This window comes from Echiichthys vipera (genome assembly GCF_963691815.1).
Source record: "Echiichthys vipera genome assembly, chromosome: 4".
Classification (NCBI taxonomy): Eukaryota; Metazoa; Chordata; class Actinopteri; order Perciformes; family Trachinidae; genus Echiichthys; species Echiichthys vipera.
In genome coordinates, this window is record NC_139829.1 from 5,167,858 (window position 1) to 5,238,308 (window position 70,451).

Below are 70,451 nucleotides of genomic sequence, written 5' to 3' on the forward strand. Positions count from 1 at the left end.
AGGACAATATTGGGCTTTTTACTCCGATTTACCCCGTTTGCAGTTGTTTTGATGACCTTTGACTGCTTCTCAGGGGGCAATCATTGGGCTTTTACCCCAGCCACATTTAGGATTGTTTTTGTGACTTGGGGTTGCACATTTGAAACATGCTTGTCTGACAAAGCGAGGCGCGATATGACACAGGAAAAATGCTGCTAACGTGGTAGTAGTGGGTCAGTGGGGAAAGTCCAGCCATGGATTTACAACGTGGCCTTTAACAATGCAACACGGCCAGAGCGGGATCTCCACCGCCATAGGAGTCGCTGTGTTCCCAGCAACCCACGGCTGTCACCTGCAGAGACAGGGCAACAACGAAAGGTGGTGTCAGGGCATCTTTAAAAAGGCCCTTTGTGGGTGCAGAAATTGCTTACGGCCATACCACCCTGAACACGCCCGATCTCGTCTGATCTCGGAAGCTAAGCAGGGTCGGGCCTGGTCAGTACTTGGATGGGAGACCGCCTGGGAATACCAGGTGCTGTAAGCTTTTTCCCACTGCTCTCTACAAGCAGCAAAGGACTGTAGCTGAGTTCGGGATTGAAGAAATGTTACTTTTCCCATTCCAGGTTACCTTGGACTGCTATTCACAGGACAATATTGGGCTTTTTACTCCGATTTACCCCGTTTGAAGTTGTTTTGATGACCTTTGACTGCTTCTCAGGGGGCAATCATTGGGCTTTTACCCCAGCCACATTTAGGATTGTTTTTGTGACTTGGGGTTGCACATTTGAAACATGCTTGTCTGACAAAGCGAGGCGCGATATGACACAGGAAAAATGCTGCTAACGTGGTAGTAGTGGGTCAGTGGGGAGAGTCCAGCCATGGATTTACAACGTGGCCTTTAACAATGCAACACGGCCAGAGCGGGATCTCCACCGCCATAGGAGTCGCTGTGTTCCCAGTAGTGTTGCTTTTGTCAATGAAAATGATGAAGAAATATCTTCGTCAACGAACCTCTATCACGTGACGAAAACTAGACGAGACAAAACGAAAATGCTGGGCATGTGACGATGACTAGGACGAAATATATAATGCAATTTCGTTGATGAATAAAAACGAGACGAAATTTCTCCATTTTCGTTGACGAAATCGAGACGAAATAACGTTGTTTCGTCTCGTGTTGTCACGTTATTGTTATTATTATTATTATTTTGAAGTTTTCTCCCAGTCTCGCGTCTGGGCGACGTCACTTTCTCAATCCCCACACGCGCATTATTTAGATTCTGAAGCTGCCGCTGCTGTGGGTCGTTACAGTTAGAGTTAGAGTTAACTAAACTAAAGAAACATGAGAACAAAGTGTGACACCAGAAGGGGCTCGTGTTTGAGAGGAAAAGAAGAAACACTTTCATTACATAGAAGTGGAAAGCAAAACGGAATGTGTTGTGTAAAAAGAAAGAGAAAATCAGCCAAAAAATCACAGGAAAAAACACCACGGATCTTAAGAGACACCTCAGGGCATCCCATAAGTACATTTAGGTGAGTCAAGTTAAAACGTAACAATACTTTCTGTTTTATTAAGCTCATGCGACATGAGGCCACGGTTAATGTGTCGGGTTTTAACGCTAGCTTTGGCGTTAGCCACAGGAGGCGTGTGTGTGCGCGCGTGTGTGTGCGCGCGTGTGTGTGCGCGCATGTGTGTGAGAGAGACTAGCATGTTTGTCAGAGAGACTAGCGTGTGTGTGTGTGTGTGTGTGTGTGTGTGTCTGTGTGCGCGCGCAGCTATCGTGTGTTTGTGTATTTAGTTGTGAGAGAGTGTAAAGTGTGTTTAGTTCCTACCTTAGAGACTGACTCACTCTATAAGTGCACTAAACTTCCCCTTGTTGGCCAAATACTTTCACTAGTTTTGTATTTCACAGAGCAAATAACACTGAACTGAATTTAGCATCAACATAAATTGGATTACTTATTCTAGACCTGTACATGCTGTAAACTAAAGATATCTGCATGGGTTTGGCTAAAAGAAAATGTTGGTTTCCTCAATACTACTAGGTACTTTTATTATATTGATTCAATATAATTGCATCACTAAAAAGAGACTAATATACAATTTTCGTCGACTAAAACTAGACTAAAACTCTCAGACTTTTAGTCGACTAAAACTAGACTAAAACTCAGACTTTTAGTCGACTAAAACTAGACTAAAACTCTCAGACTTTTAATCGACTAAAACTAGACTAAAACTCAGAATTTTAATCGACTAAAACTAGACTAAAACTCAGAATTTTAATCGACTAAAACTAGACTAAAGTGCTCAGACTTTTCGTCGACTAAAACTAGACTAAAACTCTCAGACTTTTAGTCGACTAAAACTGAACTAAAACTCTCAGACTTTTAGTCGACTAAAACTAGACTAAAACTCTCAGACTTTTAGTCGACTAAAACTCTCAGACTTTTAGTGGTCTAAAACTAGACTAAAACTCAGATTTTTAGTCGACTAAAACTAGACTAAAACTCTCAGACTTTTAGTCGACTAAAACTAGACTAAAACTCTCAGACTTTTAGTCGACTAAAACTAGACTAAAACTCTCAGACTTTTAGTCGACTAAAACTAGACTAAAACTCAGACTTTTAGTCGACTAAAACTAGACTAAAACTCTCAGACTTTTAGTCGACTAAAACTAGACTAAAACTCTCAGACTTTTAGTCTACTAAAACTAGACTAAGAGCGTGATCACACTGTCCTTTTGGCCGCGGCCAAAACCGGTTTTTCAGCTAAAGTCTAGTACCTTTAAGCCATGTGAGTGCACCCGCTCCGCGCTCAACTGCGGCCAGCGGACCGTCCACGGCCCGCTTGAAAGAGGTGGGCTTTAGCGGAGCCGTTTGCACATGTACGAGCACGAGCGTGCGCACGTGTACGAGCACGAGCCCTACGGCAGTAGCGTTATGTCCGCCTGTTCGGACATGTAAATAGAAGGACGGACCATGCACGGACATTTAACAACAACAACAATGGCGGTGAAAGGTTCACGTTGGTGTGGTGCGGAGGTGGAGTGTTTACTGCAGATTTGGTCGGATGAAAATGTTCAAAAACAGTCGACAAGACGCACAAAAACTCAGAGGTCTATGGAAAGATTTGTAAACAAAGCCACACACACGCGATCAATGCGTGTGACGTGTTACGGCGTGATGGCGTATGGACAGCAAGAAGCATTGGCCGAGGCCCTGGCAGTGTGAGTACAAACAGGGCTGGGGCGCGGGGGGGAGAGGGAGGGGGGACAAGTACCCTAAAGTCCGGGTCTCGGTCCGGTAGGACAGTGTGAGCACGCTCTAAAACTCTCAGACTTTTAGTCGACTAAAACTAGACTAAAACTCTCAGACTTTTAGTCGACTAAAACTAGACTAAAACTCTCAGACTTCTGGTCGACTAAAACTAGACTAAAACTCTCAGACTTTTAGTCGACTAAAACTAGACTAAAACTCTCAGACTTTTAGTCGACTAAAACTAGACTAAAACTCTCAGACTTTTAGTCAACTAAAACTAGACTAAAACTCTCAGACTTTTAGTCAACTAAAACTAGACTAAAACTCTCAGACTTTTAGTCGACTAAAACTAGACTAAAACTCTCAGACTTTTAGTCAACTAAAACTCTCAGACTTTTAGTCAACTAAAACTAGACTAAAACTCTCAGACTTTTAGTCGCCTAAAACTAGACTAAAACTCTCAGACTTTTAGTCAACTAAAACGAGACTAAAACTCTCAGACTTTTAGTCGACTAAAACTAGACTAAAACTCTCAGACTTTTAGTCGACTAAAACTAGACTAGACTCTAAGTAAAACAGGCCGCCAAAAACAACACTAGAAGGACACTGAGCCTTCACCAGGAATGGGTGGACCAAGAAACAATTTTCCATCTTCATTATCTTTTTTAGGATTTTTTTGTTCCCAAATTCCTAATTTTCCAGTAATTTCAGAGCATTTTCATATGGTCTCCTCATGATGCTTTTCTTTCATTTTCTTAGACATGACACAGTTTAGAATAAAAGAACACTTCTCAAATTAGTCATGTATTGTCATGTTTTGATGTATTTTGATGACAAGTACTTTTTATTTGGTCTATTATCTCGGGTAAAAATCATCCGGTGTTAGTGATGGTGTTTTGAATTTGAGCGATAGTGATCTGGGGTTAAAAAAAAGGTCAAGTACCCTAAAGCCCGGGTTGCGGTCTGGAAGGACAGTGTGAGTACGGCCTTAAAGTAATGACTAGTAAGTTCAAATAAGTAGTTAAAAGTAATCGATTAACAGTTGGAATAGTTATCTTAAAGTAAAGGATAAATAGTTGAAATACTTAGCTAGAAGAAACAACCAGTTTAAGTAGTTTCCTCAAATTTAGCAAATAAACGGTTGAAATAGTAAGCTTAAAGTAATGAATTAACGGTTGATAAACAGATAAACAGTTCAAATAGCTAAAAGTAGCAGAAATGGTTAAAATCGTTAAAAGGTAATGGAAACAGAGGTAATAGTTAGCTAAAAGTAATAGATAAATGGTTGAAATAGTTAAATGGATGGATGGTTCAAATAAATGTCCAAGTAGTAGTAGCAGTACGATTCCAAACCAACCTAAATATTGACACTACAATTGTATGAAACTATTAACAATTTCCACTATAATGATTAATGTTATACATTTAGAACATGCATTGGGAATGGTGTATGTTCATCTAGCGCTGTGGGGCTACGTTAGACCAAATAGCACCGGTAGCCTGTAGACAAACTGGATGAAGATTGTAAAAAAGTAAAGTTTTCTTATTTTTGAGACGTTTAGAATTAAATCATGTCTTTGATCCTCTTTTCAATGTATTGTAGTTGCCTTTCTTGATATTAGTCTGTCTTCCATAAGTTATTTGGTTAAAAAAAAAAAACAGGTGGTAAAATAATGTCTCAAACCAATCCCCAGCCACAGTAAGTGAATTATTCCTGTGTTGTTTACTGGAGCCCTCAGATTTGAGCATGTGTTGTTGACTTACACAGTCCTGGACAGGATGGAGATGATGAACACAGCAACAGCCAGCAGCAGCAGAGGCGTCGCTGTAGCCACCGCTGGCACCTCGTCTGAAATAAAACATTCACGATTCATTCAGAACCATAAAATCACTGCGTGGAAATGATTTATTCCTCTTTATCATAGGAAAAGTTATGTTAAATTATTAAATGAATTTCAGAAAACCAGTTAAACTCACCAAAGTCCGTTCTCACAGGGATGTTGTTTCTGGAGACATCATCAGCCAATAGGAGAAGAGAATACTCGGTGTTGGGTTTTAGGTTGGTGAAGGTGAGCTGCTGTTGGTCCGGCCACAAAGACAGAGCTGGGGAGGAAAGAACATGCTCTGTACTTACAGGTGCAATGTATGAAAAACAACTTGGAGATGTCTCAAATACAACTAATGAACCAACAGATTCACTTTAAACTTTTTTTATTTAACCTTTATGTAGACTGGCAGTCTTATTGACACCTGGATTGCTGGATGCTGGATTCATAATGCTAACGAAAGAAAATTTTAGATAATCTGGATAATCTCAGAGATTAAAGTGGCAAATTTCCAAGATAATAATGGCTAATCTCAAAGATTAAAGTGGCAAATTTCCAAGATAATAATGGCTAATTTATGAGATTAAGGTGGCGGATTTATGAGAATACTTTTTGTCTAATCTCTTAGAATAAAGAGATCAAAATCTGGCTATTCTCTAAGGTAAAAGTGGCAAACTTGTTTTTAGAATGGAGTTCAGATGGCTTAGGGCTACGCTATGCAGGAGAATTTAAACCCTCAGGGGCTTGCACGACTTTGAGAAATGGAAGTGATTTCAGAGGAAAACTTCTTAACCTACTTTGTGTCTGTGAGTCTTTCCTCAGCATCACTCTGTATCCGTTCACTCTGATTGGTCCTGACTTCCGTTGCCACACCAAAGTCACTGTCACTGTGGTTTTGGTCACGCCCACCACCTTCAGTTGGCCCACCTCCAACAGAGCTGAGAAAACACACACAAAAAGTTTTCTTTATATTCTTATTTTAGCTGAATATGTTGTCAAACGACTGAGGATGCGTGAACATAAAGCAGACCAATTCATTTTGCTATCCTCGTCTTTAAGTCGTGACCATAGGGTCGTGACGTAACGCCCTTTCAAATTCTTTTCCGGGTCCAAGCTTCGTATTTCTACGACGCTGCAGTGCTGTGTTCCTGTTGTTTGAACAGATCTGAGTCATTTCACCTCTTTCCTGTCGATGAAAAGTGTCTCAGTGAAGAAAGAAATGACCGCAAAAGGTTCACAGGTTCGACAGTTGTTTGACAGAGCGTTTGGACCCAGAAATAGTATTTTGAAAGGGTGTTAGGAAGGCCTTATTATCCATCCAGTTCAGTATTTATGTGTGGAAGTATTAATGCTAACATTAGCATGCTAATTGGGAAGATGAAGTTGTTGTTTTAAAGGGGTGGGTGCATATTTACCTCCCTGCTGCAGACTGGCAGGCAGCGACTGAGGAGATCCACAGTTCTGGTTGAAGACGAGGAACACACTGATCAGGTAGGACTCTTCAGGGTCAACATCTGTAAACACCAAACACACACACTTAGAATACATTTAACATGCTGTGAATCTGTATATGTTCTGAAGATCTATTCAAGTAAAGAGTAAACCAGGCCTTTGTTAGAGACAGGCTTTTATTTTTTATTTTCCTCTTTTGTCCTCCCACTGTTTCAGAATAAAAGCCTTGATGTTATTTCTCTGCTGGAAGGCTTTTATTGTGAAGCAGCTGCAGAAAGAGTTTGGTTCTTACTGCAACTTGTAGTCTGCAGCCACTTAAAGCTTAATAACCACGTGACTTCCACATGTCACAACAGTTTTTAGATGGTGTTAGATTTCAGAGGAAACCAGAAGAACTTCAAACGCACCATCCAGATTTCAACCCTGAGACGTGTATGAAGATTTCCTCCAGTCAAAGCACGACAACTTATGTGGCTCTCAAATATATATTTTCATTTAAATAAAAGCCTTAATGTATCTTCATCTTTGCTTTAATCTCCTAAAACAGATGCTTTCTGTACTTTTTATCAAACAGGAGGAGATGGTGCATTTGTTAGGGACTATTTTTAGTGGAGGATTAATCCACATTTGGTTGTTCTCGAGAGTATTTGTGGCCAACATATTCTCATCAATGGATTTATATGATATCTTACGAAAACGTATGCATAATAATAATATTCTCACAAACAGATAAACCAGAAAATAAATGAGGATATTCAGACAGAGGCACCTTGTATGACAGTAGAGGTGGTGAAGTTGTCCACTGTGGTCCAGCGGCTGGTGGATGGACGAGTCTCGGAGCGCCATTGAACAGCAACATGACTGACAGGTGGGACAGCGAGCCTCTCCCATTGGACCAGAAGGCCTCTGATAGCCGGGAAAGAACTGGAAACCCACAATTTTGTGACCAACGGGAGAGCTGCAGAACACAACACCAGGATTATTACCAGGGCTGCTCTTGAGTAAAGAAACGCTTTTGTCGACTAATCGATTAGTTGATTTAATCCACAGATGTGTAAGATTATAAAGAATCAACCAAAATCACTTTCAGGTTTTTGTTTAACAGAGATGAAACATGTTATGTTGGTTTGTCAGGAATGAGGTTAAATAACGCTAAGGCTAAAGGTTGGCGAGGGAAAACTGTCCTGTCCATTTCCAAAGGGGTCTGTTGACCTCTGACCTCCAGATGTGTTAATTTAAACGGGTTCTCTGGGTCCAGATGTGTGAATGTAAACGGGTTCTCTGGGTCCAGATGTGTGAATGTAAACGGGTTCTCTGGGTCCAGATGTTTGAATGTAAACGGGTTCTCTGGGTCCAGATGTGTGAATGTAAACGGGTTCTCTGGGTCCAGATGTGTGAATGTAAACAGGTTCTCTGGGTCCAGATGTGCTAATGTAAACGGGTTCTCTGGGTCCAGATGTGTGAATGTAAACTGGTTCTCTGGGTCCAGATGTGTGGATGTAAACGGGTTCTCTGTGTCCAGATGTGTGAATGTAAACGGGTTCTCTGGGTCCAGATGTGTGGATGTAAAAGGGTTCTCTGGGTCCAGATGTGTGAATGTAAACAGGTTCTCTGGGTCCAGATGTGTGAATGTAAACAGGTTCTCTGGGTCCAGATGTGTGAATGTAAACAGGTTCTCTGGGTCCAGATGTGTGAATGTAAACTCGTTCTCTGGGTCCAGATGTGTGGATGTAAACAGGTTCTCTGGGTCCAGATGTGTGAGTGCAAACAGGTTCCCTGGGTCCAGATGTGTGAATGTTGACTTTGGATGGCTTTCACCAGGAGATTCATGATATAAGAGGGTTTATGACCACACAACACAAGTGGCAAAACATACAATCAAACGAAAATGATTCCAAATCACGGTATTAATTTTTCTCTGCTGTTCCTCGAGGTCTGGGTGTCTGAATGTGGGATCTTGGAGGATTTTTGACTTTTTTTTTTAAAGTTTGCACCCCAGAAATGGTAAATTAATGTTATTCCGACGTGTAACGAAATGCACATACGTCAGCCCGCCTGCATAAAGTCTGGAAACGCAGCTGGGAATCATGCAGCTGAGAGTAAACGACCATCTAACACTGTCTCACGTCCGGCACCGCTGAAGAAGCCAAAACATATGAAACAAGCAAACATTTCTCTTTAGCTCATAAGTTCATAATGACAGAGAACATTTGAATGGAGAAGTGTCCTGCTGCAATACATTTTATCTGGACATCATGATGCTGCTCTGTAGATCGCAAACACACACACACACACACACACACACACACGCAGGATGTTGAGTAAGTGGAGATTGATCTTTAACTATGATTGTTTAAAAGCTAAAACCAGATCATTATGATTGATAATTTCATAAGCATGACTCACTAATGTCGGTGAATAATTTCCACATAATAAACTCTGTGCATCACTCACCATTCTGTGTTTGTGTGTCGATGTTGAGACGTGCAACAGGTCCGCAGCCGGCCGTGTTGAAGGCTGAAACCGTGACGCTGCAGTTCTCCTCCTCCACCACCAGGAGGGCCGTCACCCCAGTGACGTTTTGGACAAATCGGTTCCGCGGCCACTGCTTCTTCACCCCCTCATAGCTCACCTGGTATCCAAGGATACGACCTCCAGCATCACTGAGGTCAAGATCCTGCAGAGAGACGGGACGTTTGCAATAGACGTTTTATACCACATGTGTTTTTCTTTTAGGCATTCTTTTGATGAAAATGTATTTTAGTTTTAGTCAGATTTCATAGTTTGAGTTTTTTTTCTTTGTCAACAAAAGCTGAAGACGTTTTGGTCTAGCTTCATCATTGAAAGTCACATTTTTGTTTTACCGACAGAGACGCAACATTTCTGGAATGTGAGATTATTATTGCCAGTGAAAGTTCTCATTTGTCCAGGTCATCGTTATCCCCAAAGCAATTTCAGTCAAAAGCAACTGGACTTGGTTATTTGTCAGTAAGATTTTTCACCTTTCATCGAAGAGGCTTCATCAGTTCATGTACGCATCTGATCAGGCTGGGACTGGTCCAACTAACTGTTGTGGAGATCCAGGTATTTAACCTCTCACAAGGCCGATGATGTCACTGGAACCCTTTGTGCTCCAAGTGCCAACAGTCGTTTACAATGCTGCCCTTTCATCCCTTCCCTGGAGATTCAACAATCTAACCTCAAAGAACAACTGTTCACAAATGGCCTCCTGTGACTCCAACGACTGTCGTTCAGACTCAATAGAGCACTAACAAAGTCCAAACCAACTGCCCACCAACGACTATATATTTATTTTGTCTCATTTGACTTGTGATGTATTTATCCATGTTGATATTTAAGCATTTGATTATATAATTTTACATTTATTAAGCATTTAATTAAATCATTTTCTTATGCATTCATTTAAACATTTAATGATAGAACTAGTTATGTATTCATATATTTAGTTTTGGCCCTTAAAACCCTCCATAGTCTCACAGAAGATTTGTTGCTGAAAATGGAAACTTTTTTTATAAAGTAGATGACAATAAAAAAGTATTTACCTTCCACATGAGATGAAGGAGGAACGAGTCTGTCTTCTCCACTCTGTAACACACGTCTGGAGGCCTGGAAGGCACTGACAGGAAAACCACAGCTCAGTGTAATTGGTTTGTTCTATTGAAGTGCTGAGTATGCCGGGGACGTATATCAGTAATTCTACAAAGTCTTCTTCCCACAGTTGTTGTGTTCCAATCTCAGTGTAAAAGTGAACAGTTACCCCTGTCGAGCGTCCTCGTGCTGACCTCGGGGCTCCAGTCGCTCCAGATGCCAGACTCCTCCCTGCAGGCCACAGCAGCTCTGTAAACGGTGAACCTCCGCAGGTCTTTAATCCTGTAGGTCAGTGTCTGATTTTCATGTGCAGGGAAGGAATCAGAAGCCTGGAAAAAAAACATGGACAGCAAAATGTGCAATAAGAAAACATTTTCACATATTGTTGTGTTGTCACGGCCCTCGCCGTGATATTAGACACCTGGAGCAAGTGCTCCAGGATTAAGAGCGCCAAACTCTGCGTAAGGAGGTTGTGGCGGTGGATGGGTCAAACAAACACTGGACTTTCACCCAGTAGTCAACGGCGCATGTCCCCTGTGTCACAGTTATGTTTTATTTTATTTTAATGAATTCACATAACATAGCATTGTTTTGCATATCACTCTGCAAACCAATGGAAGACTTATAACTACAACTTTTGTCTGGAAATACTACAACTTTTGGCCTTGAAATAATATGACTTTTAGCCTCGAAATACTACGACTTTTGGCCTTGAAATACTATGACTTTTAGCCTTGAAATACTACGACTTTTGGCCTTAAAATACTACGACTTTAAGCCTTGAAATACTACGACTTTTAGCCTTGAAATACTATGACTTTTGGCCTTGAAATACTACGACTTTTAGCCTTGAAATACTACGACTTTTAGTATTAAAATACTACGACTTTTGGCCTTGAAATACTACGACTTTTGGCCTTGAAATACTACAACTTTTAGCCTTGAAATACTACGACTTTTAGTATTGAAATACTACGACTTTTGGCCTTGAAATACTACGACTTTTAGCCTTGAAATACTACGACTTTTAGCCTTGAAATACTACGACTTTTGGCCTTGAAATACTACGACTTTTAGCCTTGAAATACTACGACTTTTAGTCTTGAAATACTACGACTTTTAGACTTGAAATACTACGACTTTTGGCCTTGAAATACTACGACTTTTGGCCTTGAAATACTTCGACTTTTAGCCTTGAAATACTATGACTTTTAGCCTTGAAATACTACGACTTTTAGTCTTGAAATACTTTGACTTTTAGCCTTGAAATACTATGACTTTTAGCCTTGAAATACTACGACTTTTGGCCTTGAAATACTTCGACTTTTAGCCTTGAAATACTATGACTTTTAGCCTTGAAATACTACGACTTTTAGTCTTCAAATACTATGACTTTTAGCCTTGAAATACTATGACTTTTGGCCTTGAAATACTACGACTTTTGGCCTTGAAATACTACGACTTTTAGTCTTGAAATACTATGACTTTTAGCCTTGAAATACTACGACTTTTAGTCTTGAAATACTATGACTTTTAGCCTTGAAATACTATGACTTTTGGCCTTGAAATACTATGACTTTTGGCCTTGAAATACTATGACTTTTGGCCTAGAAATACTACGACTTTTGGCCTTGAAATACTACGACTTTTGGCCTTTGTTACATCCCACCACTGAGTACAAAGAGCATTTTTGCACCAACCGAGATCCATTTGTGAGCGTTATCGTCTCTGTAGCGAAGCCGACAGACGCCGTCACCGCTGCTTCTCCAAGTCACAAGGACAGAGTCGTCAGTGGAGCCGAGGACAGTTAACACAGGCTGAGTGGGTTTCACTGAGGAGAGGAGACAAGGAGTCACTCATCTCATCCAGACTGGAAAATCAACAGCAGAAGGAAGACGACAGAAATCTGTGCAACTGACTTGCGTCGTAGAGAACCACAGTGTGAGGTCGGGACCAGACCTCCCTTCCCATCATGTAGTTCTTTATCCTGGCTGTTATGTTGAGGACGGCTGCCGCGTTGAAGATTCCTCCACAGGAGAATATTTTAAGTCCGCTGAGGAGGAAAGAATAAGAGATTAAGAACTTGTTTTCAATATTACACATCTGGTGCTTCATCTTGACAATTCAAACACTTAAATGTTAACGGGCTGGCTCCTCTACCCATCAACGTATTCTGAGACAACAGGCCCTGGGCACCGACGTAGGCCCAAGACACCAGAACTGTAGTTTGACTTATAGTCGTGTTGCATCTACGTATGTTTTGTCATTCAGCATGTCTTTGTGTTTGCATTGCATCTGTTTTTAGTTATTTTAGTCTCCTCGTAGTTATTTTGTCTCTTTGTGGTCATTTTGCATGCCTTTGTAATGGTTTTGCATCTATTTTTAGTCGTTTTGTGTTTATTTGTGGTCATTTTGCATCTGCTTGTAGTTGTGTTGGATCTACTTTTAGTTGTTTTGCTTGTCTTTTTTGCTTTGTTTTTTAGTTGTTTTGCTTGTCTTGTGTTTTGTGAGTCAGGACCCCTTACCCTTGGGTCCATCCTTACCTCTACATCTCAGAAATATGAACTGAGTATAACTTCCTAAATGAATTGAATTTGTTCAGTGTTTACCTGCTAAAGATGAGAGAGACATCAGGCTCAGTGTGGCTGTTTGACTCCTGACTCCACTCACATGTCATGGATCTGTGTGACATCTGGTAGCAACAGGACATGTTGAGGAGCTCTGCAGGAAAACAATGAAATGGACATTTAAGTTCATAGCTAATGTACGATTGGACAGTGGCCGTCCTACATAGGGGTTTTAATGGAGGCTCAAAATAACATTTTGCTCGCTAAAAAGTCTTGTTAAATGTTCAGTTGGACCTTGCTAACGGAGCTGGTAACTTAAAGTTGCAGTTGGCAGATTGAGTTGACTCGCCTCTCCCCCACTACTGCCGAGTTGCTCGGCTCCCTCCTGTCAAGTGCGTGTGCACCAGATTTCTGTGAACGCTCCCGTTTCACTTCAGCATCGATAAACAGCATGGAGTACACGCTACACGGAGGTAGACTGGCTAACTTACAGTATACAGTGCCTATAGAAAGTCATGTTATCTTTTTGAAATAGTCACTTTTTTGTTTTACAGTCTGAAATGATAATACATTAAAAAAAAAAAAAATCCAGCGTGATTTACACATTTTGCCTTACAACATGCAAGTGATTTTTTTTTTTCAAAATTAAAAATAAGAAACTAGAATAGCAGGGTTGTAAAAGTGATGAGTCCCCAGATGTAATCCTTTGTGGAGGCACCTTTTGCTTCAATTACAGCCATCAGGCTGTTTGGATCTGTCTCTACCAGCTTTGTGCACCTAGATCGGAAATATTTCCCCATTCTTCCTGCGGAACTGTTGGAGTTCAGTCAGATTCTGTGGTGAGTGGTGATGGACTGCACTGTTCAAGTCCATCCACAGATGTTCTGTAGGAGCTCTGAATGGGCCACTCTGGGACATTCACCTTCCTGTCCTTTAGCCACTGTGTTGTTTTTATGGAGGACAGAAGGACAAGGGTTTTCCTTAAGAAAACGTCAATTTTCCCTTCAGTCCTGACCAACTGCCCAGTACCTGCTGAAGATAAACAAGCCCACAACATAATGCTGCCACCACCATGCTTCTCTGTAGGGATGGGGTGTTTTGGGTGGTGTGCTGTTTTTGGTTTCTGCCAAACATAGAGCTTAGAGTTCAGCCCCAAAAGTTCAGTTTTGGTCTCATCTGACCATAGAACCTTTAACACATGGCATCAGAATCTTCAATATGTTTTTTTTTTTTACAAGACTTAGTGTGACGTTTTTTCAGAAGAGGCTTCTTTCTTGCCACCCTGCCAAACATGTAGAACTTGTGAAATTGTTGTCACATGCACAGATCGACCAACCTTTGCCATTAAGACTTTAACTCCTTCAAGGTCACCATGGGCCTCTTGGTAGCTTCCCTGATCAATCTTTTCCTGGCGACCCGATCTAGGCGAGGTCTGGGTGGAGCCATATGCCTTCCACTTCTGGACAATCCTCTGAATGGTCCTCAGAGGAAGAGTTAAACCTCTGATTTTTTATATGCTTCTCCTAACTTGAGCCTATCCACAACTTTATCACAGAGCCCTTTCTAAAGCATTTTTCCAACCATGGTGAATTCTCTGTGTTACCATGCACGACTAGGGGTGGAATCTTCAAAGAACAGCTGATTTTATTTTGAAGTCAAATCAAAGGAACAGCTGATTTAATTCTGAAGTAATCAAAAACAGCACAGTTGATGTCAGGTGGAGGCCAATTAACTCGATGTGTTATTTGGAAACTGATAAAGAGAATGTTTATTCTAAAGGGACTCATCACTTTTACAACACTGCTATTCCTGTTTTTCAGTCAGTCATCTTCAACCGCTTATCCCGGGGTCGGGGGTGCTGGAGCTGATCCCAGCTGACATCGGGCGTGAGGCGGGGTCCACCCTGGACAGGACGCCACTCTATCACAGGGCAGATAGAGACAAACAGAGACAGACAACCATTCACACCTACGGGCAATTTTAGACTCATCAATTAACTTAACACATGCATGTCTTTGGACTGTGGGAGGAAACCGGAGTTCCCGGAGAAAACCCTGGCAGACACGGGGAGAACATGCAAACTCCGCACAGAAAGGCCGAGGTCGGGATGTGAACCTGTGACCGTCTTGCTGTGAGGCGACAGTGCTAACCACTACACCACCGTGTTTTTCAATTTTTATCAATGAATATTATATTATGAATATTGTAAGGCAAAATGTGTAAGTCACGATGGAAAAAAAAAATATACAAATATACATTATACATTATATTTTTTTTATGTGTGCATGTGATATTGTAACATGCGCAAGGTGGGAGGGGGGATCTGTGGCTCCCACACAGCCGTGCACTGAGTGGACAGGATTAACCAGGCGGTTTTTGGACGTAGAGGCGCAGGTTTTTTTCTAAAACCGGATGATTTATGTTCTTCCATTGGAGCATAGTGTCGGTTTCAGTGAATATGATCAAATAAATTACTCCATCTTTAAGGGAAACTGCAGATTTTCAACCAGCTCTGTGTCACCGTAGTGAACGGCGGCAGCAACCGGAGCTCGAAACGAGAGTCCACAAACCAAAGGGGGGACATCACGGAAGCTATGTATACAACATATTCACATCCATAACTAAAGTAAAAGTAATGGTACAACAATGTGAAATGCATGGAAAATATAAGCTGTAAGCTTATAAGCTGTTCTGTTGTGTAGAAGCATAGAGCTGCATAGAATAGTACAACAGTAGATGTTGAATTTGTGTGTGTGTGTGTGTGTGTGTGTACTCTGTTTAGATGCAGGCGGTCCAGGGCCACAGTCTCGGAGGTCAGTGACACACACTCGCTGGTCCTCTTCACACAGCTTCAGATCAGAGTCCCTCACCGTCACCGCTGACAGAAAAACAGGAAGCCAAAACAGAAACGTCACTCTAAATTCATCTAATCAGTATCTGCAGGTTGTGTTTGTTTGAGACTAAACAGACTAAATCGATACCTTGATATTTTCCACATCTTTATTTTAGAAATCTCTATCTAAAGAAACAATTCCTCAAGATCTCTCCCTCTCCACTAACAAATCATAAATGTGGATTATTTCAGTGGTCAGGATTAAAAACTTTAAAAAATTTATTTTCTATTTATTATTTATATTTTGTGTTAAATACTGGACAGTTTTACCCCTTCAAGCCTCTAATATTTACTTCAAATAAACCAATCCTGGAAGGATTCCTTCGTGTTCCTATGACATTTTACAACTTCTGCACAACAATTTGTATGATATGATAATCAACCAAATACTATGATCTATTTCAAGTTTAGACGACTACAGGTGACGGTTAAGTTTAGATGACAAAAAGTGACGCTTAAGTTTAGACGACAAAAGGCAACAGTTCAGTTTAGACGACAAAAGCGATGGTTAAGTTAAGACGACAAAAAGGTGACGGTTAAGTTTAGACGAAAAAAGCGATGATTAAGTAAAGACGACAAAAGGTGGCGTTTAAGTTTAGAAGACAAAAGGCGACGGTTAAGTTTAGACGAATAAAGGCAACGGTTAAGTTTAGACGACAAAAGGCGACGGTTAAGTTTAGACGCCAAAAGGTGACGGTTAAGTTTAGACGACAAAAGGTGACGGTTAAGTTAAGACGACAAAAGCGATGGTTAAGTTAAGAGGACAAAAGGCGACTGTTAATTTTAGACTACAAAAGGTGACGTTTAAGTTTAGATGACAAAAGGCGACTGTTAAGTTTGGACTACAAAAGGTGATGGTTAAATTTAGATGACAAAAGGCGACGGTTAAGTTTAGATGACAAAAGGTGACGGTTAAGTTTAGATGACAAAAGGCGACGGTTAAGTTCAGATGACAAAAGGCGACTGTTAAGTTTAGATGACAAAAGGCGACGGTTATGCTTAGACAACAAAAGGTGAAGGTTAAGTTTTAATGACAAAAGGTGACGGTTAAGTTTGCGCAACAAAAGGCGAAGGTTAAGTTTGCGCAACAAAAGGCGAAGGTTAAGTTTACGCAACAAAAGGTGATGGTATTAAATTGCTATCTCATGGTGCAGGAAACTCACCGTGAGAAAACATACAGAGGAGGCTCATCACCGTCATCATAGCAAGGTGCAGGTTAGGAGACCAAATGTCCATCTGAAATGACAATATACTCAGAAGATCATCTCATTGTAAACATCCAAAAACATCCATTCGTCTTTTTTATACACTCACTATTTTCATCTACATGAGCCAAAAGACAGAGGATGGTGTGATTTTCATGTGTGGTGTCTTAAAACATGAGCGTTGGATGAGGAAGCAGATCTCTCATTCTGAGGTCTGTGTGGTCAGGAAATTGCTCCATGCCTGTAAGTAACGCCCACTGTGTGTGTGTGTGTGTGTGTGTGTGTGTGTGTGTGTGTGTGCGCGTGTGTGTGCGCATGCGCGTGTGTGTTATACTACACAGATTACTGCATAATCAACACATTGACTTTAAGTACTTTAACAACATTATGGCAGTAATACTTGCATACTTTTACTTAACTTTGAATGCAGTGCTTTGTGTGGTGTAAATACTTTCACTTAACTTTCTGAATACTTCTTCCAACATTAATTATACTAACTTGCATTCATGACCTGGGAATCCTTTACTACTGTATTATGTACTTTTGGCTGCATCACTTCCTAGTTTTTATTATTATTGTTTTATTATCATTATATGTTTGAACCAATGTTTTTAATGTTTAATTTAAAACACTTGTTTCAAAGAACTTATTGTTGAAAATGTGCTACACAAATAAACTTCTCTTGCCTATGTATTAGACCTTTAAAATAAAGTTGAAGATTGCTTTTCCTGAGTCCCCACAGCATTAGTACAAAAACACACACACATTGAAAAGTGCTTATCTGTTTTTTGGGGACTGAAGTATTTCCATAGTGTGGTATTGGTAGGGTACGTTTTCTTAAAGTAAGTATCTGAATACTTCTTCCAACACTGATTGACTTGCATTAATTACCTGGAGGCTCGTCCAAACCTTAAAGAGGCCCTATCTGATCGTTTCAGGGTCATATCCGTTTTACAGGGTCATATCTGTATTTTTTGGGTCAACTACAATAGGTTTATATGCTTTGATCTTTAAAAAAACACATTATATTTCTCATATTGTTCATTGCTGCAGCACCCATGCAGCACCTCTGTGTGGCAGGCTCTGTCTGAGCTTCTGCAGTCTGTCCGGTATTATGAAACGTGACTATAAAACTTTATAACTACATTTATAGGTCAGAAAAAAACGGAAAAGCATAAAAGGTCCTCTTTAACTACTGTATAACCATGATCCAGTATATAGTTTAAATATAACAGCTTATATATAGCTTAGAATTTGTTTGTCTGTGAAATGCTCTATATACAAGGCCTTAACCCAAAAATAAGGTTGGGACCAGCTTGTCTTCATATGCAACAAGTCCCCACAACACCATTAAAACAAGAACACACACATATTCCAAAGTGGACTTAGGAGTATTTTCAAAGTTTGGTATAAATAGGCTACGTAAACAAAGTATTTGAATACTTCTCCCAATTTTCCTTCCCTTCCTTATGACTGGGTTTTCTGCTCGACTCCACGAGTCTACCAGCTGAGTCTCCAGGTTTCTGGTCTGGTGGAAGATGGCACTGATGGTCTGTCTGGTTGTACTGATACTCACTTATGGAGTCTCTATGGGAATCGCAATGGTAGAGTATACGCTGGATGATGCTTTCTTCATTGTAACTGCTGTGCTCTGACATCTGTAAGTAAGATGACCATAAAATAACATAATGTTGCTCTAATACTGTCCCATTTTTCTTTGAAGCTGGAGCAGAGAGTATCTTTCCACTGGACATGGCTCCAAACTTTGTTGATGACATATACAATGGCTGCGAAAACCAAATGTTCACGGTCTTCACTTCACTTTATTTATTGTTTGACAGCACTTTTAAGGGATTGTAGAAGGCACTATGTAATTGTACGTATCCTATCAACTTTGAGCTGTTCTCAACAGGAGGAGACTTTTAGCTTTTGTCCCCTCCAGACTTGTTTGAGGTTGAATAACATTTAAATTTGTACTTTAATCTTGCAAAGTTGTGAAGACAAGGTCTTATTTTATCTTTTATGATGATGTCTATCTGCAAAAACGATCTCCTCCCTATCATGACAATAATGAGCTGTTTTACTGTATCATGATCCCACTGTTGACCTTCCTCAAATGCTTCATATATAAGCGCACGGTGCTCAGACCATGTCATCACATTGACTGGGTTTTCTGCTCGACTCCACAAGTCTACCAGCTGAGTCTCCAGGTTTCTGGTCTGGTGGAAGATGGCACTGATGGTCTGTTTGGTGGTACTGCTACTCACTTATGGAGTCCCTACGGGAATGGCAATGGTAGAGTATACGCTGTAACTGCTGTGCTCTGACATCTGTAAGTAAGATGACCATAAAATAACATAATGTTGCTCTAATACGGTCTCATTTTTCTTTAAAGAAAAAGGTTGGTGGACCTGCTCCTGGACCTTCAAGTGGGGCTCCAGCAAAGGCTGTAGCTGGGCCTTCACGTGGGGCTCCAGCGAAGGCTGTAGCTGGGCCTTCATCTAAACCTGTAGCTGGGCCTTCAGGTGGTGCTTCTGCTGGAGCAAACACTATCCTTCAACTGGACATGGCTCCTAACTCTGTTGACGACATGTATGATGGCTGCGAAGACCAAATGTTCAAGGATCTGCCAACATACCTGGAGAATGATATTAACAAAAACATCAAATTCAAAGAGGGCTGGGCAGATGCGGAGGCACGGGCCAAATCAAATAAAAAACCAGTCCCGTCATTAGAACAGAAGAAGGCTCTTTATTATTACACCAGTGGCCGAGATGATAAGTATGCATATTTAAATGCTGCAGTTCGAGCCGAGGGATCTCAATACAAGTCAACATTCAGCTATCACGCACTTCACTTTCTCCTTACCAGCGCCATTCGAACTCTCAAAGCTGGCAGTAACACCGGGTGTGTCACCGTCTACCGTAAAACGGGCAGCTACTTTAGCCAAGATGTTCTCAACAAACAGTTTCGCTTTGGGTCTTTCACCTCATCCTCATTGAACGAGTACACCAACAGAAAACTATTTGGAGATAAGTCATGCTTTGAGATTATCACGTGTATGGGAGCAGGGGTCTCTGATTATTCTAGATTCCCAGAGCAAAGAGAAGTGCTGATTCCTCCTTATGAGATCTTTAAGGTCACAGAGATTCAGAAGTCAACACCTCAGAAAACTCTTCCATGTGAGGTGGTCTATAAGGTGAAGAGTACAGAGGCATACTGCTCCAATTTAAACTGTGCTCTTATTCCAGGAACTAAGCCTTCACACCCATGCACTTAACAAAACATGTCAACTTTAGAATGGAGGACGCAGCATTTTACATATCAAAAATGACCTTTCAACAAAATGAATGTGAATTTATTTGCTAACAATGACATTCTGTATTTAAAAATGTTCAAATGAATATCAAGATTCTTTTGAGTTTTAATTCATTGTGTTATTGTCAATGTCATCTGTATTTAAATTGGATGCATACTTTGTTCTAAAGTTACTGGATAAAAACTGTGTTTTAAAATAAATAAACACTCATATTTCACAGGTTGTGCATGTTTGTCAAATGTTTTTAAAGTTAACAAAACACCGTTCAAAGGTTCAACCAAACTGAACGAGACAACGATCCCCTGAGCGACAGCTGAAACAAAGAAGAAATCAGCCGTCGTTTCAGTGTCATAATAATTATGGAGAACTGAAGCTGTCAAACTTTATAAGAAATACAGAAATGACTCAATAAATAAAGTAAAAGTAATATGCCATCAAATGTGCTATAAAAGAAAGAAAAAATGAAGATGTATAAAGAAAATAATGCATTAATAAATGTTTGGGGAAATAAATGCAAACATGTATTAATTCATTAAAAACAAGTTTAGAATACGTTTAGGATAGATTAAAAAATGCAAAGAATAAACATATTTAAAAATGAATATGTATAAAATATGTTCAGAAAAAATAAATAACTATCAAAAGGTCAAATTAAATTGGAAAATATAATAACAAATAAATAAATGGTAGAATTGCTTTGAATGTATTTTTTTTTTAAATTCTTACATTGCAGAGTTGGGTAGACAAGGCCTTACTTTATCTTTTACCATGATGTCTATCTTCAAAAACTCTCTTGCCTGTTATACGACAAAAATGAGCTGTTTTACTGTATCCTGTGTTTGACTAAATTAATGTTTAACTTATTTCTTTGCTTCCTATTTAAATACACGGTGCTCAGACCATGTCATCACATTGACTGGGTTTTCTGCTCGACCCCACAAGTCTACCAGCAGAGTCTCCAGGTTTCTGGTCTGGTGGAAGATGGCACTGATGGTCTGTCTGGTGGTACTGATACTCACTTATGGAGTCTCTACCGGAATCACAATGGTAGAGTACACACTGTAACTGCTGTGCTCTGACATCTGTAAGAAAGATGACCATAAAACAACATAATGTTGCTCTAATACTGTCCCATTTTTCTTTGAAGAAAAGATCGGTGGACCTGTAGCTGGGTCTTCAGCTGGAGCAGACAGTATCTTTCCACCGGACATGGCTCCAAACTTTGTTGACGGCATGTACGATGGCTGCGAAAATCAAATGTTCAAGGAGGTACCAACATATCTGGCGAATGTTTTAAATTTACTCTTAAATATGGGGACAGTGTCTGCCTCCCAAACAACACAAGGGAGTCGGCTACAGAGGAGAGGAGCTTGGAAGCTGAAGGCGCTCTGCCAGCGCAGCGATCTAGTTGGGTAGAAAGAGGTGACTTAAGTGTGCATGGAGGATTTGTGGTTAACATGTACAAACTGAGATCTATCTGATAAATATGACTTAAACCAGCTCAGTGCGGTTCCTTTAATGCCAATTAGATGCTCTAGTCTCTGTAGCAGGATGTGATGTTAATAGTGTCGAGGGCAGCACTAAGATCTAGTAAAACAGGCACAGAGACAAGTTCTTTGTCTGAAGCTATTAGAAGGTCGTTAGTAATGTTCACCAGTGCTGTCTCAGTGCTATGATTTGCTCTAAATCCAGACTGGAAATCCTCAAATATCTCATTATTATGTAAAAAGTCACACAGCTGATTGGCGACTAATTTCTCAACAGAGAAAAGGAAGGTTAGATATAGGTCTATAGTTGGCTAGAACCTCAGGATCAAGACTGGGCTTTTTAAGAAGAGCTTTAATTACAGCTACTTTAAAAGACTGTGGTACATAACCTGCTGATAAAGACATGTTAATCATATCTAATACAGAAGTGCTAATTAAAGGTAACACTTCTTTAAGTAGCCTAGTTGGAATAGAGTCTAGGAGACAAGTAGAGGGCTTTGATGCTGAAATAGTAGAGGTTAATTTGTTAAGGTCGACTGTAGAAAAGCAGTCCAAGAATATATCAGGTTGTACAGTTTCTAAGGTTCCTGGGTTGATTTTGTCTCTAACAGTTATAATTTTGTCATTAAAGAAGGTCATGAAGTCGTTACTACTGAGGGTTATAGGAATACATGGCTCAATAGAGCTGTGGCTCTCTGTCAGCCTGGCTACAGTGCTGAAAAGAAATCTAGGATTGTTCTTATTCTCCTCTATTAAAGACGAGTAATAGGCTGCTCTGGCATTACGGAGGGCCTCCCTATAGGTTTTTAGACTTTCATGCCAAGCTAAGTGAGATTCCTCCAATTTAGTAGAGCGCCATTTACTTTCTAATTTTCACGATACTTTACATTATCTTCTTTTTTAAAGGAGCAACAGAGTGGAGTGTTGTTCTTAGTGAGCCTGCAACACTGTCAACAAGATGATCAATTTCAGAGAGACAAACGTTAGTACAGTAATTTTGAATGTAAGGATAAGGCAATAAATTAAATGCAGATGGAACCGCTTCCTTAAATTTAGTTATAGCACTTTTAGATAAACATCTAGTGTAGCAACTTTTCAGTTGAAGTTCTTAAGAAAATCCCCTTTTCGAGTCTTTTTTTAAATGATCAATAAAAGTTTGTAATGTGTGTAAAGTCGGTGAGCGATCATGTTAAGTAATTGTTTTGTCAATAGTGACACAGAATCATCGTGATACCAATTAATTCCATAATCAAGGTGAACTGAAGAAATACCAGAAATCAAAAACCCGACTGTATCTCATTTATTTTTCACTTTCTTTCTTCAAAAAGCAGACTATCATCTCATTTTTTCTTCTTCTTATAGAAAATGGAAACAAAAAAATGCCTTGTACAAACATTTAAAAATGACTAAGAGAAAAAAAACAGCCCCCCCCCCCACAAAAAAAAAAGAAAAGAAAAATCGAAATGCTGTACAGATCGGTAAAGAAAGATGATGTCTCAGATACAGCAGTAAACATTTATATACACACACTGAACACCATCACGTGCAAACGCTCTTTTCCTTTGCAGTTCATTGAGGTGTTGTCCCGCTTCGTGACCGCAGAGAAAAACAAAATAAATTGCAGATTGTTATTTACAAAAAAGTGAAATAATATTCAGGACATTTCGGCCCTGGCCCGGCTGCAGGTCACATGATCTCACACCCCCCCTACTGTAAAAAAAGAAAAAAAAGAAAGAAAAAAGCTTCTCTGCATGACACATTGTTTAACTTCAACACTGATTGAAATATAAAATATACTTCCTTCCAGCAGCTGAGATCCACAATAAATGTGACTGGATGTGATTGTGGTTTTCAGTGAAAGATCCAGAAGTTCATTGTTGAGGTTTGGTTGAACCTGCGTCCACTCTGAGTATTTGAGCCACGTTTAACACCTGCAGACCGTTATACAGTAAATATGATACAATGTGAGAGGTCATGATGGAGGAGAGTTCATTCATTCCAACACAAACACAAACGGGACTTTTAAAGCTCACTTACATTAAATCCTTTTGTGTGATCGAGATCCACGCTGCTGCACATCTGCAAAAGGACCTGATCACTCTTTTTATTTTATTATTTTTTAATCCGTTTCAGTCACAGTAAACATCTGGCTGCTGTGCTTCCTCATAAGTTTGTGCACAAGCACATTTTCTATCATGAGTAAATGCTCTAAGTGCTCTCTGACTGACGTGTGAATGCTTCTGTGGATTAGAATTAATTGCACAAAGTGACCCAAAAGCCACGTTTCCACCGCACGCTTACGACTCCAACTCCACTCGCTCTTTTCTGGTTTTACATCAGGAACAGTTGTGGATATTTCCTGGTTGTTGTTTTCTTTTTCATTCTTCTCAATTGCATCGGCCGAGCTGAGCCGCTCCAAAAAAGTGGAGTTAAAACGGGACTTCATCGTGGATGTGTTATAAGAACTGGACACGGCGATGCCAGTGGTCACTTGCCGTACTGCAACAAAAAAGATCTTCCCCACAGACCACCACTGTAAAAAAGACAGTTCACCTACACCTGCAATCAAGCTCCTTCATGACTATTCATATTATTGTTTTTTAGAAGTCTATGATTTTAAAGTGTAGGCCCGGTGAAAATGGAGCCCATGGTCTTTTTTGGAATGAAATCCATCAAATAAGCCATGGGGACAGTTTTTTTTTTTTGATCAAACATGTATAGAGAATGCCAGGGGAGGGCTAACACTGATCAAAAACAGCATTTTTTTTTTAAACTGGCTGGTCCATATTGAAAGGCAGCCCAAACAAGTTGCTAACTAACCAGTGTTTTCACTAATCCACTTGTATGGACAACCTGTCAACATGGACCCACCTGTAAGGCCCAGACTTGTAAAACAGTCTCTTTTTAATAAACTCCAGGTTCTCTTACTACGCTTTTTTGAGCAGTATTAGTGGTTAAAAAATGCTGTTTTGGATGCGTTCACTAGACCGGCCCGAGCTAATTAGTGTTAGCCCTTTGAGGCCGTTTGCGTCTCTTCAGGTATTCTCTATACTTGGTTGATCAATGAAAAAAACCTTCTCCATGTCTTATTTGATGGATTTTCCTAATGAAAAAGACCATGGGTCCATTCATTCTTTTCACACTCGATCCCACATTTTTTATTGCGCAGCTGATCGGGCTGCAGATGAGAATCCCTCTTCCACTGAGGGGAAAATATTTGAAGGAAAAAAAGGAAAAGAAAGAAGCACCTGGTGCCACCATGCAGTGGAAGTCCCCCATCACATATCTGAGATTCCTTCTGTCTCTGTTCGCCAGAGGTCCGTCCTGTATCTCAGAATATACATTTGAATTCCAGCTGTGTTGAGACGTTTGATTATCTTCTTCGACGTGATTCCCATTTTGGCTTTGTCACTTTTTTAAAGACGCTCTGAAAACTTCAGCCTTTCCATCTCGTTTCCTTCACCGCGGTTATTTCTGCACTTAAAGTCGTCACTTTGGTACAAGCGTATTGCTGCATTACATCTGTTCTGATTTATATATTTCTTTTTTATGAGCGTCTCACCTCTGCCCTCTCTCTCTCTGAGGAGGAGGAGGGAAACACACTTGAGAAGGATTCACACGTGGCAGGAATCCAACCTGCGACCCTTTTTCCATCAGCGCCTCTTTAAGTTGATCTTTTTAAGTCCATGATTCAGAGGTCAGCAGGAGAGGAGGAGGTGCACAGGTCAGAAAAAGAAAACACATTTAGCAGGAAAAAAAGACAAAAGACTGAAGTTCAAACTGAGATCGTGATTAGCAAAAAGAAAAACTTAAGCACCCACCGCTTCTCTTCAGTGAGCGACAGTACTGAAAAGTCCCAGCGGCTGAAAAAGCTGCGGACCAGCTGTCAATAAAGTTCTCACCGAAACACCAGGACGTGTTTCTCAGCTCTCAGTCACAAACAGCGTTTCAGCACCACCCGCCCCCCACCCCCCGAGCTGAGCCGGGACGAACCAGACTGGTTTCATGATGAGTCCGAGTGTGTTTGTCAGTCTATGTCTCTGTGTGTGAACCTGTGTTAGTGTGTGTATGTGTGTGTTATTTGTTGCGCAGCAGCTCCAGCTGGTCCTGGTATTCAGTGAACAGTCTCTGGAGTCGCAGGTTTTCAACGATGACGGGTAAAACCTCTCGCAGCAACTCGCGCTTACGTAGACCCTGAACACAGAAAACAAACAGTCAGCGACGCGTCTGCACGAGGGCGAACTCTTTGGCTTTGTTTGCAAAAAAAGGACCACAGCGTTAACAACCTGCAATGTTCCCGCAAACTTAAGCACTTTCCAAGCATTTCAAGTTGCATTTCCAGCACTGTAAATGACATATTTATATACAGCACAAGTCTAAACAGAACACTGATTATTGAACTTCTTCAACAAATAAAATCACATTTTATAATGTTTAAACAATCAAAATGATGTTTGGGGACAGCTTTCCATGTCTTTAACAACATTTATATCCAAGTGTTTTCAAGGTTTTCCATCACCTGTAAGAACGCTGAATATAACCGACCAGTGAAATATTATGGCAGCGTGACCATCATCAGATGAAGAGAGGAAGATGGCCTGATATGAGTCACATGTAAACACCATATCCCGGAGCTTCATTGTAAATTGAACTTGAAATTTTCTGAATTTGATTTTGGGTTGGTCAGACAAAAACATGCAGGAGATGAATGAAAAAAGCTTAACAGACAAAAATGTTATACCATGAGAGGAAAAACAGCTTTGAAGGAGAAGGAGAAGGAGAAGGAGAAGGAGAAGGAGAAGGAGAAGAAGAAGAAGAAGAAGAAGAAGAAGAAGAAGAAGAAGAAGAAGAAGAAGAAGAAGAAGAAGAAGAAGAAGAAGAAGAAGAAGAAGAAGAAGAAGAAGAAGAAGAAGAAGAAGAAGAAGAAGAAGAAGAAGAAGAAGAAGAAGAAGAAGAAGAAGAAGAAGAAGAAGAAGAAGAAGAAGAAGAAGAAGAAGAAGAAGAAGAAGAAGAAGAAGAAGACTGAAATGTTTGGAAGGCAAACGTTTTGAAAATGATCCTTTTTTTTTTAAAGTAGAGATGACAGAAGTTGAACCGACGGTCTTACCAGAGTGGTGGGCTCCCAGGCTGTGGACGCTGATTTGTGGACGGGACCCAGCAGCTCCTTACAGAGTTCTCTGAGACGATACTCTGATCCTGGAGGGAACACACACACTTCAGTCAGCACAGAAGCCTTTGACACCGACAAGTCAACAAAACGAAACAAGAACATTTCTGCTCTGGAAATGCATGCAAATGATATCTCATGTTTTATTGATACATGATACCTCCTCATTGGCACATTTAAACATAATATTTCTGAAAACTTGTAATATATAAAATAATCCTGTTAATGTCAGTAATGAACTGGTTCCATGGTGATATCTGTTAGTTCGTATCTTGACTCTATTCTCCTGTAGTGTCTCAAAATGTGTGAATTTAACAATAATTCTGTTTAAATGTTTTTAAATCTGCACTTCAGCAGCTCTTACAGACACCAAACTGTACACTTTCATTCCTCTTTTACTCTGAAGGTTTTTACATTCACAGCCTCAGTTAGACATTTATTCAGAAAACATGCAGAGAAATGACTTTTTATGTATCCGAGTGAGTGATAAAAAGAAATATCTGTTAAAACCTTTGACTCTTATGTGTCAACAAAATTCAAATTTATTTAAAACCTGGTTGTATCCAGTGTTCACATTTCTGTTCTGTAAATATATGAAAATTAGCTCATATTTCATAACTTAACGCCCCATTTGCACACTTAAACATTTAATGTCAGAAGACTCGTAATATAAAAGAACATTTATCTTAATGGAAGTAATGAACTGGGTTAGTTTCACACTCCTCCAGTTTCTCCACTTAACCCCAACGCCCCAACTCGTCTTTTCAGTGTTGAAATCGTTAGGAAGTACCTTCGTTGACGAGGAAGCGGGCGTAGATGAGCAGCCAGTAGCGATACTCCTGCGCCGACTGCAGCGTCAGAGCAGACGCCAGTTGGTTCTCTAGGAAGGCGAGCGTCATGCTCTGCTGCAGGTGGTGCGGGGTGGAGGAGAGGCGGGACGCCAGCCGACCAGCACTGCAGGGACCAAGAGAGCTTTATTCAGGGTTCTTGAACTTTTTGCAAAGTCAAATTCAAGCTTTTTTCAAGCATTTCCAGTATTTTCCAGCACCTTCCAGCTGTGGTAAACTCCATATTGGTATCCAGAATTGTCCTCAGTGTTCAGTAAACTTATTATTGCTCTTGATCATCACATTAAATTAGATGTTATTGTACTTTAAACAACCAACATGATGCTTGGAGACAGCTTTGTATAGAAAGACAAATGAAAGGAAAACTAACTCCACGGAAATATAATCAACTATTCTGAAAAAAAAGAAACATAAATAGGAATGTGAATAAAACCACTACAGTAGTTTTACCACTACATCATTTTCCCTTTTATTTGTCTATTTATTTATATTTTATTTAAAAGGAAATAATACATGCATGTATAAATGCATACATATATTCAATAAATAAAATAAATAAATAAATAAATATAAATGCAATAAATAGTACATTTTAAATAAGTGCAAGTGTCCCTGTAAGAACCCTGTTCACATTTCTGGAGAGAGAGGAAAGAGATTTAATGTGGCTGTTCCTACTTGAGGTTGCGTCCCTGCATGACAGCCAGCGGTCCCGAGGTCACAGGTGCATCGTGGGTCGGCAGGCAGCTCCTGAAGTCAGCACACTGGACCAGAGAGTCTCCTTTATCTGCGATCAGAGTCCTGAGAGACACAACGTGCAACTGTCAGTCAAACTCGTGGTCAATGTGGCAAGCTGCAGTGTCTCCTCTCACTCATGTCTCACCATGTCTCCAGGGACGAGCTGAAACAGTAGGACTTTCCGTTGGACAGTCCGACGACTGGGACTCCCTGCTGGGTCAGCAGAGACTGAGACACTGTGGTGTCAGCACCTAGAGAGAGACACACACACACACACACACGCACACGCACACGCACACGCACACGCACACGCACACACAGTCACACACACAGCGTTTTCAGGAGAGAAAAACTGGATTCTTCAAACTCACTGATGGAAATGTTACTTAAGTTTGACGCCATCTTCATGTGAGGATCAAATCTCTCTTATGGATCATCTTGTTGTGTTAAACCTTCTTTCGAACGACATTATGGTACTGCTGCTGTTATGCACTTATTTGCTTTTTTCCCCCCAGAGTTTGATAGAGATCAACGTTATGTCTGTTTGTTAAGTGCAGAGCTGGAGTCAGCTGTTTAGCCTAGCTTAGCCCAAGGACTGGAAGTAGAGAGAAACAGCTAGCCTGGTTGTGAGTAAACCTACTATCTGCTCTAATTACAGGGTTCCCACTACTTTCACTAGATCATTTTCCAGTGATGATTCAGCTGGATTGACAGAAATCACCCCATGCACTAATATCCTCCTCTCTGTGCAAGTCTGATTTAAAAATCTACAGCTTTAATGAAGCGCCTCCAGCTCTGCGCTCATCACACAGACGTCAGATTGACAAGTTTAAATGTTGCGTTGTCGCCACACGCCGCTGCAGCGACTCACCGGATAAAATGGTCAGCAGAGACTCGTTCTTCACCAGAGCCTTTTGTTTCTGAACATCCCTGCACACAGAGAGAAAACCACATTCATAAAACTGTTCTTTGTGGAAAGCCTCAATTGAAACGGCCTTTGTATCAAAAAAACAAATATCATATAGAAATATCTCTGTAATGGACTTACGTTTGTACCACAACTCTTAATAAAATATGTTTTGAAACGATCTAAGGAAAATAAGATAGAAGCATCCTAATAAATACAGATTAAGCCCAACGTGGCGTTTGAGCACTGACCAGACGGACAGCGTGGCTCCAGCGGTCAAAGCCATGACAAAGTGGGCAGAGCAGTGCAGCGCTGACACCGGCGTGGCCAGCTGGATGGGGGGAAGTAGCCGACGCCCACATGAAGAGAACACAGACAACATCCTGTCCTGACAGGCGACGGCGAGGACGTCACTGAAGGGAAAGGAGGAGCAGGAAAACGTCTGATTTAGTGATGCTGATCAACACTAAGAAGAAGCTTCTGCTGTCTGTGTGTGAGCAGATACCTGCTCCCTGCAGCCGTGACCACGGAGCTGGGCAGCAGCGTGTTCCAGTCTCGTCCGTCTCTGGAGCATCGCAGCTGGCTGAGCTTGGACCCCCCGACCACCGAGACCTCGTTCTCCACCTCCAGGAACACCGACGGCTCCATGCTCACCTGCACACACACATTTATACATATGAGGGCCGGACCGATGTCAATTCCAGAGGAGAAACTGGCCCATTACAAATTTGGCGGCTTACATAATGAACTATAGAGCTTTTTATGTAGATTTTGCACCGATATGACTCTGCAAAGGTCCTCAGAAGGCTGCTCTAATAAAGAAACAACTTTTGATAAAGATGATTTAACATTATTCTAATACTAATCACCGATTAATTTCAGAAGTTAAAGCAAGTAGTAGAATACAAGTTTGATGAAGGGGAAATACTGCAATTCATTTTCAGTTGGATTTAATTTAACCAGGAGCAATTTTATTTTGAAAAGGTCCTTTGAGTGTGTTTTAATGCATGTGTGTGTTTTTTGGTTTGTTTTTTCACTGCATGCACTTACAATGACAATTAAGTCAATTCTGATTCTGAACCTAAAAAACAGCCTTATGTTATTGATCTTATTTGCACGACGACATGTAAATTCTGTCTCTACATGGTTGCATGAGATAATGAGTGATGATGAGAAAACTCAGACAGCATTGGAGAGTCACTTGTCCAAAGACCGTTTGCTAAATTGTTTGGGAAGAGGCTCCACTCCAAACAGGAAAAACGAAACTGAAACTTATCAGAGATCCTTTATTATTTACTTTGAGAAGATGATTCACTCCTACTGGCTCTGATTATTGCTTGTATAATTGTTATCGCCCCCCTTGTCTTTAGGAATCGAAAAAAAAATCAGGGATTTCATTTTTATTTTTTTTAGGCCACATGGCCTAGCCTTAGCTACAAGACATCATTTGTAAATCATTTAAAGAACCGTTTTCTGCATTCTAAGTCCTGCAGAAGAGCTTTTTTTTATCGGTAAATATATATATATATATATATATATATATATATATATATATACGGATAAGCCGCCAATAACAGCTGTGAGTATCGGCTGGTTCTAGATAAAACAACGACAAAGGATTCACACACACACACACACACACACACGCACGCACACACACACACAAGCACGATGTTACCTGCAGGCTGAAGGCCTTCTTTATACTCGGTGTTGGCAGTTTGAGCGCAGCTGCTGGAGCAGGAGGAGCTGCCACCCTGCTGGGCTCCCGCTCTGCTGGAGGAGTTATCTGACAGGAAGAGGAGGGACAACACAAACGTTTATCTCTCTCTCTCTATTCCAAGGACATCTGCACAAAAGGAGCTTTTGACTGGACTGTCTCAATAGTGCTTGCTGTTCAATATAAAACTTGCTTTGACTGACTGAACTGTCTCTGTGTTCTTCCTCTTATCATCTCTCTCTCTCTATACCTGAGTGAAGGATTGGGCGGTGGGCGCGGCCATCTTGTCTTTCCTGGGCCGTCCCTTCTTCCTCTTCTCCACCACCTCTCCTCCATCCATCAGCAGGTTTTCGGGTTTCCTCTTGCCGAACGAAAGGTTTTTGTTGATGGTGGCCATCTTGTCCTCGCTGTCGCTGCTGGTGTCTTCTTTGGTTTTCACGTCCTTCAGAGCCGAGATGCCGTCTTTTGGCCTGCTGGACGAACGAAAAACATTCACACAGTCAGTTATCTTCTTGAGCTTTCAACCTTACTTTTGAACCCTCTTTTTTTCACTTTATACTGCATTAGTCACCTGTCTAGAGGCGTGAGACCGGCGGTGGAGGAGATTGCGGCTGTGACACCCGGCGTGGCTTTTGACCTCTCTGTGAACCTGGAGTCCAGAGCTTTCATCGGCTCGATCTTGGAGGCAGAAGTGAGCAGCAGGCTGGACTTCACTCTGGAACGGAAACAGGGATGTTAGCATTAACCATATTTACAGAACACCAACATCGTCACAGTTTTATAACCGTAGGAATCGTAGAAGCTACAATATCTCGGATTCCTGCGTTGTTGTCCTGTGAAAACCTTAATAGACACTTAACATGTGTATGTGTGCGCACGCTGGTTTCCTTTCCTTTCCATTCAGCCTTATATCCATCAAAAAAGATCCTTAACTCGGCAATGTGGAATCATTTAGTATGTGTCCAAAATGAGCAGGGAGTTGTTGAAGAAAATCGCTATCCACTTTGCAAAGCCTGGCGTTTGAAAGTGAGTGCGAAGGGTCCAACAGCGCTCCAACCTCTGCACATTTAAGTGCACTGACTCACGTTAGGTGAATCGCTACCTGACAGCGCACAAATGAGCGCGTGCACAGGCTCCTCACAGTGGCTCAACTTCGAGTGAGTCAGGCCAATGCCGCTTTTCAAAACTTGCACGCAAGCGACATAGCTACATTTTTTTTAACAAAATGTTCTAAGTAACTTGGATAAAAAGGTTTGGACTCATTCTTACAACTAGAATTACATTGTTTTATAACAGAGAAAATAAAGTACTGAATAAAGGTAACGTCGGAACTGTTATGTTTCCTCTGACAATAATTGTGATATCAAACGCTCATCTCTAAATGTAAGGAAATGAGAACATAGGAAACAAGGTGGTGATGGAGAGTTGAACACAAAAGTTAAAGCTTCCTCTCAGCTGCTCCACCTACCCGTCCTTGATGTCCTCCAGGCCCTTGGCGGTGCTGTTGGGCGGAGGCGAGGTGAGCATGGCGTCGTGGCCGGGCCTGAGCCCCAGAGAAGAGGCCTGTCCCGGGCTGGAGTCTGAGCTGAGCTGGGAGGTGAGCTGGTTGGACATTGAGGAGCCCGAGGGCAGGATGGGAGCGCTGTTGAAGAGGGCCGGAGAGAAATCCCTGCGGAGGAAAAAGGGACTGAGTTTTCTTCCAAACACTGCATGTGTTGTCAAACACTGGGCCACTGTTGTGTGTTTCATGTTTTTTTCCTACCCGGTGTCCAGCTGAGCGATGCAGAGCGGCGTGATCCGTCTTCTGCCGTCTGCTGTTCTCGTCTCCACCTGCTTCTTCAGAAGGTTCTGTGAGACGACCGAATAACACATCGGAGAGATTTAAGCTTCAAAAATATCCCACACAGTTTTCGTTTTGACGGCCTTTTGAAAGCCAAGCTCTAAAAATGGTGATAAATATTTATCCACTACATCGGTGATATGTGAAAGTTAGTCTCCAACATCTTATCCTGTGTTGCTGACCATCAACAGTGTCCATGTCCTTTCTCTGCAACATGAATCATTACATATTGCACATTTCTACTTTAATGTCTGCAGAGTCTGAACCTCTGTTATGTGACTCACCTACAGAGCGTTTAAACTTCTCCAGACAATAAAACATTTGATTTTCCAAAACACATAACACATTTGTTCCTGTAACTGAATTTTTTTTCCCTTTACTTTGGTTTTGTCTAAGCAAAAATCTGAAAAATAAATACATTTTCTTATTATTTGTCCATCAAATTAACTGAAAGATTAAGGATGTATTTAATCAGTGACACATCTGTTATGATCCTCAGAAGTCGGTTTGTCCTGAAACTAAAAACAACACCTCTGTGCTGTTTGTACTTGGTCGTCTCACCTTCCTGATGTCCTCCAGAGACTCTCCGTTCATCACGCTGTTGAGTTTGGGGGCTGAGGATTCGGGCCCGGCGCTGCCCAGCCCCGTGTTGGCCTGGGCCGAGTTCTGACGCTCCTGCTGGTATTTGAGCATCTCGGGGTTCTCGATGATGGTGGTGGAGAGCTGAGCCTCGGTGCTGGTTATTGCCAGACTCTTTCCGTAGATGTTCTGGTGGATGCTGTTCTGTATGCCGGAGGAAGAGAGAGAGTGGAAGTTTTCATTCGGGTTCAGAGGTTTTTATTTAACAATGATGCGAAAATTGGAAGGTTTTCCATCGTTTTGACAGAATCACACTAAACTTTAAGTAATTCCAGCTTGTTTGTAACCGGTGTTATCTCCACTTGTGTGAGTTCTGCTCTACAAACAGAAAAAGCCAGTCATGTATTGAGATTTTTACAGTGAAACAAGAGAGCAGAAGATATTGATGGTGTGAATATTAGCAGCGCTCTTGATTCAGTGCGTGTGTCACGGCAGCCGAGTGTCCCAAATTTTAATTAACAAAGTGAAAAAAAGAGGGATTTATACGGCGGAGAATGAACGTGAATGTTTTCAGTGTCCTTCGCTGATACTGTGGTAAGAAAAGTCATTCATCTGTTTGTGTTGTGTTGATTAAAGTGGTCCATCTTGTCTCTCCCTGCCCTTATGAATGCATCATCTTTAAACTTGTTCTGTATATCTCAATTATGAAAATAAAATAAATTAATTACAATAAAGTATATATCTCGTTATCAACAGCGAGAGATAACCTCTGTTTGGATTCTTAATGTTCTTCACTGAAGGATGGAAGGAGCTTTGTGTTTTTGTAGACATAAATCGCGACGTGTTTCTAAAACGTAAACTTGTATTAAAACAGTCCCACACTTGGATTCAAGACAAGACTCGTTCCAGACTATTTTTCTCAACAGGAACTGGATAACGGAGGTTAATATTAATCGTGTCATAAATAAACTTGTGTCTGTCAGTTTTTTTTTATCACTAACAGAATGCACTTTTGTCTTCTGTGAAGAAACTTACAGTTTTAGGCAACAAGATGCCTAAAACTTAAGCTGAAAAAGCAGGATTATGATGCTGGTGCTAAGATAAGAGGGAAAACTGGAATATTCAAAGTCATTTGTTTTGGCTTATTGAATTAACGAAGCGTGTGTTTGCAGTCATATGTGACTCCATGATGTGTTAGTCTAACCTTCTCCTCTTCATTCAGCGGGTCTCCCAGTTCATCCAGTGAGAAGTCCAGGTAGGCCACAGTGCCGTCCATCGAACACACCAACATCCCCAAACCTGTCAGAGTCCTGACACACACACACACACACGCACGCACGCACGCACGCGCACACGCACACGCGCACACACAAACACAAACACAAACACGGTGAGACCAGTGATTAGTGTGAAACCAGAGTTGGGGACAGAAGTGGACACCCGTCTAAAACTCACCAGGAAATGTCCATAATGGATTTATCAAAGAGATCATGGATGACCACAAGAGGGCGCTTCAGAGACGTCAGCTGAAGAGGACAAACAGACACACACAATAATATTATCTCTCCAAAAACTCTACCCATTTACATATCTATATCTATTTATATATATATATATATTAGGGGTATAACGATACACATATTCATACCGAACTGTCATGGTACAGGCAATAATGGGCGGGTACAAAGGTGGACCGCGGCCCGTAAATGATAGCGTTTATAAGGCGAATGTACAGTCTTGTTTTGCAGTGCAGAACTGAAAGTCGGAGTTCCCCCCGGATCGTTTAGCCTCTGGCTCGGCTCGCACGTGTGCAGTAGCAGCGGCAGGCAGCATAGCCGCAGCACAGGACGGCCCACACCCCGCGAGCACGGCACAGAACGACAGCATGAAACCGGAGGTTGCAGACGCCCCCCATGTCATTCAAATCCCAAGTGTGGGATAACTTTAGATTCCAGGTTAATTATGAACATGCACACACATTGAAAAAAGGCACCATCCAGGTGTTACTATGGTTACTATCACAGTAGCTGTGAAAATAACCAAGCTGTGCAAACCCAGTTCCAGACACAATTTCAACAAACCCTATCTGGGAATTCAGAACACACTAATGTCATACCCTAAGTTAAAGTTGCAATTATCTTAGAAGTATTTTATTTATTGGAGATTGCAGAAGTATTTCTTTTTATATTTCTTATACATTTTATTTGTATGTTTTATACTGACAGCTAAAACTGTTTAACTATTGTGTTTAATTGTTTACTAATTAAACTTATGTTCGTACTGACAACCAAGCAGTTTTTTCATTTTGTGTATGGTGTATTAAGTGTACCGTTACACCCCTACTATATACAGCACATATAAACAGTATATATAGGAAAGATAACAAGGAGGGAGGGAAGGAAGGAAGAAATCTATCTATCATCTATCTATCCATCTACCTAATCTTGTCAGGCGTTTGTTGTTTGTTGCTCACTGAACTAAACTCAGAGAGTAGTTATTTGAGAGATGAATTAGATAGATTATCTCGGTTAGTTCTGTTCGTACAGAATAAAACAAACAAAACGAAAACACCTTGAACAACAAAAGTGACACTGAGACTGAGAACCCCACATCTCTGGTGCTGACCTAGGGTATATGTGTGTATGTGTCAACTGACCCAGACGGAGAGTGATCGGTCTTTGCTGCCGACGGCGCAGCAGCAGTATGGACAGCCGGGCTTCGGAGCGCTGCCGTTCTTCTGCTTCTTCTTAAAGATCTTTGGGTTGAACTTCTACAGAAACAGAACACACATCCATCAGTGTGCAGACAGACTTTGGGCTGAAGTTTACGTGAAAACAAAAAAGGCAGGAACGTGTGTCCTCACCACCACGGTGACAGCTTTACGGTGGCCCACAAAGTCCATGTTCGTCTTCCAGCCATCCCTCTCCACGATCTGAGCCGTGGGGCCGGAGTTGTTCATCGCGTGAGCCGACACCAGATACTGACCGTCTGGAGACCAGGACAGACGCAGGACGTGGGTAGTCCCTCCGCACTGAAACACAGAGAGAGAGCGAGACGGGAGAAAATTAAACTCATTGTTTGGACAAGAACCTGAATTCAAGAGTGAAAACACAAGACAAATGTGGAGGTTTCCAGGTAATATCGTCAACCGCCTAGTCCCACCGCATCACCAAAACACAGCTCACTGTTTGGTTACCTCGTTAAAGGGTTTGGTTATGTTAGCCTCCATCTGCCAGTCCACAGTCCTCCACACTCTGAGGCTGTGGTCGTCGGCCTGGGAGGCGATGTACTTCCCCACTGGATCCCACGTCAGACCTTTAACCAGCCCGGTGTGTCCTCGCAGACACATCACCATCTCTGGAGAGACACCACGAACACAGAGACAAGGATGAGAAGACATCTCTATGCTCTATAAACACGTTACACTGAGAAGTGTTTAAAATGTTGCACTGTTTGGAAGCTCCGGTGTCGGCGTCGCTCACCTGGAAATTTGCGCGCGTTCCAGATGACGATGGTGTTGTCCACGCTGCAGGAGGCCAGCCACACGTCGTGAGGAGACCACGCCACGTCCATCACGTCTACAATCAAAAACACATAATCACCGCCTGAGTCTGCGGTCGTTCTCCAAGGTTTCGAGGGGAGTTTAAGGAGCTGGTTTTCTGTGGGTTTTTTATCTTGTGCACTGCAAGAGGACGTATGTGCGCGCAGGTGACGCTATTCCACTGATCTGCAAGTGGCAGTAACACAACAATAGATGCAGCAATGTGCAGACAAAGGCGGGGAACAAGAAGACAACGCTGATTTAAAATAGTTGCAAATGTTTATGAGGAAAAACATGTTTGCTAGAGCTAAAGGATACACAACACACTGCAGTTTGGTGAGTAACACTGAATGTAAACAGAAGATAGGTCTAATGTGTGTGTACATATATGAAGTGTGTGTGTGTGTGTGTGTGTGTGTGTGTGTGTGTGTGTGTGTGTGTGTGCGTGCGTGCGTGCATGTCTTACCTCCAGTGTGGTTCCTCAGGATGGTGACACACCTCCACTGCTCCACGTTGGCCAGCTTACTGCTCGATCCAAACACTGTGCTGGGGCCGATGAATCTACACAACACACGCACGCACACACAAAGCCTTTTTAAAACAATTTCTCAGGTTGAAAAAAGTCGATAAATTGATCTAAAAAGCTGTTTTCCCATGCAATTAATTAATTTGCACATATATCTTTGAACTGTTGTTTTTATCAAAAGTACTTTTACACCAAAAGTAAGTCAATAGCATTTCTGTTCGGTGTTGTTTTTCAGCATTGACTACATATCTTGTAAACAAGCTAAGTACGGTAATAGAACCTGATTCAATTGTTTTTCATGTTCATTTTTATTATTAGCGACCCAGAACTTCCACATTATCTGTGTTTTGGTTTGTTTTGTTAAAAGAAGAAAAATAAGTTTAATGACACCATAAATGATAAGTGTGTGTGTGTGTGTGTACATACGCTGCTCTCTTCCACACCATGACCAGCTTGTCGTCTCCTCCTGATGCCAGGTACAGCCCGTTGTTGGACCAGCGCACACAGTTCACACACGCTGCAGAGACGAATATACACGCGGGTTATAAAAAGAACTTGTGTGGATTTGTGCTGACGGTGCGGTCTGATACTGCATTAAAAGAGCCTGCGATAAAAGTAGTGCAAGACGTTCCTCCTATTATTAAAGCTGACTGCTCGCACAGTTATTTGCATCGCTGTCATACGAGTACAAACACCGTAGCAGCATTGTGGGAATGTGAGTTCTACAACCTTTAGGCTGCTGAACTAAAGTAAACTTTACAAGCAGAAGATGTAAACGTAGAAGCAGCAGTCACTGAACTTCAACTGCTGCTTCAAAGTTGTTAAATAAAAATTAAATACATAGATCAAGGACATCTGGTGGCTGATTGTAAGAAAACAGAGGAGCAGATTCTGTCTCTTTGTTGTTTTACTGTCATCAAACCTTGAGAAATGTTTGTGGAGTGAATTAACCAAGAAATACATCAATGAATCATTTCTAATATGAATGAACATGACAACGAATAAAGAAAAGGCTGGTTACCTAGGTGATTGTCCATCTGGCAAAGCATTTTGGGAATATTCTCGTTCTTCTCGTCCTCTTCTCTGAGGACAGGCGCCATGTTCCAGATCATCACCTTCCCAGAATCCTCTCCTGAAAACAAATCCAGCATTAAAGCCTGTGCAGCTCCTCAGAAAATCAAATCAGAACATGCCACCTGAGGGACAAGTTCAGGTCACCAGACCACAGGTGGCAGATTTCTTACATTAAGAAATGGTATTTTTGAAAATCAGTTCCTATTTTAAAAATAGAGTCATGGATAAAGGTTACATGATAAAGTTCCACCAGAGTAGACTACCACCATAGACTGTTATTTACTGTAATAAATGGACGTATCCTCTCAGTCGAGGTCCGTTCTCTCAACTTAGTCCAGTCGTTCTCGCCTACAGGAGTCTCCATCTTGTCAGACTTTGACTCCGCCTTATTTCCTCTGACCAAAAAAGGGCATGTATGTGACGTTGGGGGGAGGGAGGTACGTCTGTCTGGCTGACGTTTACCTCCAAGGAGAAGTGAGGGCCAGAGGCTAGCTGTCACTCAAGAGGCCACGCCCCTAATTATTCATAAACTTCAATCTCCAATCAAATAAAAACTAGCCTGGTACAAAAAAAATTCACCCCCTCAGTGTGGTCATGGGGATATGACCTTAACATACAGAGTAGAATGTTTTTTTGTCCCAGGCCTTAAAAAGGTCTAATGATGCTGTGAAAACGGCCTGTTTAACATTGGATCCAATTAGAAACTGTAGTCTGAGGCTGTAGCAGAACATTGGGAAAGTACAGGCGGTAAACCGGTATATCCGGTACATCCGTATCTATTTTACGTTCAGTATGAATATTCCATATTCATCCCTGCTGGTCTATAGCACAAAGAGCTCTATGGCCAATGTGAGTATTAACTACATACACTTCTCACTGCTCACACTATTATTTTCACTGTTGATTAACCTGTAGATCCTTTTTTCCATTAATGGATCAGTTGTTTGGTCTAGAGACAATGTCAGAAAATGGTGAGAAATGTCCCAAAGAACAAGATGACAAGTGACAAGTGTGTGTGTCTGTCGGCTGCTACAGCGTGTGTAGACTGTGTATACTGTGTTGATGTCATGGTTGATAATGAAACTAATCCGAAGTAAGCAAAGGTTTTGTCGGAGGAGACCAAGAAAGAAGAAGAAGAAGAAGAAGAAGAAGAATTACTTTATTAATCCCACACGGGGAAATTGGATTTTTTCACTCTTATTATTATACGTGTTACACACACAGACCCGAAATACACACATGCACAAACAGGGCCTATACATGCAATTAATGGAGAGATGTCAGAGCGAGGGGGCTGCCAGTGACCAGCGCCCCGAGCAGTTGGGGGTTCGGTGCCTTGCTCAACAGCACCTCGGAAGTGCCCAGGAGATGAACTGGCACCTCTCCAGCCACCAGTCCACGCTCCATATATGGTCCACACGGGGACTTGAACCAGTGACCCTACGGTTCCCAGCCAAGTCACCTATGGACTGAGCTACTTCCGCCCCAAGAGAAAGGGATAGAAATAGATAACATAAATACCCCCCGGATGTAACGTGAAGTCAAGCAAGTGTTAATTTTGTGACGAGTGAACTTTTCTTCACCATCAGAGTTGCAGGAGGGGCTAAAGCTAATTGTTTACTCTGGAGACATTAACTTTACCAGAACATGAGCTGGTGTTTACAAGTATGATCAACAACACAACAACGCCAAGAACCTTACATTAGCCACAGAATAACGAGCATGTTCTTGTTTTCATATGTCCATGTTCTGTGACAAATTATATATATGTGACAATATTTATTTTTAAACAGCTGCATAACCATTTCACTGTTGTTATAACAAGTTAAGTAGCTACAAAGCTCAGCAGCTTTAACAAATATGTTTTTATTTTGAGTGTTTTAATTACTAAAAATAAATAAACAAGTTTAAGTTTCCACATTCTGTCACCAAATATTTGATTCCATTACTTTTGTTGATATTTTAGTTTTACGCCGTGGTATCGTTTCAGTATCGGTATTGAGATGATTAAGGCAGGTATCATACCAAAGTCATAATTTTGGTATCTGTTATTGGATGAGTCTTTGCAGCTGTAATCCAACATCAAACCAACGACACAGATGCCAACTGGGTGCAGAGCGTAGAGTCAACGCAAACTTTTCTACAACAACAGACCTGTTGTCAAGGTTAGTTCATTATAATATTGTGTGTTTGAAAAGGAAGCAATGTAAAAGTTGTTGGTGCATCTATTTAATTGACTGACGTTGCAGTTTGCACAGTAAAAATTGTTTATTGCTTCATGCGTTCTTCCGTCGTATAATATAAGTGTGTGGGGCAAAGCGAACCCTGCAGCAGCTGAAGCCTTCGGTGTACATGATGACATTAACGTTTTTATATTCTGTGGACTCCAGACAGCAGAGTAAGGCTCAATTCACACTGCAGTTCCAAATGACCGTAATCTGATTTTCCCTCATATGTGACTCATATCTAATTTGCTTTTGACAGTGTGAACAGCTCAAGTAGCATTGAATCCGACATTTTTTAATCATAATAGATAATTAGGCCACTTTTAAATGTGCTACGGAATCAGATGCGTCTCAGATTTTTTTGAATGCAACCAAATCTGAACAGCCAGGTTGCATTTGATGTGACTTTGACGTCATTCTGACCCACGCTGCACTTTTTTGAGATGACTGGCAAATAAAGTTGATTGAAAAAAAAAAGTGTGGGAGCCAGGAACGGAATCCAAACAAACATGGAGGACAGCAGTGAAGCAGGCGGCCACTGGAGGGAGAGGGAAGTTGTAGACCTCATTAGTATTTCACACGTTTTACACCTCAGTGTTTTTAGCATTAAGCCACAAAGTCCTAAAATACCGGTTGCAGTTAAACACCGTTGTGGCATGATGTCATCAGTGATCGACTGCACATACGGGTAACTTCAGGAGTGTGAGCTGTTCACACAGCATCCGTAGACAGGCTACTTTTAAAGACGTGATGTGAACAGAAAAACAAAAAATCTGATTTGAGCAATAAATCGGAATTGTGCATTAAGACCTGCAGTGTCAACGTAGACAAAGAGACTATAAAAAGGCCCAGTTGTGCAACAGGAAAAACATACAGTGATATAACAGGAAACGGATATAGATTCAGAAGTCAACGCCTTTTCATCAGCCAGGCAGCGATCTCTGGATGACAAAGTCCTTTTCAGAAACAGTAAAGAGGGTTCAGTGGTGAGGTAGATAAACGTACTGCTCTTACCTTGACCACCAGTTGCAAACTTAGTCCCATCAGGATGGATGTCAACGGAAAATATGGGTTTGCCTGTGAACACATTATAAACATAGAATAATAGATATCCAATCACCAGAGTCAAACATTAACGCTCGCCAGTTGCTGCTTGAGAGGAAATGAAGCCATTGGCGAGTAAATTACGGAGAGTGAAGGTGGATTAGCTCCACATGCACTCTCAGACTTTTCTGTCAACAACAGACTCATGAAATCTAAATGTAGTATAACATATTTTATTTGCCATACTCATTCCTTATAGCACCACCACAGCTCTTAAATCAACCCCCCTACAAAATACTGAAATTTTAAAATAGTGTTAAAATCTTGTCTCGTTCTCCTGGACTAGATATCGTGTATCGTCTCGCCACAGCCCTTATTCTGAATGTATGGTATATATTTTTTAATATTGTACTCTCATGACAGCGATGGTTCCTGTCGGTTTACCTTCTATGTTGCATCTTCAAAAGTGAACAATAAAAATGTGACACTGAATTTGAAACAGCACATTGTAATTTCTGCATCTATTACTGATTTACTGTGTGTGCCCCTAAAATTTTCAGTTGGGGGCCACAGGGCTCCTGGTGCAAAATGTTGGTCTGGAGCCCTGATTGTATTCTTCTATTCAGGACTGATTTGTTTTATTGCTGCTGCTATTAATGTCTCCAATATGGCAGATGAGAGAATGCCCAGTTTATTTTCATGTTAAGTAGCCTGTGTAATATTTTGATATTTTCTATTCAGAATGTTTGATTTGCTTCAAAAATTTTATTCCCTCAAGTGAGTGATAGAGAAATATGAGGAAGATAGCATTTTATGTTACACACGGACCTTTTCAAAGTTGTAAACATAAACATTCTAAATGTGTCCAAGTTTGATTCCTGTTGCCGTGAATGTCATCAGCTGACAGGAAGTTAACAAGGACCAAAAGGTCTATACAGTTAACCCATTCTGAGGGAAATTCAGCTTCTCAGAAGAACTACCGCTTATCAATTAATCGATCATCGATCGATAAGATGAAACAACTATCGGTTAATGAATTACTCCATAATTTGCATCACTAGCTGGATCAGATATCCGATGAATGAGGCCAATTCAATCTTTTCTTTTTTATTAATATCATACACAGAAATACAGTTACAGTGATCTAATCACTTCAGTTCTATGTTTGCAACAGCCGTTAGGGTTTTAGATTCGCTTTTTAAAATCAGTGCAGTGCACTTTACATGGAAGTGTTATTTATTTTTGCTTCTAATGTGCACTTTATTTGTTAATAAATAATAGTAAGTACGTTTACACTCACCGGCCACTTTATTAGGTGCACCTGTCCAACTGCTCGTTAACGCAAATTTCTAATCAGCCAGTCACATGGCTGCAACTCAGTGTATTCAGGCATGTAGACATGGTGAAGAGGATGTGCTGCAGTTCAAAGCAGCATCAGAACGGGGAAGAAAGGTGATTGAAGTGACTTTGAACATGGCGTGGTTGTTGATTTCACAAACTGCTGATCTACTGGGATTTTCACGCACAACCATCTCTAGGGTTTTTACAGAGAATGGTCCGAAAAAGAGGAAAGATCCAGTGAGCGGCAGTTCTGTGGGCGCAAATGTTTTAGCCAGAGGTCAGAGGAGAACGGCCAGACTGGTTGGAGCTGATAGAAAGGCAACAGGAACTCAAATAGCCACTGGTTCCAACAGATGAATGCAGGAGAGCATCTGTGAACACACAACACCACCTACTTTCTACAGAGAGGGAACAGCAGCAGAAGACCTCACTGACACTATTAAGCACCAGGTGCACCTGATAAACTGGCCGGTACTTGTATATCAGTGTTATTGTGTTCCCTTTTTTTAACAAGGCTAAATGTTTACATCAAGCCTGGTGCCTTCACTCACAGGTACACGCTTCATTCATTCAACAGTAGCATCGGATCTGTATCTGGTACTGGCCGAAGCGCTCAGCCCAGGTATCGGATTGGATCGGTGCATCCCTAGTTATCGGTCCAATTAGTTATGAAATACTGACATATCCATTATCTGCAAAAAAAAAAATCCAATATCGTGCATCCCTACAAGAAATAGTGTAGGACACTACAGAAGATTTGAAATGGTCTTTGAGCTATATTTTGACGATTATATATATTTTGGCTTCTTTTCTAGACTTTTGAGACAAATGAATGAATGAATTGTTAAATGAGCAACCTTTTTAAAATGGCTTTGTTTTTGGACATTTTTATTCCTAATACTTAGATTTTTTTTTCACATTGTTTGACATGCTGTGGACAGCAGATGTATCAGAGTATCCCTGTATGGGGAAACCTGTTTCACAACAAAAACACTTGGAATCTTGAATTTGAACGAAGACGTCGAGCTGCTGTGTTTATTCCACAGGTTTTGAGCTTGTGTGGACTTTTGTTTTGTTGCCAGTGTGAATGTCATCGTTGTGTGTACTCCATCTTGTGTAACATTCTGACATAATAGAGACCCCGGGAAGAGCAGCTACTGTTTAAGACAGAGATAAGCCATTGGGGATCTCAACACACTTAATTAACTCATACTCTTGCTGGATGATTATTTGGAGTGTTTAAGGAACAGAACCGTGTATCTACATCAAACGTGCAGTCCGCAGCTTTTAAACTGAAGGACTGACTCACTGTCTTTAGTGTAACTCGTGTCAGTTAGGGGCCGTTGGATAACATGAACGTGCATTATTTGGACGGGAGGACACTTTGGTCGGTCTGACATGTTGTTATAAGACACTTTCAAGTGTTTCGGATGCTTCAGGGACTTTAAATAAGCAGCTTACAGACGAATAACCTGAATTAAAATGGCAGGAATCTCAATTCAGGCCATTTCTCTAACGGTTAACTTTCCCCCAAAATAACAACTGACAGCGTCGAATATGCACTTTTCTGGTTCCATGTTGAGCCTCTTCACGGTCACTAAAATAAGCTTAATATAAGGCCAAAAGTGTTAATTTAAGAAGTAATTCTGAGACACAAACTTGTCATTTGGCAGGTAAATGAGCTCGAGCTAGCCTGGGGGGGCTAACTAACTAGCTAGCTAGCTAAGGTTATCAGTCCCCCCCTCCTGCAGACAACAAAAGCCCAACTTGGTCCAACAGATTCCTGCAGGATCTTACCGTTGTGGCTCACCCAGCTCGGCTTCAGCAGCTTCATTGTTTCTGTATTATATTCAACAGCAGTCGATCCAATAACTCCGCTTCCTCTTTCGTCTCAAACTCCGTCCGACACTTTGTTGTTTTGGTGATTCAACTCCATCTCTGTGGCAGCATCTAAGCCCCGAGTCTCCGAGAAGCAGCGGCGGCGGCGGCAGCAGACAGGCGGCTCAGTTCGGAGGACAGACGAGGTGACACCAAGGCTAATGGAAGGAGGCTGGGACACCAAAAAAACAAGGTCTGTGCTTTGGGAACTTTTTTAAATTGAAAATTATTTTATTCATATTGTTTTTTTATTGATTATTTTTATTTATTTTAAACATAATACTTTTAATTGTTGTATGATAGTGCGCCTGTTCTTTCATTTATTTTATGGGGGGGAAAAAGTAATCTTTTTTTTAAACAATCAGCCTGTGAATGTTCTCATTCGTCCAGGTCATCGTTATCCTCAAAGCAATTTCAGTCAAAAGCAACTGGACTGGTCAGATGTGTACATGAACTGATGAAGCCTCTTGGATGAGAGGTGAAACGTCTTCCTAGACAAACAACCAGTCCAGTTTTTTTTTTAAACATAATGAATTATTCTATGATAGTGCGCCTGCTTTTATTTATTTCTTTATTATTAAAAAAATATTTTATTTTTTAAACATAATCCCTCCGATAGTGAGCCTGCTATTTTTTTCATTGAAAATATATATATATATATATTTAAACATAACACTTTAAACTGTTTTATGATAGTGTGCCTATTCAAGTATTGTAGTATTGAAAAGGAAAAATATTTTTAACATACATTTAATTGATTTATGATATGTGCGTCTGCTATTTTTATTTATTTTATTGAGTTTTTTTTATCTTTTATTTTGTTTAAACATAATACTTTAAACTGTTCTATTTTAATTATTAGAAAATATGTTTTTAAGCATAATACCTTTAAGTGTTTTATGATAGCGCACCAGATGTTTTTTTTATTCAAAAGGATTTTCTTAAAACATAATACTTTTATTTGTTTTATGATTGTGTGCCTTCTTAAAATAAAAAAAATATTGAAAAGGAAAGTTATCTTTTAACATAATATCTTTAATTGTTCTATGATCGTGAGTCTGCAATTTTTTTATTGAAAAGGATTTTTTAAAAACATAATTCTTTAAATTGTTTTATGATAGTGCACCTATTTTTTTGAAAGCATTTATGTTCTTTTAATTGTCCTATTATAGTGCGGCTATTTTTTATTGAAAAGAAAATTGTTTTGTTTAACAAAATACGTATTCTATGATAGTGCATCTGCCATTGTATTTTTTTTTAAAAAGGATATAAAAAACATTTCAACTTAATATTCTGTACGGCTCATGTTCATTCACTTGTCAAAAACATTCAGGATTCACAAAAAATTATTTATTAATTAAGATAATTTGTACAATAATACAAAACACAATACTACAATATCATGGCATAGAAAACGAGACAAAAACATCTCTCAACATAAATAAAAGGCACACTGGATAAAAAGGATAACTTAAATTATATATACAAAATAATAGGATTTAACAAATTAATGGGAAAATGAGTTAAAATAAATAGTGCATCTAAGTAAGTTCGTCTCCTTATAAGCATCAAGTAGAGGTTTTGTTTTTGGTGTCCTAGCCTCCTTCCATTAGCTTTGGGTAACACCAGGCGGTTTAGGAAGTGTTTCCGTTGTTTTTGACCGCGGACAGGAAGAAGCGTGCAGGGGGCGAGCTGTCACAATAGTTCCGCAGGGGAGAAACTTTGGAGACTTTTTAAATAAATACTTTTAGAAAATAGTAGATCATGATTTTTGTGCTCGAGCTTATTTAGTTTATTGCATTAACTCAAACGCGATTCATAGAAAAGCATCAAAGTCGTACATTGGTGTAAAGTTACTTTTATTTTGAAAAGTCATAAACGTTGTAGTGCGCAAACTCAGAATTTAAACTGACAAGAAATGCATGAATGTACCATAGACTGTATAAATGAATTAATTCATCAGAGTCTATGGAATACATGTTATTTACTTTATTTTTATTTATTTACAATATATTCTATTTATGTCTTTTTGGTGTTGTTTTAGATTAGATATTTAATGTGGTACTATTTTGCAAATTAATTAGAGTATTTTTTTAAAGACCCCCCCCCCCCAAATACTCAGGCTTAAATGTGAATATTTTCTGGTGTATTGCCTTCTCTACGACAGTTACCTGAATATCTTTGAGTTGTGGACAAATCAAGACGCCATCTTGGGCTTTTTGAAACACTGATTGATATTTTTTTTACCATTTTTATAGAACAATTAATCATTCCCAAGAAAATAATCAACCATGAAAGTAATCGTTAGTTGCAGCACTACTACTCAGACGTACACATTTTGATACTGTATTTCAACCTGCAATGTTGTTTGTCGATTTTGTTGATCAATAAAAAGGATGTTTTTAACCTAATAACACATTATTTATATGGCATCTTTCATACAGGCGATGTATCTCAAAGTATAATAAAGTGAAGGAACGAGAGAATAAATAATGAGTGCACATACTGTGCGATAAAACCAAGCAATTACATGAATAACAAACAAAACAGGTCGCAAATAATTTGAAGTTTATGGTACGGTTCAGTTTCACACCAGGATAACAAACAAATACAAGCTTCATTGGATCTGTTCAAACAAACACCAAACCACGCTTATTTATTCCCCTGGAGGTGAATTGGTAAAAAAAAGAAAATTAAAAAAAAAATCATTGGAATCTTTGAACATCACCAATATCTCATGTGTGTACAGTTCCGATAACATGTGTTTAAAACATTTCCTTTACAAGAATACAAACAAATTATTATTAAAAGTTACAAAAACACACTCTTTTTAATTCTAGACATTTTAAAACTTTTTTTGCACCACAGAAAGTTTAATTTCAATTCATTTCTCTGATGATGTAAACTGCAGTTAAATAAACAGTCAGTGTAAACAGTCGACTCCAGTCCCCTAATGATGACATCATCACAATAGGGTTTCTGCAAAAGTCTTGGTTTATCCTTGTTAAAAAGTATGTCCTCCGATCTGCTTTAACATCGTTGTAAATTAGTATTTCTATTTCTTATTTTCAGTAAACTTACATTTGTATAGGACAGATTTCAAGCTGCTGATGCTGCGACATCTACGGACGTTTAGATTTTGTTAAAACTGTCAAAACTTGCCACCTTTGGAATTGATTATATGTGACATTAATTCAAGTGTACCAGACATTTTTCTCTTTAAAAAAAAAGGCTCCGATATTCCAAATTCACTCTGACACATCACAGTGAAGAATTGAAACCTGAAAGCATGAAAGACCTCAGTGTTATCTCTAACTTTTACTAGTGCACATGATTTTCAGTTTGAATGCTTTCTGCAAAGCTGGTTATCTGTGAAGCTGCCTCAGTACAGGACATTTTAAACCTGCACAGAAGACCTGAGTGTGAAGATTAGAGGCGGATCACAGCAGTGAGACCTGCGGGGGGCAGCGTGCAGATGTTTTACTGGAGGCAGCAGCACACTGAAGGTTTGAACATCTTTTGCGACTGCTAAACCTGCACAAATAAGACAAAAAGAAACCGTGCAGGTCTCAAAGCACACACAAGTACAACGTCTGCATGCTCCTGTGCTTTTTGCATGTATTTAAATGAGGTTATGTGCAAACATTTGGTGCAAATTTGTCCCATTTCTGTGCAAATGAGACTCGTAGCACAAGCGGGTCGATTCACGAAGATCAGCAGCACGCAGCTACAGGGAAGTTATTAGTGTCTTCAGGGAGTTGGTGGTGACGAAATGCATTCATTAAGTGTCCTCTGCATCTAATCATCTATAAAAAATTAATAAATAAATAATTCAATTCCTTCCTGAAGGTTTGAGGAATGTCGGTCAGGATCAACTGTTTTCTCAACATGATCTCATTGGAGAGCGTACAGAGAGCACATTGTATTTGATGACATTTTGCACGTCATAGCTAAGTATTTTAAGCTTTCTGTTTTGTTTTTTTAAAAAGTGGTTAACGTTTGTATCCAACTAAGCTACTTGGTCAGGTTAAGAAAAGTTTATGTACGCTAAGTTAAGATAAGGTTGCCTAGGTTTCAAACATGATACTAACAGCATCTTAGTAGAGACTAAATGACAATTCATATGCCATATGGTGTTCTTGCAAAGGCAACATTTGTTTGAATATGCGTCCATTTATATCAGCCAACTGCAATCAGACACCAAAAAGGGCAAATTACACAAGACTTGAGGAGCGTGTTTGCACTGTACTATCATCTTAAGATTGAGCAGAAACTGGCTGCAATTCATGGTGCTGTCGCATCCGCAATCTATTCATGACCCATCCAACCCACGTTTAAAGGATTTGACGGGTGGAAAACTGTATTTAAATGGCCTGATCATCAAATTCTTTAATGTCGCAGGGTTCAGGTTAGCTGAGTGTAAATCATCTCTTTCATTAGGCAGTCTGTCAGTGCAGTCTAACCCAAATATTAGTCTAACCCAAATATTAGAAACCATCTTAAAGCAAACACAGTTGAACAGCACCCTCCAAAACGATCATACAGTTGAATCAACACCTCCAGAAAACCAAAACTGAAGATTATAACTTTCATGAAGAGAGGGTTTTATTTCATAAAAACTAATGATGAGAAAGTGTTCATAGCTTTAAAAAGCTTAAAGTGTAATTCAACAGTAAAATCCTCTCATGGTCTTTTTCGGCACTTGGGTTCATCAAATAAGCCATTAAGACAGTTTTTTTTCATGTAACAACTATCAACGGAGAAATCCGGGAGAGTCGCTAACAGCCGGACGTGGCTAACAAATCAGCCACAGTGCAGTACGGTAAAAACGAAGCACCAATGGGCTCCTTCCTTTTGGAATGACTTTGGTAATCCACTTGAATGGACTTTACTATGAGAGGAGATGGTACTGGGGCCAGTAGGTAAGTCTTTAAAACACTCTTTTAATAAACTCTGGGTTCACTAACTACGTTGTTGGTGCTTTGTTTTCTTTCAGGACTCTTCTCATGCTGCTGCAGAGGTTTGCTGTTATTTTCAGCTGTATTAGTGGTTAAAAAAGACATTTTAATGCCTTCACCGTACTGCCCCGAGCTAATCACTGTTAGCAATGTCTCCATTAATAGTTGTTACAGGGGGAAAAAATGTCTTGATGTCTTATTTGATGTATATAAAGTGCCGAAAAAGACCATGCTGTGATTTTACGCCGGAATTACACTTTAAGAAAGATCTTTTTTTAATGCCCACACAGCGTCTCCAAGGAGATCTGGATTCTGAGATATTTCAGTTTCTGTCATGTGTGATGTGTATTCACTGGGGGAGAGGTGGGACATTCATGGACCTGATGTCCCTCTGAAAGTGGCTTCGATCTGTTCCAGTGTCTTGCCCTTTGTTTCTGGGACGAAGGCGACGGTGAAGATGAGGTTGAGGATGCACATACAGGCGAAGAGCCAGAAGGTTCCAGCGCTGGTGAGGAGACTCTGGAAAAGGTCGCAGTTACATGATGATGTTGGAAAAGGTTTCCCAAGTGAAACAAACCCACATCAAATTGTTTGCATTACTCTGTTAATTATTTAGTCTATATTTATCTGAAACAGTAAAAGAAAAACAAAAAGTTGCAAATAATGATTAAAGACTAATTAACTATTAAATTATTCAGCTACTATTTTATAATCAATGAATTGGTTTGAGTCATTTCTTTAAAAAGAAAATAAAGTTAAAACCTCATCTGATTCCAGCTTCTTAAATGTGAATATTTTCGTGTTTCTGTCCTCCTGTGACAGGAAACTGAATATCTTTGAGTTGGGGTCAAAACAAGACATTTGAGGACGTCGTCTTGGGCTTTTCACTATTTTATAGACCAAACAACTAATCAAATAATTGAGAAAATAATCGATGATGATGAAATAAGCGTCAGTTGCAGCTCTAAGATATTAGGTTTACGATGATATAAAATAGCAAAAAGCAGCAAATTCTTACATTTGGTGAAACAGGAAAGCTTCAGGCTCCTGGGGTTTAAAAGTTATCTCATGCTGCTGCAGAGGTTTGCTGTTATTTTGAGCCGTATGAGTGGTTAAAAAAGACGTTTGAATGCCTTCACCGTACTGCCCCGAGCTAATCAGTGTTAGCCACGTCCGGATGTTAGCAACTCTGACGGATTTCTCTGTTAATAGTTGTTACACGAAAAAAACTGTCCTGGCGGCTTATTTGATGTATGCAAGTGGCGAAAAAGACCATGGGATGATTTTGCACCGGAATTTCACTTTAAACGTAATTGATGTAAATATACTTCAGAATTGGATTATTGTATTTCAGTGTCGTCAGGTACAGAAGTCGAGTGACTTGGAATAGTTTTCCCGCAGACACTCACAAAAATTCTTAAAAAATATCTTCTCTCAAAAGCATACGAACGTGTGTGAATGTACTGTTTCTTTTGTTTTTGTAAATAACGTTCTTCGTCCATCTTTTAGATTCCTTAGAAAAGTTCCATCTATTTGTATCTTGCTTCTATAGTTGTGTTTTTGTTGATATTTTAATCTTAACGATAGTTGGGCAACTCTTACAAACGTTTGTGTTTAACATTTATGCATGTATACTGAATGTCATTTCCGTGTTATTTTTAAATGGCATTTTCTTGACAAAATGAGTTAAATGATGAGAAGAGCTTCAAATTTAAACAGTGATTATGTGTATGTAGTGTTTGTTATGTCACATCAGGATTAAGACAATTTATGTTTTGACATTACGTTGTTTCGTATTCTGTGATCTCGAGGTTAATAGTTTTAACAGGATGTTATGCCACATTCATAATATATCTGTTCATTTGATCTCAATAAAACACGACCTTAAAGCAACCGTTATCAAGGGAAGACCCGATCTTTACCCATGTTCTGTCTGACCTCCTATATAAAAAAAGAAAGCTAACGTCGTGTTGAGCACTCACCATCATGTCTTGGAAGGTTTTGGTGATGATGAACGCCATGCTCCAGTTGGTGAGGACGCAGACAGCACTGGCGACGCCCCTCACTTTGGAGGGGAAAATCTCCGACATGACGAGCCACGGGATCGGACCCCAACCGAGAGCAAAACCTGAGCACAGCAACAAAAGTGGATTTAGTCCTTTTGTGAGGATCAGACTCTTTGCAGATGACTCTCAAATGTACCTTTGCGAGTATGGGATGTAATATCTATATTTTAATGTGATTAATATAACATTATCCAGTTACTATGGTGTTTGAAGCAGAGGACAGACCTGTCTGTGAACCAGGACCTCACCTGTGATGAAGACGGCCATGCTGGCCAGAGCCAGCCACGACAGGTCACCGTGGGGATCTTCACCAGCCCTGCTCTGGATGTCCAGCGCCAAATGGCTCAGCGAGGCGGTGCTGTGAAGTTTGGACATCAGGTAGAAGTAAACCCCGAATGTTGTGGTGCTGATCGCCATGGCAACACCTTGGTTATTGATGGAAAAACAAATGATCTGACCTTGCAGTGCATTTCTGGTGCTAAAGAAACAGCATGGCCTATGAAATAAAAAATAAATCATCATCATAACATTTAAAAGAAAATTAAATGAATGTTTAAATGGCATTTTCTGATGTTCACTTGCTGCCTGATGGTTGAATGCAAAGATATGGAAGTAAATGAGAGGAGAGAGAAAAAGGAAATGACAAGCAACCAAAGGGATGTTGTGGTTCAGTATCAGTACCTTAAAACTGACTTTGCTTTTATTAAAAAAGTAAATCAAATGTGTTTGATTGGAAATACCGGAGATGATGAGAAGGACTTTCCTTCCAGCTTTGTCCATGATCAGAGCTGCCACTCCTGTAAAGACGACCTGAATCACACCCACGATCACTGAAGCCAGGTCACTCTCCTGAAAGACAAGCAAACATTCACATTAAGTCTTCCAACAGGATAAACTATGTTTTCACTGATATGACATACAGAACAAACACACGCTAAATCACTCAAAGAAAAGGCCAATTATGGTTTGAATCGTCGTATACTCTTTTGAGCCCCAGCAATCTTTGAACTCTGCCTTCATTTTGATTGTGATCCTGCATTTTGCACAATTATTGGGCTAGGTACACAAAGTCTCTTCCCAAATTTCAACCCCCTTACTTCCAGCCCCCTTGCTCGGATTTTTCCCGGAGTTTCCGGACTGCATTTTGCACAGTTGTGACACTATAACACCAAAAAAATGTGTTTTTGCCTGTAACTCCCACGTCATACCTTGCACATTCACAAATAGTTATTCCATGTCCAAATTGTGTTAGATCCACAAAAACTTGGTAATCTAGTTTCGTATGTCTTACTGAGACCTTCTACCAAATTTGACACCAACCAACCACTAGGTGGTGCTGTTTTGAATATCACTTATACTGGAGCATTAATGGTACAAACTTGCAGGGGAGGTATAGACTGGTGCCACCACAGAACACACCAAAAATGACATATCCACCACAAGGTGGCGCTATAATCAAGGGACAAGCTTTTTGGCCCCTAACTTCCAAATCGTGTACCGCAAATTTAGATTTCTCACACCCACATGTTCTGATTCTTTCATCATCTTGATGAAAAGTTATCAAAAGACTTGTACAAGTCCAAAATATGTGTGAGTTAGAAAGGAAGAACTTTGTGTATGCTGTAGTCAAAACAGGAAGTGTAGTATATCTATGCAATAATTAGTCTGATAAACATTAAACTTGGATTGGTAGTATTTCTCCATGAGGTCCATCAGTAGATTCTCTGATTATTGCACAACTTGGAAAAGTAATTTCCCGTGCTCCACTAAGGGTCTGTGCAAAATCTGACATCAATCGGCCACAAGCTGGGGCTGTTATGCAAAACTGAGTAATGCATGTATTTTGTGAGCAATTGCAAAATCTACTTTTTCAAATACCTTTTTCAAACTACCATCTGTGCTGCGATCAAGCTGCGACTTGCGTTGTGGTTGTGGACCTGTTGGTCATAATTGCATCACCTCCGCAGGTCACCGGGTCCGAGTTGCCCGAGGGCTTGGACACCGTTGTTACCTGCTTGAAGGTCTAGGTAAAAGTGAATCCTCACCTTAAAATGTGCCTGTTCAAATATGTTCTCAGCGTAGAACATGATGGCGTTGATCCCCGTCATCTGCTGAAAGATCATCAGCATGACGCCTATCACCAGAGGCTTGTAAACACCCGGGTCCTTCAGATCAGACATCTGCAAACTAGAGCCCTGAGAGGAAACATGAAGTCCGTCAGACCGACACTTCTCACTTCTTACGGACTACAGATAGATTCTACTTTCTGGGACCACAAGACTCCTCACCTGCTCATCACAGGAGTCCTCGATGCGGGCGCACTCCCACTCGACGGGGGCGTCCGGCCCTCGCAGGAAGCGCAGCGCCTCCTCGGCCTCCCTCCTCTTGCCCTGCGACAGCAGGAAGCGGGGCGACTCCGGCATGAAGCACATGCAGACCATCAGCAGCGTCGGCGGGATGGAGCTGCAGATTGCTAGCCAGCGCCAGTCCAAGAAGAGACCTGCGGGATAAGATCAGAGAGTAAGAGGCTGAAACCAGACAGTAGTCAGCATGTTTGGTGTAGAGAATAACTAAAAAAATCTAATCTAAACTAATCAGGACAGACTTTGGATGAGCCTCAGCCTGGATTAGAGCCTGATTGAGATATACATGTATGGACTAAAACAACCTTGACCTTTTGTAATGCACCTTCTTTCTTCCTGAATGTCTTTTCTAGATGCTGTGCAGAGAGTAAACTTATGGATTTATGACAAGTTGTGTTGTAAACGTGTCAGGTCCTGCTCTGTACATGACAAATTGAAGGCTGCAGGACACAGAGGAGCCCTGTCAAGTCCAGGTTTCCTCATGAATGTCTTCATCTGCTGTGTCTAAAAATATTTTCCTCTGCAGATCTAATTGTTCCGCTGGATTTTCCATCACAGAGTTCACCTTTGTGCTCAACAGCAGCTGGCTTCTGACTTTTTTTTCCTAGCTTGCAAGCAAAATAATGACTTTATATAACAGGGACTAAATAAATACCATTTGTTCGGGCCATTTAACCCAAAAGACATAATTATTATTTATTTATTTTTTTCACATCATGTGGCACACCAGCTTCTCCTGTGTGAACGTGAATAGACCCCTATCTGATGGACTGGGTCAGAGACTACCACACTGACGGGCCACAGTACGTCAGGCTGAAGGACACTGCGTCTGACACTGTGGTCAGAAGCACTAAAGCCCTTCAGGGCAGCATATCAAAGAAGGACACCTCCAGACTGGATAAACTGATCAGGCGGGCTGGCTCTGTTGTCGGCATGAAACTGGATTTGCTGGTGACGGTGGCAGAGAGGAGGACACTGGAAAAACAGCTGGACATTATGGACAATGCCAGCCACCCCCTGCACACCGTCATCAGCACCCAGAGGAGGACCAACAGGCTCAAGAACTAATTTGTCCCTCAGGCCATCATCCTCTACAACTCCTCACTCGGGGGGGAGGTCTAATAGCATGTTGCTAACACAATAAGCAAGATTAGCTATGTTCATGCTAATTTCCAATTATCACGTTCATGTTAATTCCATATTATGTGTTAGCACTGAGCAAACAGACATTTTTTAAAATTATATTTTTATCGGAAATCCGTAAACATTACAACATAAACAGTAACATCTAACGGACTAAGAACTAACCATCTGGTTGTAGCAGTTATGCTAGCAGAAACAGCACACATGTGACACACACAGACTCTATAATGAAATATACAGTCTATGGTGACACACCAGCTTCTCCTGAGTGAATGTGAATGGCATGCGGCTAACATGATTAGAAAGTAGCAGCTATTTTCATGCAGGTCAATCGGTGAGTTTGTACAGGACTCTGAATGAATCACATGATGAGCACGATTTGATCATTTTCCTCTGCACAACCTTTGATCCAGAGGGTTTAAAAGAGCAGAGAAAAGACTTTAAACTAAAGTGTATTGTCATTAAGTATTTGACAGAGCGGCAGAGAGAATGAATACAGATAATAACCATAAAGAGCAAAGATATTTTCCATAAGAGCGCAGGTTTGTAGCCACTGTTATAATGGTGGCTGTTCAATGATTTGCAGCTTGTAAACAGCTGCAATAACCTGTAGTCACACTTAACAAAATGAGATTTTAAGGATGCTGTAAACACCTAACATACCTGCTAGATACACTCCCATGATGCCTAGCACCACCATGAGCTGCACACAGGAGCCTAACGTCCCCCGTACCCGCTCGTGGGCCATCTCAGAGATATACAGCTGTAGGAAGAGAGCCAAAGAGACAATTCCACACCAGAGTTACTGACAGCAGTCCACCAAACATCAGTGATATTTTAGCAGAGGCTTTTATCCGTATAAATGTGATATTTAACAAGTTTGTCATTTTTACTTTTACCGATTAATTGTTTAATTCTTCAACTAATGGTTGCTCTTATTATCCATTAAAACTATCGATATACTGTACAGTAAAGATGCTTATTCTTTGTTAGATTATATTCCCTTTCTTTTTTTATTCTAAACCTACTAAATGTATGTTTATTTATGTTTGTAAGCACATATTTGGGAGTTTTTGTTTTTAAAAAAAAATAAATAAATAAATAAAGATGCTGTTTACTTTCCTGATGAATCTTTTGGTGTATAAAACCTGAGGAACAATCTCAAGTTACCAGGACCCAAAATGATATCCTCATAATGCTTGTTTTGTCCTTCAAATAATCTATAATAACCATAAAATATTCAATTTACAATCTGACAAAAATGGAGGGAGTCTCTGTCTGTTTGTTTGATGTCTGTCCTTCGATTTTTTCGACAACCTTTCGTCTGATGGACTTGGAGCTCCTGACATCTCTGGGACGTATTTATTAGAGGTGCGTTATGTACAAACTGTGTGGTTTATTGAGAGTGGATCCCTATTAACTGTTACGCAGCTGAAAGACATGCGCGGTACAGCTTGAACAGATGAAGAACTTGAGACCGGAAAAGTCCCATTGTAGCAAACTCAAACTTTCCAAGCATCAGAGAAATGTTTGAGTTTGCTCCAATGTACCATCCCCAGTTACAAAAATAACAATACAATAATAATTTTAGAATGAACGCTATTGTTTTTGTCTGGAAATAGCCTGATCCCAAATAACTTGCTGTTAGCAAACGACACGTATACTGGAGGACGTTGCTGGAGGACGCAACCATGTCATGGCAGGTGTGTTGCTCAAGAGCCAAGGAAGCGCAGAGTCGAGTCACAGAGAAAAGCAACAACATTTGAGAGGCTACAAACAGCCAAATATTGGGCATTTTTGCGGCAGGAACGTGACCAACAGAAGAAAGACATCCGGTTGCTTCTTACCGGGACGACCAGTGACGTGACCCCACTGGCGAGGCCGGTGAGCACTCTGCCGATGTAAAGCATCCACACGTTCTGCGCCGCGATGATGATAGTGAAGCCGAAGACAAGCGGCAGCGAGCAGAACATCAGACTGAGCTTTCTGCCGATCTTCTCCACCATCCAACCACCCAGCAGGCCGCCGGCCGCCGCTCCCACCGTCACTATGGACTGAGACACAAACACCACAGGGAATTATTTTATTTTATTTACCCTGTATTTGACCGAAGTTATGCACAATTTAGAACTAGACAATGTTCAAATCTGCACTTTTCCGCCTAAACCTTTCAGTCCTGTTTATCTGGGATTTTTTCTTCTTTAAAGCAGGTTCACACATTTAAAAAAACAAGACCAAAAAAAAAAAATCTAGTAAGGATGAACCATGGGCGCCTCCCTAGGGAGGTGTTCAAGGGACGTCCAGCTGGGAGGAGGCCTCGGGGAAGACCCAGGACCCGGTGGAGAGATTATATCACCACACTGGCCTGGGAACGCCTCGGGATCCCCCAGTTAGAAATGGTTAAAGTGGCCCATGAGGGAAGTTTGGGGTCCCCTGCTAGAGCTGTTGCCCCCGCGACCCGACCCCAGATAAGAGGTTCAAGATGAGTGAGTTTATCTTTAGTATTGATGACTCAACTGTTCAACTGTTTTAATGCAAATATCTAATCAGCCAATCACTCAATGCATTTACGCGTGGTCAAGATGGTCTGCTGAAGGTCACACCAGGAAGAGAAGTGATTTAAGCTGGTTTGAGTTGAAGGTCTTTCTCTTGATTTTCTATAAATTGATTTATCAACTTTTAATACTTTTTAAGTCCCTGCAGACAATTAACCATAAGTAACCAAACCGAAGCTTTAACTGCACTCACATTGGCTTTTTTCTGTTTCTTTATAATGTAACTAGGTTTTGAACTCCAATGAAATATGTTTGTGGGGGACATGAAACTGCTGATAAGTTTAAAACTACATCAACTAAAAGGCTGTTCTGCTTTAAAGGCATGTGATAATAAATCATCATCATCATCATCCTCATCATCATCCTCATACCCCAAACCAGGAGGCCTGGTTATCGTCCATCCGCAGACGAGGGTCGGCGTCCATGCTGGTGAGTTCAGGGATGGCTGGAGAGCTGTACCCCAACACGAACCCGAAACTCATGGGACCCAGAACCGACGCAAACGTCGCCAGATACAACTTCCCGTTCTTCACTTTACTGTGGGAAGAAAAGAGGAAGAAAGCTCAGTGGGAAGGTGTAGACATGATCAAAGGACAGGTCAGCTGCCAACACAAGTTCATTTACACATAAAAGTGCTTCAGTTCAACAGCAGAACACTGTCAGCTTTTTGGCTTTCTATTTAACATAACAGCATCAATTCACAGCGGCTTGAGCTCAAAGAGACAAAACAAGTTCTCCATGAAGAGTGTTGACATTAGAGCAGGAGGTGACTGATCAGTCACAGAAACAACTTTGCAATAAAGAAACAGAAAGACCAAACATGTAACTGCAAAGATGCAACATACTTTCATGGTCACTTAACTAATAAAAGGTTGTTTGGAGCCTGTAGATGCCTAGATAAGGATACAAACTATAAACACTAAGTATAAGATACAAAACTAAACAAAAATAAAGCAAATAAATGCTATGTATATGCAGAATGAAATAAAAGAATAAAATTATTTTTGTGGTGGTTTTGCATCTCTTTTGAGTCATTTGCATCTTTTTGTGGGGGTTTGCATCTATTTTTAGCACTTTTGCATCTTTTGGTCAAATCGCACAGCTCTATCAGAATAAAAAGCAGCTACACTGAACTGTCCTGGTGTGTTTTTGTGTTGACTGACCTCAGATAAGCCTCCTGCTCGGACATGAGTCCTGTCGGATCCTCATCTCCATCCTCCGCATCCAGCAGCCTCCTCCTCTCGTTCTGGATGTCCATACTGACCGCAGAAATGTGTATTCTTGTTGGCTTGTTGTTCACCTTTCACATGGATCACAGTTCAGGCAAATCTATCTGAAGAAAATCCACAATACTTATTATTGTGTACACGAACTGGAAACCGTTCATCCACACGGGGACAGAACCGGGAAAATGAAGAGACTATACAGTGTCACGGGTCTCAAAATGAAGTAAACGTCGAACTTTAAAGTCACTCATCGCCGAAACTGTCAACGATTGTATTTGCTTCCTCCACCGGCAGCGGCCAACATGCCTGGTCAACATATCAGTCAGCTGATCATCTTGGTGCCTGTTATTTCCTTTTTTCAAAATAAAAGTCTTGATGAAACTGTTGCTGCTGGCGTAGGACCATTACGCGTTCAGTCAAACAACTTGTATTTGTCAGACTTCTCTTAAAGGAACTACAAAGGTGCTTTTTAAGCACAGTCAAACCAGAGACTGCATAAAAGAATCAAACTAAAACACCGAGGGCATTCATTGAGAATTAGCTGAAAGCTAATGTTAGCTAGAGGCTAAACTAAACAGACATACATTCGTGTGTGCAAAGCAGTCCAAGCCATAACGGTATACGCAAATTGTTTTTTGTTTTTTCCTCTAACGTTACATTAAGTTTACATGGAAATACGACACTTTTAACACATAAATATAAGACGCTTTCTAGGGTTTGACGTTATCCTAACTGGCTTGAAACGACACCGGAAGTGATACGGGGGGAAATCTCTCGCTTCAAAATTGAAGCTCTTTGTTTAGAAAATAAAACCTGTGCTCTGGCCCATAGACATATAAAGAGTAGATGCCGCATCGAACGTTGGGCCGCGAGAAATGCGGCCGCCATCTTGGATCGGTCATCCTACCAGATAAGTTCTATGAGTGACTCGTTGAGCCTATGAGTTGAGCAGCAGAAGGAACAAGATGCCAGAGCACTGTGCAGCGTATTCCTGCTCTAATCTAATATTACAATATTACAATTCATAATCAGTACGGTACAGTACAGTTTTAAACAATTATACATAAATCCATGCATTTTTGAATGTTATAGTGAGTCCCTCAGGCTGTGGCAGGTAGATACATATTTAGCTGCCAGAGGAGCTGCTGTCCCTTATTTTATTATTATTATCTTGTCACAGTAGAGGCATGGAGATTAGCCTCCGTGGGAATGTTAGTTAATTCACCCCCCGGCCAGATGTGTGTGTGCAAGCCTGTGTGTGTGTGTGTGTGTGTGTGTGTGTGTGCCTGTGTAGATATGAAAGGAGAAGCAGGGAGGAGAGGGGTTGTCGTACATGTGGTCTAGTGTAAATGGATTGCACATTTCCAGCAGTAGGTCAGCGGAGGATGTGCTGTGGTTTCATGAGAGGAAGACACTTCAGAGACAGTTAATCTCAGGTCACCTCAGATATTCTCAGTTTTGTTTTTTTAAATATTGAACATGACATTGAGATGAATTATGAGATAATTTTTCATGTCATGTCACTTTTTTTTTAAAGTTTAGACTATCAAAGGAGAAGTGACAGAATCTGACCAATATCCTTTGCTGTTAAACTGTTTCATCAAACAGGAGCAACATGATGTGGGGTTTATTATAAAGAATGAATCAGAGATTTAACATGTATTTCCACTCTGTGCCCGATATTCTCACAGCTGAACAAAATGTTCCATACATTTTTACTTGGTTCTCCACATCTCCACTTAAAGCAGGACGAACGTCACATGTGTGTAAAGCAGAACTGATGAGTCCAGGCTGTTTTAGTTCAGTTGTACCACAGAAGTTGAAACAGTCTGAAAAGAAAAAATCATACATTTATTTAACTAAGGAAAAATCTTAAATGGTTTGTATAATTTAAAATGGATATTACTGAACTATGCCCCGTGTTTTTGTTTGCACATTAAATACAATTACTACATAATTAAAATATGTAATAAAGAAGACATTCACATAATTAGAGCTTGCCTAAAAACAAAAAACACAGTCATTTTAGATACTATACAAAGTACTCCTACAACATCACTGTCTTTACCAATTAGAGCTACACTCTAATTGGTAACTGTGCAAGAACAAAACAGTGTGAAAATTATCGATTTAACAAAATGTTATATATATTTTTATACCACACACACTCGCTCCCTCTCCTCTCCACTACCACGACTATGCGACTGGCAGAGCATGGATCATTTCTAAATATTTATAAACATAAAGGGTTCGGCTCTTGTTTTTTTTAGTGCTTTAAATGGAAGTGTGTCTGTTTGACTTGTATTTAGATGTGTCCAAAATGTCATCTGTCTCTCTCTGACCTAATTGTATTGATACTCTTGATTTATATGTATTTTAATTTTCTCTGAGTGTGTGTGTGTGTGTGTGTGTGCTTGCGTGTGTTTGTGTGTGTGTGTGTGTGTGTGTGAGAGAGAGAGAAAGAGAGAGAGTGAGTGAGAGAGAGATTTATGTATTCATGTATGAAATATAGCCTATTAATACTCTATAAATGATTTCTCTTGTTGTGTTTATATTTATAGTGTTTGTAAAACACCTATCATACATCACATATATCATATATCAGAATATTATATTCCTGTTAATCCCACTGTGAATATTAAAATACGCTGAACCGTGTCCTGTCCTTACACTGAGTGGAGCGGGCGACCGGTCCAAGATGGCGGCTCCACCGCTCGTCAGCGCCAATAGGCCCAACGTTCGATGAGGCGTCTACTCTTTATGTCTATGCTCTGGCCCCTCGAGCGCCGACTGTTGGAAGTTGTTTCCATGGTTACGCCGGGATTTAACAGCAATGATCAGAGCAAAAGTAATTAAGCTAATGTAAAACAGCTTATCTATGTTTAAATAACTCAATGGACACTTTTGAAGAGAGAAATAACCAGACGGTAATCACATGTTTGTTGCTGTAAAGTTAGTTGGCTAACAACTAAGCTAACGTTAGTTAGAAATCACATCTAAGTTAGCTAAGGGTGATTCTCAACCGTTTGGCTAACTAGCTTTACAGCTAACTGTTAGTTGTGTTTGATTAATTATTAATTATTATGTGTTTATATAATTAAGTGTCAGCCCAAATAACATAATTTGAAATGCATGTTTAAAAATATATCTATAAATCGTGTTATAATTTAACATGTCGCTCTTTAAATAAAAATGCAGATCTAAGGCTTATTTTAAGTATGATTTACTTAATTTAATTCGTTTCCTTTTTATTATAAAATGTCCTTAAAAAGGCATTTGAAATGAATCTGTATTCTGATATAGGGCTGCAAGTAATGAATTTTAAAATTATCCATAAACCTAAGGTTATCCCTTATCATCTTGATTAATTGATTAATCATTTGGTCTATACAATGTCAGAAAATAGTCCATCCCGGGTTCTCAAAGTCCTGGTTAATGTATTTAAATGTCTTGTTTGGTCCAAAAACCAAAATATAATCTGTATATAAAAAATAGAAAAGTAGGACATATCCATATTTGAGAGGCTGCAGACAACATTCTCTGCCACAATGTAGTTGATTATTTGTCTGTAATCTTATCATTGCAGCTCTGCTAACATGAATCAGCACAATTCTCAACCTTGAACTGATGCTGACAACTGCACATGAACAAAAATGGACAATAAAATAATCCACAATATTCAAATAAGTAACTTAATGAGACACCTAAACTCAGTAATGTTTGCTAGAGTAGACAAAGTGGTTTGTTTTCTTCTCAGGAAAAGTACATCCTCCTTGTTTTGTAGGTGGTTATCCCTCAGGAAAACTGAAATGTTTTTTGGCATTTAATATTAACTTGTTGTCAATTGATTGTCCAGCCGCAGACAGAAGAGAAAAGTTTATTTCCCACTGCTGTGTCAGAAGAGGAGCTGGATGAGGCCAAGAGAAAAAGCACCTTGAAGCAGCTCTTTGGCTCCAGTAAAATCTTCCTGGCACCAGCAGAAAAACACCCTCAAAGACCAGACCTTCAGGGGAGCCTCATCATCCAGAGCAAGGCTGCAGAGCAGTGAGGAGCATGAGGGATCTCTGCAGCAAATATGTGCAAAGTTAGAACGAGAAGTCCAGTCGGTGAAATAATGATTGTGACGTTTTTCTTTGCAGTTGCACAAATGGAAAAGAAGCAATGAGAAAGTCTCAATATGAGAAGGCTGTGATCTGCTTCTCCAAAGCCATCACACTGCAGCCAGAACAGGTGCTGGACTCACCAGGACAGCATGTTAGAAAAAAAATATAGAATAATCTAAGTACCCTACTACTTTATTAAAGCAAAAATCAAATTACCTGTGACACATGCACGGGCAACCCAACTGGGGATTTCCGTTCACCTGTGTGTTTACTGTCATTGTATTTTTGCCTGTGTCTGCTGGTGTGAGGTGTTTTAAGCTCCAGTAGGTTCAGACACACACTAACCTCTGCTGTTGTGTGTTTTAGACTCAGCTGCATGTGAACCAGGCAGAGGCCTACCTGCAGCTGTGTGACTTCCAGTCAGCAGCAGCCTGTTATAAACGGGCCTGTCTCCTGGAGCCCGGAGCTGTCAGTGTTCGCTTGGCCTTCATCTATTATCTCCAGGTAAGAGTCTCCACAGCACTCCTTTGTCCTGGCTGGGCTTTATTGCTACTGTGACATGTACACTTTAGTTGTTGTCTATCCAGAGACATATGCTGCAATCCTAAAACTATAGACATCATATGAAATGTGTGTTTTAATGTGCATTTTTTAAAATATCAGTTCACATGCAAACCAAAGACATGTTTCTGTCTTTATGCATGCAAAGAAGTAGAAAATAAAGTATTTTCTATTATATTATATTCTAAAAGAGAAAAGTTATTTATTTTTTGGGTGTTGTTTGTTTTAAAGATGTTGATGGAAGAGAATAAAATGTCTGCTTTCTCACCCTGGACTTTAATTTGTTGTCCAGTGTTTCTCTGTTGAGATGTATGTTCTTCATATCATTCAGGTTTATTCTGCTGTTGCACTGATAATAAGACATCTCATCTCATCTTCAACCTCTTATCCGTGGTCGGGTTGTGTGGGCAGAAGCTTGAGCAGGGGACCCCAAACTTCCCTTTCCTGGGCCACATTAACCAGCTCTAACTGGGGTATCCCGAGGCGTTCCCAGGCCAGTGTGAAGATATAATATCTCCACCTAGTCCTGGGTTTTCCCCGAGGCCTCCTCCCAGCTGGGCATGCCTGGAACACCCCCCTAGGGAGGCGACCAGGGGGCTTTACTTTAGATGATCCTGAACCACCTCAACTGGCTCCTTTCAAGCAAAGGAGCAGCGGCTCTACTCCGAGTTCCTCACGGATGGCTGAACTTCTCACCCTATCTCTAAGGGAGACTCCATCCCCCCTCCTGAGAAAACCCATTTCAGCTGCTTGTACCCACAACCTCGTTCTTTCAGTCATGACCAAGCTTTCATGACCATATGTGAGGGTAGGAACGAAGACTGACCGGTAGATTGAGAGCTTTGCCTTCCGGCTCAGCTCTCTTTTCGTCACGGTGCGGTAGAGCGACTGCAACACCGCCCCCACTGCTCCGATTCTCCAGCCAAACTGACGCTCCATCGTCCCCTCACTCGTGAACAAGATCCCAAGATACTTGAACTCCTTCACTTGGGGTAAGGACTCATTCCCTACCTGGAGTAAGCAATCCACCGGTTTCCTGCTGAGAGCCATGGCCTTAGATTTAGAGATGCTGATCCTCATCCCACCTGTTTCACACTCGGCTGCGAACCGATCCACTGAGTGCTGAAGGTCATTGACCCACGATGCCATCGGGACCACATCATCTGCAAAAAGCAGAGACGAGATCCTCAGCCCACCGAACTGCAACCCCTCCTCACCACAACTATGCCTCGATATCCTGTCCATGAAAATCACAAACAGGATTGGTGACAAAGCGCACCCCTGGCGGAAGCCGACCCCCACTGGGAACCAATCCGACATACTGCCCAGGATCCGAACACAGCTCTCACTGTGGGTGTACAGATATTGGATGGCCCACAGAAGTGACCCCCTCACCACATACTCCCGCAGCACCTCCCACAGTATGTCCCGGGGGACGCGGTCATATGCCTTCTCCAGATCCACAAAGCACATGTAGACTGGTTGGGCATACTCCCAGGCCCCCTCCAGGATCCTTGCGAGAGTGAAGAGCTGGTCAGTAGTTCTATGTCCAGGACGGAATCCACATTGTTCCTCCTCAATCTGAGGTTCGACTATAGGACGAACCCTCCTTTCCAGCCCCTTGGAGTAGACTTTACCAGGGAGGCTGAGTAGTGTGATACCCCTGTAAATGGCATCCACCCTCTGGTCCCCCTTTTTAAATAGGGGAACCACCACCCCGGTTTGCCACTCCCTTGGCACTGTCCCAGACTTCCACGCAATGTTGAAGAGACGTTTCAACCAAGAAAGCCCCTCCAAACCCAAAGCTTTCAGCATTTCTGGACGAATCTCATCAATCCCTGGGGCTTTGCCACTGTGGAGTTGTTTGACTACCTCAGTGACTTCCGCCAGATATATTGACAATGATTCCCCATCAGCCTCCAGCTCTGCCTCTACAAAAGAGGGCGTGTTAGTTGGATTAAGGAGTTCCTCAAAGTGCTCCTTCCACCGCCCGATTACCTCATCAGCTGAGGTCACCACCGTCTCGTCCTTTCTGTAAACAGCTTTGACGGTTCCCCGTTTCCTCCTCCTGAGATGTAAAATGGTTTTCAAGAAGCACCTTGGTGCCGTCCAAAAGTCCTTCTCCATGACTTCTCCGAACTTGTCCCACACCCACTGCTTTGCCTCTGACGTAGCCGAGGCCGCTGCTGCCCTTCTGGCCCGTCGGTACCTTGCAACTGCCTCCGGAGTCTTCTGGGATAACCAGATGGTGATCAGTTGACAGCTCTGCCCCTCTCTTCACTCAAGTGTCCAAAACATACGGCCTCAGATCAGATGATATGATCACAAAATCGATCATCGACCTTTGGCCTAGGGTGCTCTGGGACCACGTACACTTATGAGCATCCTTATGTTCGAACATTGTGTTAGTTATAGACAATCGGTGACTAGCACAGACGTCTAATAACAGACGACCGCTCAGATTTAGATCAGGGAGGCCGTTCCTCCCAATCACGCCTCTCCAGGTGTCTCCATCATTGCCCACGTGAGTGTTGAAGTCTCCCAGCAGAACTATGGAGTCCCCTACTGGAGCCCCATGCAGGACTCCATTCAGGGTCTCCAAGAAGGCCGAATACTCTGAACTGCTGTGCACAAACAACAGTCAGAGTTTTCCCCCCTACCACCCGCAGGCGTAAGGAGACGACCCTCTTGTCCACCAGGGTGAACTCCAACACCGTGGTGCTCAGTCAGGGGTTTGTGAGTATCCCCACACCCGCCCGGCGCCTCACACCCTGGGCAACTCTAGAGAAGAATAGGGTTCAACCCCTATCCAGGAGTACGGTTCCAGAAGACACCATTCATAAAAATCTAAGATAAATGTCTGAACATAAAATATTTTAATGCTGATCTTAAAAGCTGCAAAGATTTATCGCTTAATCGTTTAGTTGAATATAGGATATAAAAGAAAATTGATTGAAGAGATAAAACGACCAAATTCTCTGTTTTCAGCTTCTTAACTATGAATATTTCCTGGTTTCTTTCCTCCTTTATGACAGTAAACTGAATATCTTTGCGTCATCTCGGCCTTGGTGAAACACTGAACCACATTTTAGTTGCAGTCTTCACTGTTTCCTGGTGTCCTCAGGGCCAGTGTTTGTTTGACCGAGGCCTTTTCCTGGAGGCTCTGGAGGCCTTCAGCAAAGCTGCTGAGCTGAAGCCGGGCTGCAGGATCCATGAGGTCAGAAGGTCAGCAACCTGTGTCCTCTGGGGGGAGGGAGAGGGAGAAGGAGAGGGAGAGAGATTGAAAGTGTCAGATTAAGATGCAGTAGCTTCACTTTTTGTTCCTAAGTGCCATTTTTTCTGGTTATTTGGTTAAGTCATTACAATTGTGCTTATTGGATACAATCTATCCAAATTACAGCAGCTTTAATTCATATTGGACAAATGACCTGACATGTCAGTGCTTAAGATGTGATATTTACAACCTTTTGTTTCTAACTTGTTCATTTATTTTGTACTGTGTGTCCAAGCCTGGCCTGTCTAACAGCTGAAGGTCACCACACTGACTGTCTAAAGCTGGTGAACCACTGGATGCTGTCAGACGGTCCCTCCTCCGACCTTTACATCCTCAGAGCCCGACTGCACAAACTGCTCAACCAGGTGGCAACTGCAGGGACTTTTTACACTTTAGATACCTCCAACCAGCAGCATATACACTTCTCAGGCCATGAGCTGATGCAGTAAAGAGTCAAGCAGTTACATAGGGCCGCAGAAGGAGCTCAATCCTCCACAGTCAAAGCCACAGACAACAGAAGTGATTCATATGAGGAATTATTTTCTCCTTCCGAGAAAGAAAACTTCATCATCAAGACTGAACACATTTGAACAGTTAACATGATTTTTACAGTTGAACACATGCAGACATTTCTATGGCGAATAAACAAGTAAAAAAAAAAAGAAGAAGTTACGGCTGTGAATGAACATATCTTGTAATATAATGTTGACATGATAAGAATTAATCAATGTATGTGAATATTCAGACGGTTAAAGAAAACTCATGTTCTGTAAAGTAGCCTACTAAACACGTAATCAAAATGTCTATGGTTAAACTCCTGGTGATTTTTCCTCTCCTGTCCAGACATCACAGTGCTACCGTGACGCGAAGTCGGCGTTGGCGTTGAACCCGACATGTCCGGTGGTGGCAGCCATGCTGTTGCAGCTGCAGGAGGCCAGTGAACTGGCCCGACAGAAAGCTGTGGACAGAACTATGACCGACCAGCTGCCTGAAGCCCTCTGCATGATCAACGTTGCTCTGGAGAACAGTCCACAGGAAGCACGTCTCTACCTGTTCAGGTGAGTTCAGACAATAGGAAACACTCCAACATCTCTCAGTTACAAAGATGCTCTACAGTAAAGACTAGAAAATGCATAAGTTGACATATTAGTGATGTCAAGATTTTTTCAAGATATCTATGCCACTGAAAGATGACAAATTATCATATTGAATTATCTCCCAGCCCTATGATAAGTTAATTACATTACTAATTTATTTGAATGATCTAGTATATAAAATGTGAAAAAATTGACACACTAAGACATTTTTTTATTATATACCAACGGTATATTAATATGTATATATTGCTTATTTGACCAACAGCCAGAACACAAGACAAGTTATTGATTTGGTTACAAATTGAAAAAGAGAAAGTCGTCTTTTGCTTTTTTGAAGCTGAAACCAGCTGTTGATTGGTTTTCTTCCCTATTATCAAACTACAAGATTCAGCAAAATGACAAACAATTAAAGGTGTTAATGTTAACAAACTGATAACTTTGGTTAAGGTCAGAACGATTCAGTGAAATCCATTATTTTAGATTAATTTCAATTAAATTATGTTGAGCTACATTCAGTTCTGTCTCAAATCACTTTCATTTACACAAACTCTCCATCAGAGGGATTCTGTACCGACGTCTGAAAGACTTCACCGCAGCCATCGAGGATCTGGTCCAGGCAGTGGAGCTGAGCGAGGAGGAGGTCAGAGGTCGGGAGGATGAGCAGGGCTCTGTGGAAGAGGAGGTGCAGTGTCAGCTGGTTCTCACCTACAATGATTTCGCTGTGCAGTGCTTCAGCAGAGGCATGTACGCTGAAGCCACTCTGCTGCTCAACAAAGCCATCGAAGAGGAGAAGGGCCAGGCGGGCCTGTACCTGAACCGGGGAGGTGAGGACATGGACACTTGGTCTTTGTGTGTAGATCTAATGTGTACATCTCCTTCTTTACTGTGTGTGTGTGTCAGACTGCTTCTTTAAGCAGGGCGAGTGGTGTTTTGCTCTGGCTGACTACCAGCAGGCTGAGGAGATGACGCGACCTGATGACCCCGCTGTCTGGCTTCGCCTCGCTGTCCTTCACAACACACTGGGCTCTTTCTGTTTCCAGGACGGGTCAGGACCACACCGACACTCACAAATGAACACCCACATAGACCTGTCACAGACATATCAGAACGTTTAGGTCTTATCGTAGCACGATAAGCAAGTGCTAGTGTCTTGTAACGCAGTGGTTCCCAACCTGGGGGACCCGACCCCCCAAGGGGGGCGTCAAAGAACCAGGGGGGGTCGCGAAGCCCTCTTGATTTTAAGGGGTTTAATCATTTTAATGTAATTAAAATGTTAAATAAATGAGTAAGCTAAGAATTTTATTCATATATGTGACAAAATCAACTAAATCCAAGGGCCACATTAAACATTTATTTGTGTATTTCAAATTTTAGATAAATGAATAAGTTATAGGCCTTATCACGAGGAACAGAGCGTGTGTGACTTGAACTCCTCACGTGCAGCAGTCGTTGCTAGGTGGAGCTAAGGGAGAGATGGCGAAGCGTCAGGTAGAGAAGACTGCGGAAAATGTCAAAAAGAAAAAGAGGAGCTACCAAGAAAGTTATATTGAGTTTGGCTGCATAGAAGCAATGGATAAAATTAGAGCAGAATGTATATTTTGCTTTGAGAAACTGGCAAATGAAAGTTTGAAGCCCTGCAAGCTGAAGCGACACCAGACAACTAAACATCCCGAGACGGTGGGTAAACCCAAAGAGTTTTTCATCAGAAAAAGAGAGCTTGTTGTCACTAGCAGGCCCCAAAACATAAAGGAGAGTTTCTTCAGGGCGGGAAGCGACCAGAGGCAGGCAATGGTTGCATCCTTTGAGTGCTCTCTCCTAATTGCCCAAGCCAAAAAGCCACACAACATCTGCGAAACACTGATTAAACCTGCGTGCATTCAAATGGCTGAGATACTGTGTGGACCGCAGGTGGCTAACAAATTTAAGACTGTACCACTGTCCAACAACACAGTGAAAGACAGAATCGACAGAATGTCAGGAAACGTTGAGAACACACTCGTTGAAAAAATCAGGACAGGCCCGTTTTCAATTCAGCTGGATGAAACTACCACTGTGGCAGAGGAAGCAATTCTCATTGTTTATGTACAG

At 41.0% G+C, this 70,451-nt stretch overlaps 5 protein-coding genes across 5 annotated transcripts in view; 2 read left to right on the forward strand and 3 right to left on the reverse strand.

Moving 5' to 3' along the window:
- Positions 1–16,814, reverse strand: part of LOC310946191 (interleukin-6 receptor subunit beta) — a 53,595-nt gene extending 36,781 nt beyond the window's left edge. Inside the window, exons 1-13 of the mRNA XM_083912569.1 lie at positions 16,748–16,814; positions 15,465–15,569; positions 12,734–12,845; positions 12,044–12,177; positions 11,825–11,955; positions 10,294–10,453; positions 10,079–10,152; positions 8,970–9,192; positions 7,285–7,473; positions 6,479–6,577; positions 5,861–6,001; positions 5,215–5,340; positions 5,002–5,086 (exon numbers count right to left, since the gene is read on the reverse strand). Coding sequence (XP_083768695.1) covers positions 5,002–5,086; positions 5,215–5,340; positions 5,861–6,001; positions 6,479–6,577; positions 7,285–7,473; positions 8,970–9,192; positions 10,079–10,152; positions 10,294–10,453; positions 11,825–11,955; positions 12,044–12,177; positions 12,734–12,845; positions 15,465–15,569; positions 16,748–16,787 — 1,619 coding nt within the window. The 5' untranslated portion in view covers positions 16,788–16,814. The remainder of the gene's footprint in view (positions 1–5,001; positions 5,087–5,214; positions 5,341–5,860; positions 6,002–6,478; positions 6,578–7,284; positions 7,474–8,969; positions 9,193–10,078; positions 10,153–10,293; positions 10,454–11,824; positions 11,956–12,043; positions 12,178–12,733; positions 12,846–15,464; positions 15,570–16,747) is intronic.
- A 2,139-nt stretch (positions 16,815–18,953) lies between these two features.
- On the forward strand, positions 18,954–20,325 carry LOC310945774 (ecto-ADP-ribosyltransferase 5-like). The gene is made up of 2 exons (XM_083911982.1): positions 18,954–19,084; positions 19,185–20,325. Exons 1-2 carry the CDS (start codon positions 19,019–19,021, stop codon positions 20,067–20,069), a joined length of 951 nt encoding a protein of 316 aa, XP_083768108.1. The 5' UTR covers positions 18,954–19,018; the 3' UTR covers positions 20,070–20,325.
- A 5,283-nt stretch (positions 20,326–25,608) lies between these two features.
- On the reverse strand, positions 25,609–45,093 carry hira (histone cell cycle regulator a). The gene is made up of 25 exons (XM_083913080.1): positions 44,937–45,093; positions 41,769–41,831; positions 38,477–38,587; positions 37,882–37,972; positions 37,396–37,490; positions 36,871–36,966; positions 36,585–36,745; positions 36,252–36,419; positions 36,045–36,158; positions 34,844–34,914; positions 34,593–34,698; positions 33,371–33,592; positions 32,732–32,817; positions 32,438–32,638; positions 31,541–31,684; positions 31,220–31,442; positions 30,931–31,038; positions 29,758–29,906; positions 29,504–29,665; positions 29,217–29,275; positions 28,491–28,596; positions 28,286–28,408; positions 27,553–27,716; positions 26,703–26,791; positions 25,609–25,789 (listed from the first exon to the last, which is right to left on the reverse strand). Exons 1-25 carry the CDS (start codon positions 44,971–44,973, stop codon positions 25,673–25,675), a joined length of 3,066 nt encoding a protein of 1,021 aa, XP_083769206.1. The 5' UTR covers positions 44,974–45,093; the 3' UTR covers positions 25,609–25,672.
- A 2,795-nt stretch (positions 45,094–47,888) lies between these two features.
- slc2a8 (solute carrier family 2 member 8) lies at positions 47,889–59,541 on the reverse strand. Its single transcript, XM_083912863.1, has 10 exons — positions 59,266–59,541; positions 58,474–58,639; positions 57,395–57,601; positions 56,211–56,310; positions 54,330–54,541; positions 54,087–54,236; positions 52,782–52,890; positions 52,290–52,466; positions 51,958–52,103; positions 47,889–50,494 (listed from the first exon to the last, which is right to left on the reverse strand). Exons 1-10 carry the CDS (start codon positions 59,358–59,360, stop codon positions 50,348–50,350), a joined length of 1,509 nt encoding a protein of 502 aa, XP_083768989.1. The 5' UTR covers positions 59,361–59,541; the 3' UTR covers positions 47,889–50,347.
- Positions 59,542–63,044: 3,503 nt separating this feature from the next.
- The window catches only part of LOC310945890 (tetratricopeptide repeat protein 16-like), a gene marked incomplete at both ends in the record, with an annotated part of 12,804 nt that continues 5,397 nt past the window's right edge, over positions 63,045–70,451 (forward strand). Inside the window, 9 exons of the mRNA XM_083912148.1 lie at positions 63,045–63,068; positions 63,185–63,372; positions 63,468–63,558; positions 63,798–63,935; positions 67,117–67,217; positions 67,502–67,631; positions 68,110–68,324; positions 68,922–69,187; positions 69,264–69,408. Coding sequence (XP_083768274.1) covers positions 63,045–63,068; positions 63,185–63,372; positions 63,468–63,558; positions 63,798–63,935; positions 67,117–67,217; positions 67,502–67,631; positions 68,110–68,324; positions 68,922–69,187; positions 69,264–69,408 — 1,298 coding nt within the window. The remainder of the gene's footprint in view (positions 63,069–63,184; positions 63,373–63,467; positions 63,559–63,797; positions 63,936–67,116; positions 67,218–67,501; positions 67,632–68,109; positions 68,325–68,921; positions 69,188–69,263; positions 69,409–70,451) is intronic.

What these genes read in the sequence shown, in the direction of transcription:
- LOC310945774 (XM_083911982.1), top strand. Translation starts at nt 19,019, where the DNA reads ATGGCACTGATGGTCTGTTTGGTGGTACTGCTACTCACTTATGGAGTC. An exon ending in TCCCTACGGGAATGGCAATG is followed by an intron (nt 19,085 to 19,184) that starts GTAGAGTATACG and finishes TTTTCTTTAAAG; the next exon opens with AAAAAGGTTGGTGGACCTGC.
- hira (XM_083913080.1), bottom strand. Translation starts at nt 44,973, where the DNA reads ATGAAGCTGCTGAAGCCGAGCTGGGTGAGCCACAACG. An exon ending in AGCTCGTCCCTGGAGACATG is followed by an intron (nt 28,409 to 28,490) that starts GTGAGACATGAG and finishes TGTGTCTCTCAG; the next exon opens with GACTCTGATCGCAGATAAAG. An exon ending in CCGCTTCCTCGTCAACGAAG is followed by an intron (nt 26,792 to 27,552) that starts GTACTTCCTAAC and finishes TGTTCCCTCCAG; the next exon opens with GATCAGAGTATCGTCTCAGA.
- slc2a8 (XM_083912863.1), bottom strand. Translation starts at nt 59,360, where the DNA reads ATGGACATCCAGAACGAGAGGAGGAGGCTGCTGGATGCGGAGGATGGA. An exon ending in TCACGTCACTGGTCGTCCCG is followed by an intron (nt 56,311 to 57,394) that starts GTAAGAAGCAAC and finishes CTCTTCCTACAG; the next exon opens with CTGTATATCTCTGAGATGGC. An exon ending in CATGGCCGTCTTCATCACAG is followed by an intron (nt 52,104 to 52,289) that starts GTGAGGTCCTGG and finishes TGCTGTGCTCAG; the next exon opens with GTTTTGCTCTCGGTTGGGGT.